Genomic DNA, 72089 nt, shown 5'->3' with positions numbered 1-72089 from the left:
TCAGGTGACTCGGTCGTTTAGAGTACAAGGGACTGGAGGTGTCTGTGCCCTAAAGAGATCCACGATATACGCATCTAGCTCTGCCTCCTCTCCTGGAGCTGAATCAGGTTGATCCTAGGCCTCAGGATCAGGCTCGGGCTGGGCATCTGGATCAGGTGGAGGCTAAGCGACTGGATCATGTTGGTGCTGGTCCTCTCTCCTCCAGGATAGGACACTGTCATCATCTATATAAGCACCACCTAAGGAGAAGTTCCTAGTACTAACCATGTCAAACTCAGTTAGGGCTCTGACATCACTTGTGGTGACATCAACGCCCAATGAGGTTATATAGGCGGTCAAAATGTGATAATAGGGCATGTGGACCCGTCGACTGGTGGTGATACCAGCTGAATAGAGAATGGTATAAAATATGTGCAAACTTATATCTATATCTAACCTATGACATAATGCATAAATGAGAAATAAATTAAAGAGCGCATCATCGCTACATCGTGAGTGGTCAAAGGCAAAATGTATGTGACTAAGACCCTATAAAAGACATAGTCTTGAACTCTAAGGGTGACTGAACAAAATAGGATCACAATCGGTACACGCCGACTCCTAAAAAAATATGAATAAATTGTAGCGAGTGTAATATGTGAATAGGGATCACCAAATGGTAGATCCATAAGAGGGTAGCACTGAAAAGGACACGTGGATGGTCGTAGTCCTAAAAAGGTATAGATGATAGTGGGGGATAGTGTAATGTCCGTACCAGCGACCCTAGTAGCATAGGTAAGATTATCAACTCTAACTAAGTTGTTATACAGTTTAGCACACAGACCTATGTTAACTGAACTAGTGCAATAAACTAAGCGTAGTAAACTGCAATAATCAATAACCTCTACAGATGGAATGCATGATCGCATGAAAAACTTCCTATCTAAATATCTAAACAACACAGGCATATAGATAGTAGAGGTAAACCTAATCCTAAGTTCCTCAGTAGGAAATCTAGGGTCTGTACTAGTGGTCGAGGGGCTAGCACCAGTACGTAATCATTTCCTAATTAACAAATAACATCTTAAAAATGAAATTCTAAGCACTAAAAAAATTAAATTTTAAAGTTAACAAATTTACTAAGGTATCGGGAATATTTATAAAAGAATTGACGACCTCGATTGATTTGCAATACACGGCTTGATAACTGAAGTAGGAAAGTTTTAGGAAAAATTATTTTTCCTTTTCTTGCTTTTGCTCATAAAACCCAATGAGGGGTTTTTTGCAAAAGAGAAGAGGGTGAGGGGCAAAGGTTGGGGGCGCTCCTACCCCTCCTTTTATAGGGTGTTCCGGGTGCCCGAACTCAGTCCGAGCGCTTGGAATGGGGGTGGTATGTGGCGCCTAGACCCCTTTTCGAGCGCTTGGATCTCGATACCAGGGGTGGGTGCCCCTGGTTTTGGGCTCCTGTTCGTGGTTTTTTATTTTTTAATTAATTAGTTAGGGGTTAAGTTTAACAAGTTATTTAAGTTAAAATTAATTAAATTAAAGATTAATTTGTTTGAAAATTGAGCAAATTAAAAGGTTGCCTAAGTTAATAGATTGATTTAAGTGACAAATTGATTCAAGTTAAATTATTTAATTAATTTTATTAGGTGAAATTGGAAGATTAAGTAAAGAAAATGATTAAGTAATTATCTTAAGTTAAATAGTTGTGGTATTTAGTCGAATTAGAGATTAAAAAAATGATTAAGTTAAAATGGTTAATTTAGTTATTTTTAATTAAGATTAAGGATTTTAATTGAGAGTTTTAATAGATTAATTAATTTGTTAAATAAGTTAAGAGATAATTAGTTTATGTCAATTCTTTAATTTAGGTTAAGAATTAAGTAGATTTATAGAATTGATTAAATTTAAAGATTAATTTAAATTAAATAAGTTGTTTAAGAATAAATTAGTGTAAGTTATAAGTTAATTTCAAGTTGTGAAATTAAGTTGAAACTTAAGTTAATTAACGTAGATTTTGACGATTAATTAGCTTAAGAAGTTAATTAAAGATTGATTTAAGAAAAATTATGAATTTAATTAATGGTTAATTAAATTGATTAACTTGAGGATTAATTCAAGTTTAAAGGTTATTTTGAGTTAATTTCATTAATTAATTAATTGAAGATTAATTTAAGTTAGTAATTAAGTCAAAGATTAAGTTAACATAGGTTAGAAGACTAATTGAGATAAAAATTTAAGAAGAGTAGTAGTAATAAAAGCTTAGTTAAATATATTATATTCATTTATTATTGGTCCTTAACTATCTAATCCTTGGTTACTAACTAACTATCAGAAGATAGTAGTATTTACCTGGTTAGTCAAATCAAGTATTTATGTCTAATTAGATATTTACTGAAAAAAGACTATTTGATTTGGTCAATATTCTATTGTATTTTTTACCCAGACTTATATTGATGCACTGATATAAGCATCTGAAGTCCAAACAAAATGTCTACGCATCTCACACCATTCTATGTTTATACATGCACAGTTAAGGTAACCTAGTGTGTTTGTGAGATGCTCAATTCCTAGATCTATAGGATCATGCTTTCTAGGGTTTGATCTAGGCTAAGGACAAAACAAATTTTGAAAAACTAACGAAATAGGAAATTTTTAGAAAATATAAGTAAATAAATTTTCCTAGAATTTTTAAAAATTATCCTAAAAATATCCCCCCCCCCCTAATCTAAGATTTTTTAGACACAAATAATATTTTTAAACTTATTTATAAATAATTTTAATGAATTAATTATTTGATTTCAGTTTAATTATTTAGATTTAGTTTACTTTTAAATTATCCTTATTCATCTCACCAGTCTAAATTTTCAAACAAAAGGGATCCTATGATTTTGTGAGATGAGTTAAATTAAATTTCAGGATTTGGTTTAACTTTGTGTTAGATTCAAGTTTAGCTTTGAGTTTAATAAATAGATATTTTTCAGATAAATTTCTGGGCCATGGTGAGTCACCTGGACATCATTAGAGTAATCATGCCTTCGAGGTTTTCCAAATAGTTCTATCCACTGAACTTAATAACAAAACTTGGGTCTAACTAGCTAGTATTGGTAAAGGGTAGCGTTAGTTAGTTCCACTAAGCCAAATGCACCAGGTTGAAGCCATATCTTCCTAGACATGCATAGATAGAGCTTCCCTAACTTATTATCATCCAAAACCTCTCCAGTGCTCTTTTTCAAGTTAAACTTTTGTCCTATTTAATCTAATTCTAATTATCCAACCGGGTAAACTAATATTTTGGAGGTGCCAACTAATTTGGAGCCTCCCCTAAATTATTGAGTTTTTATGTTTTAGGTTTATGTCGTTTATTTTTATAGTTATAATAAACTTGATGGTAATTATTTGATTTATTTGAGTTTGACTTGTTCGACTTCATTTTATGATTTGATTTATTTGATTTTATTTGATTCTTTAGTTTTGAGTTAATAGGTTTAGTTGGATTTAGTTTTAGATAATGAATTTTAGTTTTTGGTACATAGAATTGATTGAGTCCTATTTGCGTGGTAAGACACATTTTCAGAACCCAAGCTTTAGTCAGGTTTTTATTTTGACTTATCGGTGATATAAAAGTTTTGTTTGTTGAGCCGGTCTTGTATCCAAGCCCAGATTTATTATATACAGCCTTTTGAGTTTTAAGAATTAAGTCCAAGTTTTTTGATCTAGTTGTGAAGGATTCTAATAATCCTTTAAGATTATTAATTTCATTTTTTTTAAATTTATGTTCTCCTCCTCAAGTTTTATATCTTGATTTGGATTTCTTTTTTCAACTTGTTACTTGAGGCGTTGATTTTCCTCAAGAAGTGATTCGAATTGTTTTTCATGTTTGATTAATTTTTTATTTAAACATGCGATTATTCTAAAGAATTTTGAGGTTAGGATAGAAGATACCTCGTTCAAACCTTCGGAAATGAGTGTGGACTCATGGCTTGATTCGTATTCAGACTCGTCATCTTGTTCTGACTCACTTTCTAATTCTGGTCCTGTTGTCATCAGTGCGAGGTAGTTATGGTGCTTCTGATCTTCAGCATCCGATTCTTCTGAAGATGATTCGTCCCACATCGCCTTGAGTGCCTTTTTCTTTCTTCTGAAGATGATTCGTCCCACATCGCCTTGAGTGCCTTTTTCTTTCTTCTGAAGATGATTCGCCCCACATCGCCTTGAGTGCTTTTTTCTTTCTAGTTGTTTTAGATTTTTCGTCTTTCACCTTTGGGCACTTGTGCTTGTAGTGTCCTTTCTTGTTACACCGGTAGCATGTGATCTTCGCCTTCGTGTCATTTGACATGATTACCTTTTGTAGGTCCTTCTTCAAGTTGTTCTTTCTTCTTATGAACATTTTTCTGACCATGTTCACAAGTTGTTCTTCTTCATCTTTTGAGTCAGATTCAAATTCTGGCTCTTGTTTGTTCTTCTGTTTAGCTTCTTTTGAGGGACATACAAAAAGAGCAATACCTTTCTTGACCTACTTTGAGTTAGTCTGTTCATGGAGTTCAAGTTCATAAAACAATTCATCTATTTTTAATTTAGATAAGTTCCTCGAAATTTTATAAGCATCCATGATAGATGTCCATAGTTAGAGCTATCAGACGGGCCAACCCGTGGTAGGGTGGGTCGGCCCATAATAGGCCGACTATTTAACGAGGCCGGACAGGCCGACCCGTCAACTTGGCGGGTTAGGAAATTTCCAACACAACTTAATCTAAGGCGGGTTACGGGTTTGGCAGGCCAACTCGCGGGCCCATTAATTTTTTTTTAAAAAATAAAAAAAATGTTTCATATCTTCAACGTTTTACTTAGGAAAGGTTTCATCAATCAAATATATACATAAACATATATTTTAAATATAAATGGACATAAACTAGTACTTATGTTGGATGAAAAGTACTATTTCTATTTCAAAATTATAATAAAGAAAGATAATAAATTGGCATAAAACTTAGGTTACATGTGTTTTTCAACCACGAGCCAATCTAAGCCCGTTGCGGGCCAACCCGTGAGGTTGCAGGCCTAGGCGGGCCGGCCCACGGTGGGCTTGGGTTGATAACATTCTAACCCAACCTGCTTAAATTATTTGGCAGGGCGGGCCAACCTGACGGGCCCAACCTAAATTGATGGCTATACCCATAGTGCATTTTGAGGAAACGTGTTTAGAGCATACCTTATCAAGTCTCAGTTCTCCATTTGATGGCCGATTGTATAAAGCCTGTTGAGGATATCTTTTATCCTTGCATGTAGTTAACTCGCAAATTCTCCTTCCTGTATTTTTATGTTAAATAATTTATTTAAATAAAGGTCCCTTTTTGTTAGCTTTGCGTCGTTGATTCCCTCGTGTAGTTTGATAAGTTTATCCACATCTCCTTCGCACTTTCGTGTGGGCCGACGCGGTTTAACTCCTTCTTTGTTAATCCGCATTGGATTGTGTTGAGAGCCTTGAAGTTGATCTGGGCCTTCTTCTTCATTTCCGGGTTCTAATTTTTCGGGTCCATTGGAATTCCGGTGTTGTAGACAGGAGCCTTGTAGCCTTTGATGATGTTGAACCATTGGCCGAAGTCAGTCTTCAGGTATACCTCCATCCGCTTCTTCCAGTATGAGAAGTCATCACTATTGAAAAGGGGAGGACGAACGGTACTGTATCCCTTGTTTTGGACATTGAATCTTGCACACAAAGAGAAAAAGAAAATGAGGTCTCAAGAATGGGTCTTGGATTAGCAGTGTGGGAGAAAAATGAAAATATTAAGACTGAATTGGTGTTGCACCAATTCAGATTAGTTTGCAATGAAAACAAATTATCCAAAGAGGTAATTGTACCAATTTAGATTATATCGAAAAAGCTCAAAAACGAAAAAAAAAAATAGAAAGAAAAAAGACAAAAAATATCACCTCCTTTGCCTGATTAGTGGTTGCACCAATTCAGAGCGGAACCTTGTTATGATACCACTTGTAGGATTGGAAAGAACGCTAAAAGGGGGCTGAATAGCGATCGTCAAAAATTCGATTTAAAACATATACGCAATAGAAGATTAAGAAACAATGCTAACATGACCAAATTTTTACTTGGTTCGAAGCCTTCGACGACTCTTACTCCAAGGTCCGCACTCGACGAGTTCTTTCGTTGTGCAATCCACTAATAGTTCGACATGGTTACAAATTGCAAGTATAAGAACTATAAAACAGTGTTACCGACAATGAAAAAAGAAAAGAATCTTGATCGCCGATTGTCGAAGGAGCTTCACAACGTCGCAGGAGCTTTTTCAGAGCACCGAGAAGAAGAGAAAGTCGTTGTAGTTGTCGTTCTGAAGCTCCGAGTTGAAGGCCTTTAAATAGGTCCATTCCGGGCGCCTGGAACCCCTTTAAGCGCCTGGACCACGTGCTCAACCAATCGACACACTCAACATAAGCTTGTGGATCAATTTTTGGGTCCGGGAGCCTGGACCGGGTCCGGGCGCCCGGACCAGCTCTGGGTGCCTGGACCCCTTTTCTCAGCCTTTCCACCTGCAAAAAAAAGGTTAGTCCAGACAATCAAAAAAAATATATTTTACCCTACAAAATAGAGTTAGCACAACATAATAGATTATGAGTGTTAATTAGATCCTGTCTCTCCAAGACCAGGACCTAGTTAAGGTCTCAGCTTAGGTCTCCCAAATGGACCTAAGCTGGACTAACGCATACAGTTTCCTCAACGGAGAACACGTCCTCACTGGATCTCTCCTCCAATTGCTTACCTTTACTTACCACTTGCAGTCACTCGACTTGCCTCTGACACACCAAGTCTTCCTGCTAGTTATCAGGTCCACAAACTCAACTGGACTTCGGTCGGTTGTCAGGTCCCGCGGACCCAACCAGACTTCTCGCCAGATATCGGGCCCCGTGGACCTATTTGGACTTCACACCAGCTATTGGGGCTTGCGGACCTAGCTGGACTTCCCACCAGCTATCGGGTCCCGTGGACCTAATTGGATTTCAGCCTGGTGTTAGGTCCTTTAGACCAGTCAACTCCTACATACTTGGTAGAAGCGTTAGACAAACAATCTATCTAACTTTAACCTATTTATCATACATCAAATCAAACTGTTAGTGCAACCTACACCAACAGAACAGAAGCACACCAACCACCTCACACTGATGGCTTACGAACAAGAATCGGAAGACGGGTCTAAACCTGAATCAAGCCACGAGTCCGCACTCATTTTCAAAGGTTTCAATGAGATACAATCTACTCTTAGCAAGAAATTTTTAAAAATCATTGTATGTGTTGGTGCAGAAGCATCCGACGATCGAACCTTAGTTTTGATAATGGCAAAGGATTCAAAGTTAAGTTAGTGTGTGATCTAACATGTTTGAATGAGTATTTCAGGAAAGTCCTAGCTGCGGTTAGGCAGGTGGAAAACCCTAGGGGGTGGTAACCCTAGGTCATAGGGGGTGGTAACCCTATGCGGAAAGTCTTGGCAGGTCGATGGCTTCAGGCAAAAATCCTAGGGCGTGGTAACCCTAGGTGGAAAGTCCTGGTGTCGCGAACCAGGTGAAAGACTGGACTAGCCGGGAAGCGGATGTCCAGTAGGAAGTCCGGAAGCGTCGAGTGCTAAGCAAAAGTCCAGTCAATCTGGAGGATCGACTGGCAATAGGTAAATCTCCTGAGTGGAGTAGGTGAGGACGCGTTCCCCGTAGACCTAGGATTTCCGGTTGGAAATCCGAAGTCAGACTCGGACAGTCCGAAGACTGCCAATTCTTCTTTACAATGTTTTATCTTATTCTAACACTGTCTTGCAGGGGATATTGCTCGGACTAACCTTTGTTTGCAGGTGAGGAACCTGCTGGAAAAGGCTGTCCGGGCGCCCGGGACCAAACTTTATCCCTGCCGCGACTTCGCTACGCGGAGCATCCTGGTTGGTTGGCCACGTCACACTCCAGGCGCCCGGAAGGGATCCAGGCGCCCGGAACTTCATATAAAAGAAGGGTCGAGGTGCAGCTTCAGAATAACAATCTTCTAAGCAATCTCTCTGCGACAAGCTGCTAACGACTCGATCCAGAAAGTGCTGCAACGACACCCCGACAACCCGGAGCTTCAGATTTAGTTTTTGTTGTCGGTATAATCTGTTTATTGCTTTGAATTGTAATTAGTCTGTAATATTTTTATCGTGCTTATAGTTGTTGCCCATGGAAAGCGATCAAGGATCGCGGGCCTTCGAGTAGGAGTCGCCTTAGGCTCTGAACGAAGTAAATCTCCTTGTCTCTCTGTGTTTGTTATTTCTTCATTCCGCTGCGCTTTTACTCATTTGTTTTACGAATCGAAAGAAATAGCCACGAACGCTATTCACCCCCCCTCTAGCGTGGTCTCGATCCAACAATTGGTATCAGAGCGGGGTCATTTTGAATTGGTGCAACCACCTTTCAAAACAAATTTTTCGTAGTATTTTATATTTTTCGGAGTCAATTAGAATCTAGCCTTATAGCTTTATTCTAATTCTTTTATCGAATCGGCTTTTGCTCGAAGTTGGTACAACACCACTCGAGCTCGTTATTATTACTATTCTTTATTCCCGCACTACTAATCCAAGACTTAGTCTTGGAACATATATTTTTATTGTTCTTGTTGCATATTACAAATGGCTCAACAAGAGGGGTTCAGTACTGTTCGTCCCCCACTATTCTCCGGAGATGATTTCGGTTACTGGAAGGGAAGAATGGAGACGTATCTGAAGATCCAGTTCGAAACATGGATGATCATTAAGACGGGACTTCAGCTACCTTCCGATGACGACGGCAAACCAACTCCCTGCGAGAAGTGGGACGCCCCTCTAATCAAAAAGGTGGAAGCCGACGCCAAAGCTACCTGCACCCTCCAGTGCGGCCTTTCCAAAGAAGAACTCAACAGGGTCGGCCCGTTCTCTTCCGCAAAGGAGCTCTGGGAAAAGCTAGTCGAACTCCACGAAGGCACTAACGACGCCAAGGTAAGTAAAAGAGATCTTTTACTTAATAAATTATATAATCTAAAGATGCAGGAAGGCGAGACGGCGAATTCCCTACATGCGAGCATCCTCAATTCTCTTCACGGAATCGGGCAGAAGATAGAGAATCGGGACGTCATAAGGTATGCTTTAAACTCATTTCCAAGGAATACATTGTGGGCATCAATAGTAGATACCTAGAAAGTTTCCAAGGACTTGTCTTCATTAAAATTAGACGAACTATTTTGTGAATTTGAACTTCACGAGCAGACTAATGCACAGCTAACCGAGAAAGGTATTGCATTGGTTGCAGGTACAAGTCGAACACGGGAACCGAGATCACGACGAAGAACGGAACCGGAGTCGGAAGATCCAACAGACTCAGACGATGAAGACATTGAAATTACAACCGAGCTGATAAACCTCGTAAAGAAGCTCTACAAGACGAAGGGCTTCAACAAAAGAGATCTAAAGAAGGCAGTGAAAATGAAGGAAGGTTCACAGAACTCAAAGATGAAGTTTGAAGTTACATGCTACGGGTGCAACCAAAAAGGGCACATCAAATCCAACTGCCCTAACCTGAAGGAGGTCAAAAAGCAAAGAAAGAAAAAGGTCCTTAAGGCAACATGGGACGAATCTTCATCGGAGGACGACGACGACGAGCTCGAACAGACGAGTCTACTCGCATTAATGGCCCGGGACCAAATCGTCGAATCCGGAAGCGAGAGCGAGTCTGAGGCAGAGTCCGAGCAAAGCCACGGATCCGTATCCGTTTCCGAAGGACCAGACCCCGCTGTAAGTATCTCCCGGTTAAACATTTTAGTTAGTTATTTATTGCGCAAATTAGCTAAGTCAAACCTGAAAGTTAAGTCACTTCTAAAGGAAATAACTGTCCTTAAAAAAGTGGCTGACACTAAACCCTTACTTGACCAGAGTCAGACTGAATTTCCAACTCAAGTTCAAAAACTTGAGGAAGAAAATTCAAGTCTAAAAAATCAGGTTAAAGATTTAAAAACTACCTTAGAACGGTTTTCTTTGGGCTCCAAGAACTTGGACTTAATTCTTGGGACACAAAGGGTCATTTACAATAGAACTGGGCTGGGATATAAAAGTAAATATAAATCTTACTTATCCTTAATATACAAACAAAGTAGTAACTGTAACGACCACCCTTCTTACTACTACTACTATTCTCTAAGAGTGACCGTTACTTAACTACTAACTCTACTTAACCGGTATAATTAAAAACCACGAGGAATCTCTACCGAAAAATTTCGACAAAGTCTCCCCTGTACCGATGACTAAATCATCAATACAAACAAACTATACTCAGCCACAGGCGGCTGGAACATATATCTTCACAACCACGCAGGTATAATATCACAAATAAAAGGAGGAAACTACCCTAATAATAACAAACAACAATATCACTCCATCAATAGAACCCAACTACAAATGCGGAATAAACTTAATTACAATCTTGACTCATAATAGTATTTAAAGAAAACTAAAGAACTCTAAACAGAAAAGTCTTAACAATTCCTTAGCAAACTCTTGATCTCCCCATAGTCCAGCCATCACACACCTTCATCACCACCACCTTGTAGCCTTCCTTGCTAAATCTTTTCCTTTCCTTTATCTGCAGTAGGAGGAAGTGCAGTCTATAAGCATAAAGCTTAGTGAGCGCTATCTACTCACAAAAAAAAACTCGATATGCATGTATATAAATAAAAACATGCTAAAACTGAATGCTAACATGTAAAGCTACTCATGCTCATAAATAGCAAAGGAATCATACTATCTGAAATACTAAACATGTAAAGCTACTAAACATGTAAAACTACTAAACATGTAAAGCTACTAAACATGTAAAACTACTAAACATGTATAGCTAATCATGCTCATAATCCAATGAAGGAATCATACTAACTGAAATACTAAACATGTATAGCTAATCATGCTCATAATCCAATAAAGGAATCATACTAACTGAAATACTAAACATGTATAGCTAATCATGCTCATAATCCAATAAAGGAATCATACTAACTGAAATACTAAACATGTAAGCTACTAAACATGTAAAGCTACTAAACATGTAAAACTACTAAACATGCTGAATAATCTAGTAGCAAGGAAACAATTGAAACTACTACTGCATGCTTCAAATAACAAGAAACTAAACTTTCTAATTCTAAATATATTTGAAGCTTGTTTCATTTGTTTCAAAACTTATACTTTAATACTTCAAAATAATAATCAACTTCTCTTGGGCCCGACATTGTACCACTTTGCGCGCATTCTTAATAAGAATCGAGGTAGCTAATCCCGAAACTACTAAGATACTTCTAGGCCATGTGCCTAGGGGCAACTTGGAGTCCATCCCTTGGATCTTGTGTCCGGTACATGCCCTTTAAAAGTAAAATACTTTCTTTATAACTTCTTTATACTTGCCCTTACTTGGCATTTAAGCAAACACCTTGTGTGCGCTTTTGATATTAAACACCTTGTGTGCGCTTTTGATCTCAAACTTCTGAAATTGAGATCAAGTTAAAGTCTTGGTCTTTCTTAGCTTATAACTTCTCATATTAGTCCAATAGCAAAAGACTAAAGATAGGAATCATTCCTTCTCATGTTAAACTGATACTTTAAAAATGGCAAGGCTCCTCATGCTACTAAATCAACAATAAGTACTAAATCTGAAATGCTACAAGGTGCTGTTCGTACTTGTAAAATGCTCAAGAAATAGATACTGAATTGCTAAAAAAAAGAATCAACTATGCATACTTTAAGCTTAAGCTGTTCATGTTCGTTGAGCATAGGAATCCAAGACTAAAAATGCTAAACATACTAAGGATCATAATATGATTACCCTTTTAGCAGATCTAAACTCAAAGAACAGGCTGAGAAAACTAAGTAGCATGCTAAATTGAAAGGGTTGTTCATGTGTAAGAAATAGTAGAGGAACTAAATCTGCAATGTACAATATATGGCCTAAACATGTTCGGCAGTAGCAAGGAAAAGTCACAACCTGCAATGCTAAACTAATGGAACCCTTTTCATGCTTACTAGAAATAGCAATGAACAAAACTAAAATTTGCATTTGCTTAAAAATGAAACAAAACGATTCTGTTTGTTAAAGCAAGGAAGTCCAAAACTAGAAACTTGAACTCAAAGGAACATCTAACTAAATGTTAATCATACCAACATAATAAGAATCTATTCATGCTTGTTAAACTAACAAACTTCTAAAACTATCTACTCAAAATAAAGGGTTGTTTAGTGCCTATTAATATGCAAGGAAACTAAATCCGCAAGGCTAATTATAAGGCTGTTCATGTTCGGAATTTACAACAAGATTGCAAAACTGGACTTCCAAATCAAGGTTACTCAAGCCTAATGCATGGCACAAACTCAAATCCGTACCAATCCAATTTGCACAGCAAGGTCACAATCCCGAATTGCACAGCAAGGTCACAATAGAAAATTCTAACTCTAACTTGAATTTCTAATTGCAAGGCATGAAGGAAATCCAAATCATATGCCTAAACTAAACAATTCATTCCTTTTCTTTGAGATCCCTGGCAGTAAGCACAAAACCATAATCTTTACAGCATGTTTCAACAGAAAACAAGAGAAACAAGGAAACACCAAATCCCAATTCGGGAAACTCACGGCAGCACAAAACCAAAATCTTTCAAAAACCAATCGACGGGAACTACTCCTACTGCAGGTGAGAAGCAACTCACCGAGCGATCTTGGACTTACAACCGGAAAGGAGAAGTCTAGGGTTCCGGATAAGTGAAGATTCCCGTGATCCCTTGCGGCAACACCTTCTCCTCGATGAAGGGGACTCGCGATTGTGAAGATCTCACCGGGAAAACCCTCGCCGGCCGCCGGAGACGAAGCTAAAGCTTCGTATTTCCTTCGCTCGGCAGAAGCGGCGCCGTCGCACGCAAGGAGAAGAGGAAAAGAATTTTGAGAGAAAATTTTAGGTTTTCGAAATAAGATTTAAATCTTATACCTTAGGGTTTTTTCATTTCTAACTTTACCTTATATACTTGTCGCTGCATATCTAATAAACAAAGACCGCTGGCGCAGTTGGTCCGTTGAGTTTTGCTCGAAGCCACAGGTCTGCGCTTCGATTCTCAGCCGCGCCCCTTTTATTTTCAATTTATTTTACTGTTCCTAACTACTAGTTAAATATATATCGCTCCATATATAATGAACAAAAACCGTGTAGCTCAGCTGGTTGGGCCGGTTTTGCTTGGGTCAGTCCGACCCGAGATCGTGGGTTCGAATCTCACCTTCAATATTTTTTTTAAAACTTCTTTCTTTTTGTAACCCTACTAAACGATCTCCAAAAATTACGTAAAAATACTCTAAAAATTCTTAAAAATCTCTAGAATATTTTAAAAGTATTTCCAAATATTTTTATGGACTTTTTAGAACTTGAAATAGGGAAAATTGGGTCGTTACAGTAACTCAGTCCAAGCATGGGTCCCCAAGTCCAAATTGATCAATCAAGTTGGACTTGGTCAATACTGGGTCCCGAAGGATCAAATACACTACCTCGATAGACCATATCGAGGTCATGATCCAGGGGAAGCAAAAAGAAAAACGATATTAAAAATTTAAATTAAAAAAAAATATTCAAAATTAACCTATAAAATTCAAAATTCGAAGTTAAATAATAAATTCAAAAATTCAAAATTAAATAATAAATTCAGAAATTCAAAATATCGAAATTAAATTAATTAAAATGCAAATTTAATCAAATTAAAATCAAGTTAAATTCTAATTTAATCAAATTAAAATCCAAAGGAAGGCTCCAAATTATCTGGCACCTCCGAACTTAATCCACCCGATAAGGGTAACCAAGAGCAGACTACCCGGCAGGGTAATTAAGGTTAGATAAAATGCGCTAGGTTTAACTTGACCCACGGTACTGGTGAAGTTTTTGGATGATAGTACGTTAGAGAAACTTGGGCATCGCATGTCTAGGAAGATATGGCTTCGACCTGGTGCATTTGGCCAAGTGGAACTGACCGAAGCTACCCTTAAATGGATCATAACTAGTTAGACCAAGGTTTAGTATTAAGCTCAATGGGTAGGACTATTTGGAAAATCTCGAAGGCATGGTTACTTTAATGAGTTTTTTGTGACTCACCATAGCCCAGAAGTTTATCCAAAGAATGCTTACTTGTTAAACCCAAAGCTAAACCTGAATCTAACATAAAGTTAAACATAACCCTATAAATTGAACTAATTCATCTCACAACAATTATAGGGTTCCCTGATTGAAAATTTAGATCGGGTGAGATGACTAGGAAATTAAAATTAAAATTGACTTAAATCAAGTTAATTTAACAAAATTATTTCAAAAATCTTTTAAACTCAATTTCAAAATTATTTCAAAATTATTTAAAAATCTTTTAAACTCAATTTCAAAATTATTTCAAAATTATTTAAAAAACTTTTAAACTCAATTTCAAAATTATTTAAAAATCTTTTAAACTTAATTTCAAAATTATAAATTATTTAAAAAATCTTTTAAACTCAATTTCAAAATTATTTAAAAATCTTTTAAACTCAATTTCAAAATTATTTCAAAATTATTTAAAAATCTTTTAAACTCAATTTCAAAATTATTTTAAAAACTTTTAAACTCAATTTCAAAATTATTTAAAAATCTTTTAAACTCAATTTCAAAAGTATTTCAAAATTATTTAAAAATCTTTTAAAACTCAATTTCAAAATTATTTTAAACTCAATTTCAAAATTATTTTAAACTCAATTTCAAAACTATTTTAAACTCAATTTCAAAATTATTTTAAAACTCAATTTCAAAATTAAACTTTAAAACACTTTTCAAAACAATTACAACAATATGACTAATTATTGTTAACTTAGCCTGGGTAAGATAAAATTCTAAGGAGTCTACTTCAGTCAAACTATCTTTTTATCCATTAACAAGAAACCAATTCATTCACTTTATGTGTAGGAGTTTGATCAATGGATGTTCGATAGTGGATGTTCCAGACATATGATTGGAGATAGATTGAAGTTTTCAAAGCTCAAACTAAAAAATTTAGGATCAGTTGCATTCGGCAACAATGGTCAACTTAAGGTAATCGGAAGAGGTAATATCGAACTCAACTCCGATTTTATTATTAGAAAAGTTTTGTTAGTTGAAAATTTCAATTTCAACTTACTAAGTATAAGCCAATTGTGTGATAGCGGATACTTAGTCACTTTTGACAAAGCTAGGTGTTTAGTCAAAAATATTGAAAATCCTGAAATCACACTTAAGGGACTTAGGAAAAATAATATGTACTCAATTAATCTACCCACATCCTCAATAAAGTGTTTTATAACACAGGAAGAGGAAACTGACTTGTGGCACAGAAGACTGGGTCACACTCACACTAGACTCATTTCAAAAATGAGTCATAATGGTCTAGTTAGAGGTTTGCCCAAACTAAAATTCATTGAAAACTCAATCTGTAATGCTTGTCAACAAGGAAAATAAACTAAGTCAACACACAAATCAACAAATCTAGAAAGAACCAACTCGTTACTTGAGCTCCTTCACCTTGACCTATTTGATTCACATGGAGCCAAGTCACTAAGCAAGAACCAGTATTGCTTAGTAATAATTGATGACTACTCTAGGTTTACATGGGTAAGATTCCTAAAGACTAAAGATGAAACCTATGAAATATTTAGTAATTTTTGCAAATTAATAGAAAATGAAAAAGATACTAAAATTAAAAGAATAAGAAGTGATCACGGGGGAGAATTTGAAAATCATAGATTTACTCAATTTTGTAAAATAAATGGATACCTACATGAATTTTCATGTCCTAGAACCCCTCAGCAAAATGATCTAGTGGAACGTAAAAATAGAACACTACAAGAAGCCGCTAGAACTATGTTAAATGAATATAATTTAAATCACCAATTTTGGGCTGAAGCAATAAATACTGCATATTCAAAACAGAATTTTAATCAACAAATTTCACAAGAAAACCCTTATGAACTATATTATCATAAAATTCCTAACTTAAATTATTTAAAAATATTTGGGTGTAAAGTTCACATTTTAAACACTAAAGATTATTTAGGAAAATTCACACCCAAATCTAACCCAGGAATATTTTTAGGATACTCCTCAAATTGTAGAGCCTATAGAGTCTACAATCAAAACACCCTAAAAGTTGAAGAAACAACTAATATAATATTTGATGAAGAAAATAATTTACCAAATATAAATGAGAATGTTGATCCAAGAAATATAGAAGATGATGAAATTCAACCAAATCTTAATAAACCAGAGGAACCAGCCCCTGACCCAATTATAAGACCAACTAGGGCCAGTACTTCTCACCCACCTGACCAAATTTTGGGTGATCCAAACCTAGGAGTCAGAACTAGATCTTCCTATAGAATCCATAGTCAGATTGCCCTAATTTCTAAAATCGAACCTAAAACAATAGAAGAAGCACTACCTGACCCGGACTAGATCATAGCTATGCAGGAGGAATTAGCCCAATTTGAGAGAAACCAAGTCTGGGGCCTTGTACCTAAACCCATAGATAAATCAATAATAGACACCAAATGAGTTTTTAGAAATAAGTTGGATGATCAGGGTGTTATCATAAGAAACAAAGCCAGACTAGTAGCCAAAGGGTTTAGTCAAGTTGAAGGATTAGACTATGATGAAACCTATGCACCGGTAGCTAGACTCGAATCCATTCGAATGCTATTAGCTTATGCAGCAAATAAAGGGTTTAAATTATACCAAATGGATGTTAAGTCAGCCTTTTTAAATGGTTTCATCAAAGAAGAGGTCTATTTAAGCCAACCCCCAGGATTTGAAGACTTAAACAATCCTAATCATGTATTTAAGTTTAAAAAGGCCTTGTATGGTCTTAAACAAGCCCCTAGGGCATGGTATGAACGGTTATCCAATCACTTAATATCCAAAGGCTTCAACCAAGGTCAAATAGATCCAACTCTATTTGTAAAAACTGTAGAAAAAGACATCTTCATAGCCCAAATCTATGTTGATGATATAATTTTTGGATCCACTAACTCTAAATTTCTAAAAGAATTTGTTAGATTAATGGAAAATAAATTTGAAATGAGTATGGTTGGTGAACTTAATTTTTTCTTAGGCTTACAAATAAAACAAACTAAAGATGAAATTTACATTTATCAAACTAAATATGCTAAGGAATTAATTAAAAAATTCTGCATGGAAAATTCAAAAATAATAAATACTCCAATGGCAACCAACATCAACATTGATTTTGACCCAGTAGGAAAACCAGTAGACCCAAAATATTATAGAAGTGTAATAGGTAGTTTACTGTACCTAACTGCAAGCCGACCTGATATATTGTTTGCTGTAGGTATGTGCGCAAGATACCAATCCTGTGCAAAAGAGTCACACTTAACCTATGTTAAAAGAATACTTAGGTACATTAAATGTACTCTAAATATAGGACTCTGGTACCCTAGAACTTGCACCCTTGACCTTCTTGGCTATTCTGACTCAGATTACGCTGGATGCAAGTTAGATAGAAAAAGTACAAGTGGCAGTTGTCAATTTCTAGGGCAATGTCTTGTAAGTTGGTCAAGTAGAAAGCAACATTGTGTTGCTTTATCTACCACTGAAGCTGAATATATAGCCTTAGGTGAATGCGCATCTCAATTGCTATGGATGATGCACACTCTTAAAGACTATCAACTAGAATATAATAAAACAAAAATTTCAATTGATAATATAAGTTCAATAAATCTAACAAAAAACCCAATTCATCACTCAAGGACTAAACATATAGAGGTGAAGCATCATTTTGTAAGGGATCATGTAGCTAAGGGTGATATTATACTCAACTATGTTGAGTCAAAATCAAACCTAGCTGACATTTTCACAAAACCCTTACCTGAACTTGAGTTCAGCTCACTTAGAAGACAAATAGGTATGTGTTGGGTAGAATAGATACTATAACTTTATATTCTTACTTATTTTTTTATATAACTTCTAGGCAAAACTGATTTTCCAAAATCCCCACTTTGCTAGACTTTCGAAAGTTGGATTTAGTCTAGGATTTCACCCTAGAAATCATGTTCCCCCAGGACTCAGCAAGAGCATCTCACAAACACCTAGGTTTACCTTGATTGTGTTTGTAAAAAATAGAACGGTGTGAGATGCATAGGGTACAGCCTGGACTCAAGAATGCTTATTTCTGTGCATCAATATGAGTCTGGGCGTTAAATACATGATTAACAGTAATCAAATCAAGTCTTCCAGCCTTAGTACAATCTAACTGGATCAATTGACTTGACTTGACTAACCAAGTGAACACTGTTGCCCTCTAGGCAATCAGCAAGTAGCTAAACGGTTAGACAATTGGTGAAGGAAATAATAAGTTTTAGCATGTCTGTACTTAAGGGATCTGATACCTGATCAAAACAAATCTTTACTCATGCTGGGACTGTAGGGCTCTGATACCTTACTAAAACAAAATGACATTCTATCAATAAGAAAGGTTATCACTTCTTCTTTGCCTTAAGAATTTTGAAACACATGTCAAAGCAGTCCTTTCAAACCTTTCTCCAAATTTTCTAGTATCCTCTATTCTGAATTGTTTTCTTAAAAAGTTTTTTAAGCTGAAACCTCTTCAAAAATTCGTCAAGTTTTTGAAAATTATTTAAAGCTTTGAAAAAAAAAAATTTCCCTTGGAAATTTTCTTTAAAAACCTGAATATTTTCTTTCAAGAATTTTTTTTTGAAAATTCTTCTTGAAAATCTTTAAAGCTGAAAATTTTGTTTGAAAATTTCTGAAGTTGAAAATCTTGTTAGCAAATTTTTGAAGTTGAATATTTTTGTTAGTTAAATTTTTTTTTTAAAAAATTTCTGAAGTTGAAAACTTTGTTAAATTTCTGAAGTTGAAAACTTTGTTAAATTTCTGAAGTTGAAAATTTTGAAAAATATTGCTATATTACCTCGCTCCTTGCCTAAGTTAAAAGGTTTTCTGCTACAATTCTGTCTTGAAAAATTAGATTTTTCAAAACTAGCTCATTTTTTATATATGGCAAAGGGGGAGAGTAGAGAAATTCAAAGAAAGAAATAAAATAGAAATTCAAAGAAAATATTTTAAAGGGAGCCTGTATTAAGGGGGAGCTATGTTTATGCTTATTTTTTATATCACGCTTCTTGTGCTTATATATAACTGCATAATTTTTACTTAACATTGAATTTCGGTTGCCATTATCAAAATGTTGGTGCAGAAGCATCCGACGATCGAACCTTAGTTTTGATAATGGCAAAGGATTCAAAGTTAAGTTAGTGTGTGATCTAACATGTTTGAATGAGTATTTCAGGAAAGTCCTAGCTGCGGTTAGGCAAGTGGAAAACCCTAGGGGGTGGTAACCCTAGGTCATAGGGGGTGGTAACCCTATGCAGAAAGTCTTGGCAGGTCGATGGCTTCAGGCAAAAATCCTAGGGGGTGGTAACCCTAGGTGGAAAGTCCTAGTGTCGCGAACCAGGTGAAAGACTGGACTAGCCGGGAAGCGGATGTCCAGCAGGAAGTCCGGAAGCGTCGAGTGCTGAGGATGGCAACAGGTAAATCTCCTGAGTGGAGTAGGTGAGGACGCGTTCCCCGTAGAGGGAATAGTAGGCGTCGGATCGACCTAGGATTTCCGGTTGGAAATCCGAAGTCAGACTCGGACAGTCCGAAGACTGTCAATTCTTCTTTACAATGTTTTATCTTATTCTAACACTGTCTTGCAGGGGATATTGCTCGGACTAATCTTTGTTTGCAGGTGAGGAACCTGCTGGAAAAAGGCTGTCCGGGCGCCCGAGATGGATCCGAGCGCCCGGAGGTCCGGGCGCTCGGAATAGGTCCAGGCGCCCGGGACCAAACTTTATCCCTGCCGTGACTTCGCCACGTGGAGCATCCTGGTTGGTTGGCCACGTCACACTCCAGGCGCCCGGAAGGGATCCAGGCGCCCGGAACTTCATATAAAAGAAGGGTCGAGGTGCAGCTTCAGAATAACAATCTTCTAAGCAATCTCTCTGCGACAAGCTGCTAACGACTCGATCCAGAAAGTGCTGCAACGACACCCCAACAACCCGGAGCTTCAGATTTAGTTTTTGTTGTTGGTATAATCTGTTTATTGCTTTGAATTGTAATTAGTCTGTAATATTTTTATCGTGCTTATAGTTGTTGCCCACGGAAAGCGATCAAGGATCGCGGGCCTTCGAGTAGGAGTCGCCTTAGGCTCCGAACGAAGTAAATCTCCTTGTCTCTCTGTGTTTGTTATTTCTTCATTCCGCTGCGCTTTTACTCATTTGTTTTACGAATCGAAAGAAATAGCCACGAACGCTATTCACCCTCCCCCCCCCCTCTAGCGTGATCTCGATCCAACAGTATGTTTAGATAAAAAATTAATTATGTTTAAAAATAAAATAAACAAACTAAATAAAGAAAATAAAATACTTAACGAACAACTAAATTTAAACTCAATAATTAAGTCAATTCAACCTAAAATTTCGACTCAAGTTGCACAACTTGAGGAGGATAATTCCAGATTGAAAAGCGAAGTACTTAAACTAAAACAACTATTAGAAAAATTTACAACAAGATCTAAGTATTTGTATATGATACTTAGATCACAAGGAGCTGTGTACACTAATTCCGAACTCGGATACAAGTCTAGCTCAACTAACAAAATCTTTATAACTCTAGTCAATCAAAATAAAACTCAAACCAAGGCCCGAGTTCCGAAAGCGTGTCTAACCACGTAAGTATGAATCAATCAATACTACATACCTAAAAATAAAATACACTATCTAAAACTAAGGGAGTGTTTGGTTTATGGGTTTGGGAATGGAATGATAATAAAAGATAGTCTTTGAATTGTGGGGCTGGAAATGACAATTTGGGAATGATTTCTATATTTATGGGAATCAACCAAACTCATATAATTAGGTGGGTTTCATTTCCATTCTCATTCTCATTCCACTTTACTATCAAACTCATACTCATAGTCATTCCCATCATTTAACCAAATGCCACCTAAATAAAGCATGTTACTCAACCTCAAAAGTTAAACCCACTAAACTAAATTCAATAAAATTAAACAAACCAATAACCAAACTTAAATTAAATAAAAACAAAATTAATCAAAACCCAAGCTATAACCAAGTTTACTACAACTATAAAACAAATTGACACAAACCTAAAACCTAAACCCAAAGTCCAACAATTCAGAGGAGGCACCAAACTAGTTGACACCTCTAAAATCAATGACTTACTCGGGTGGATAATTAGGACTAGTCTAATAGGGACAAAAGTTTAACTTGATAAACTATACTAGTAAAGTTTTGGATAATAGTAGGTTGGGGAAGTTCATCTTATGCATGTCTAGGAAGATATGACTTCGACCTTGTGCATTTGGTTTAGTAGAACTAATTGAAGCTCCCCTTACGAATCCTAACTGGTTAGACTAGAGTTTTGTATTAAGTTCAATGGATAAGACTATTTAGAAAATTTTGAAGGCATGATTACTCTAATGAAGTTCAGGTGACTCACCATAGCTTAGAAGTTTATCCAAAGAATACATATTTGTTGAACCCAAAGCTAAACTTGAATCTAACACAAAGTTAAACTCAACCCTAAAATTTGACTTAACTCATCTTACAAAACTATAGGATTCCCTGATTGAAAATGTAAATCGAGTGATATGATTAAGGATCTAAATTAAAATTAAATTAAAAATAAAAATAAATTTAAATTTAAAATTAAATTAAATTTAAAATTAAATTAAATTTAAAAACTTAAAACTAAAACTAAAATTAAATTAAATTAAATTAAATTAAATTAAATTAAATTAAATTTAAAAACTTAAACTTAAAATTAAAATTAAATTAAATTAAATTCACAAATTAATATCATATTTAAATTAATAAACTTAACTCATAATCATAACTTAAATTCCTAACTTAATTAATTTTCAATTAATTTCCTTCTCTTGGCTTAAGTTAATCTTTAAAACAACTCAATTTAAATTATAAATGAATTTAATAATAACTCCCACCTTTTGTAGAAAATCAAGTGGATATTGGACAGTGGTTGTTCCAGACACATGACTGGGGATTACACAAAGTTCACTCAACTGACTTACAAAAGCATAGGAACGGTTGCCTTTGGAAACAACGACAAACTAAAGATAATTGGGATAGGTAATATCGAACTCAAAACTGACTTTATTGTTTAAAAAGGTATTGCTTGTTGATAGCTTTAAATGCAATCTACTTAGCATTAGTCATCTATGTCTGGATATAAGGTTAGATTTATCTCATCTAAATGTTTGATTATGCACATAGATAACCCTAACATAAATCTAAAAGGGTTTAGGAAAGACAATATCTATGCAATCAACCTAACCATCTCTTCACTTAAATGTCACTTGACACAGAAGGAAGAAACCTAGTTATGGCATAAAAGAATGTCACACATAAACTTAAGAAATCTAATAAAATTAAATGGCTTAGTTAGAGGTCTGCCCAAACTATCTAACTTAGAGTCAACAATCTATAATGCTTGTCAACAATGGAAACAAACCAAATCAACTCACAAATCAACAAATCAAACTTCAACAAATTTAATACTAGAAGTACTGTACTTAAACCTATTTGACTCTTCCATGGAATCAAATCAAAAAGTGGAAGTCTTTACTGTCTAGTAATAATAGATGATTACTCAAAATTCATCTGGGTAAAATTCTTAAAAAATAAAAATGAAACATTTAAAGTCTTTAGTAACTTTTGCAAACAAATTGAAAATGAAAAAGACTAAAAAATCAAACGAATTATAAGTGATAATAGAGGTAAATTTAGGAATCATAAATTCAATATATTCTGTCTAGAAAATGGCTATCATCATGAATTTTCGTGCCCTAAAACATCCCAACAAAATGGAATAGTCGAAATAAAGAATAGAACTCTACTTGAAGCCTCTCGAACAATGCTAAATAAATATCAACTTCCTAAATACTTTTGGGCAGAAGCTATTAATACAGTCTGCTATGTACAAAATCGAACTACAATAAATAAAAATTATAATAAGACATCATTTGAACTCTACTATAATAAAATACCTAATATTAAATACTTTAAAGTGTTTGGATGCCCAACTTACATACTAAATACAAGAGAATACTTAGGAAAATTTACCTCAAAAGTAAAAAAATATAATTTTTATAGGATAATCATTAAACAATAGAGGTTACAGAGTATATAATAAAAATACATTAAGAATTGAAGAAACTACAAATGTAAAGTTTGAAGAATCTACCCTTAACTTAGCACAAACTCATATTCAACCAATTGATTTTATTAGAGGTAGCACTAGTAAAGGGGGAGCAAGTGAAAATTTGAGTCAAGAACACGAAGAAGAACATCAACCACAAGAAAATGAACCAACTAGGACTATAAGGGTTAACCCAACCCATCTACTTGAAATGATAATTGGTGATCCAGAACTAAGAGTCCAAACTAGGTCAGCCTTAAGAAACCTAAGCCAAATCACCCTAATTTCTAACATCGAACCTAAGATAATAGAAGAATCACTAAGTGACCCAGATTGGATCTTAGCCATGCAAGAGGAACTGGCTAAATTTGAAAGAAAATGAAGTATGGGGCCTAGTTCCATCACCAGAACATAAAAAGATAATAGAACTGAAATAGGCCTTTAGAAACAAACTAAATAAAAAAGGGGAAGTTGTTAGAAATAAAGTCAGACTAATAGCAAAAGGATTCAGCCAGATTGAGGAACTTGACTACAATGAAACCTATGCCTCCATTGCCGGACTCGAATCAATTAGAATATTGTTAAGCTATGTTGTCCATAAGGGTTTCAAATTATACCAAATGGATGTAAAGTCAATCTTTCTCAACTGATTAATTAAAGAAGAGGTATATGTAGGTCAACCCCTAGGATTTGAAAGTTTAGACCACTCTAAACATGTGTTCAAACTAAAGAAAGCCTTTTATGGTTTAAAATAAACTCCTAGAGCTTGGTACGAAAGGTTGACCACATACTTAATCTCAAAAAGCTTCAAACAAGGTCAAGTAGACCCAACTCTTTTTGTAAAAACAATGGATCAACATTTCTTTATAGCTCAAGTCTATGTAGATGATATAATATTTGGATCAACTAACTCAAAACTTCTACAAGAATTCATAACATTAATAGAGTAAGAATTTGAAATAAGTCTAGCAAGACAACTAATATTCTTCCTAGGTCTACAAATCAAACAAACAAATGAAGAAAACTATATTTATCAACAAAAATATATACTTGAATTACTTAAGAAATTTGGAATGAAAAACTCCAAAGACATTAAGACTCCAATGTCCTCCAATGTAAACTTAGATAGTGACCCAAATGGAAAACCTATAGGCCTAAAATATTATAGAAGTGTAATAGGAAGCCTACTGTATCTAACTACCAGTCGATTAGATATTTTATTTGTAGTTAGTATGTATGCTAGGTACCAAACTTGTGCCAAAGAATCACACTTGGACAATGTTAAAAGAATTTTTAGGTACTTTAAAGGTACGTCTAATGTAGGAATGTGGTATCCTAGAATAGCCAATTTTGAACTTATAGGGTATTCTGACTCAGATTATGCCGACTATAAACTCGATAGGAAAAGTACAAGTGATGGTTGTCAACTACTTGGATCATCACTTGTTAGCTGGTTTAATAGAAAGCAGCACTGTGTTGCTTTATCTACTATTGAAGCCAAATATATAACAATAGGAGAATGTGTTGCACAACTACTATAGATGATACACGCCCTAAAAGACTTCAATCTAAATTTTAAAAATACAAAAGTGTTAATTGATAATATTATCTCAATCAACCTAACAAAAAATCCAGTGCATCATTCCAGAACTAAACACATTGAAATTAAGCACCACTTGAGCAGAGATTATGTCACTACTGGAGATATTAAACTCAATTACATTGAGTCCAAGTTTAACTTAGCTGACATATTTACCAAACCACTCCTTGAAAGTGAATTTAGCAACTTACGTCAACGGTTAGGAATGTGCTTCATAGACTAGGTCGGCTATTTTCAAATAATTTATAAATTCTAGGAAAAATTTCTTACTTTTCTAAAGATTTCCAATTCCTTAGATTTTCAAAAATTAATTTTAGCCTTAGTCTAGATCAAATCCATGGAAAGCATGATCCTATAAATCTAGGATTTGAGCATCTCATAAACACACTAGGACTCTCTTGTTTGTGTATTCAAAAACTTAGAACGGTGTGAGATGTGTAGGTAAATTGTCTGGACTAATGATGCTTATATCAATGCATCGACATAAGTCTGAGTGAAAAATACTAAATCTACAGTGATCAAGTTAGGTAATTCATCTTAGTCAAACACTAACTAGATACATGTACTTAACTTGAATAACCAAGTGAACACTGCTATCTCATGATAGTCAGTTAGTAAATAAAGGTTAGACATTTAAGGACAATTTCTAGATATTTATTTTCCTTAATATATATCAGTTTCAGGGGGAGAATACTCTAAAAAATATTTTCTTTAACTTACAAGCATGTTTGAAAAACCTGCGATCTTTGAATATCTTTCTTAAATAATGTCAAGTTCAATTAAAGTATAATCTCAAAAAATACTGTTTGTTTTAAAAAATTGAAAACTATGTTTAAAATTTTTAAAGTTTTTTCTAATTTACAAATTCTTATTTAAAATTACTTTGAAAATATTTCTAAGTTAAAAATTCTTGTTTCAAAGATATTTTAAAATTCATGGTTTGAAAAAAAGCATGTTTGAGAAAAATTATTTGCCTTGAAAAACTACATAATTGTGATAGTTTTGAAAAATCAAATCATTTTTAAAAATTTAAACATTTATTAAACACTTTTGTCAAAATTGTTCTTTCAAAATTAATTTTAAGCTACTTGCTTTCCAAAACCCTTATATGATTCTCAAACCTATTCTGCAAAGTTGATATTTTCAAAATCATTATTTTGCTTAACAAGTGTTAGATATATCCCCTTTTCAGAATCACTTTCAATTGGTTTTTACATATAGACTTTCAACACTTTTATTGCTAAACTTTCTTTGTTTTGACAAATAGAATTCAAATGTTCTCTTGAAAGATATTTTGAAATTTTTTAAGGTGTTTCACTAAAACATCTTTACTAATGTTTTATTACCTTCAATGCTTCTTTTACTTAGCTTATTCTGAATCATTTATCTGCATATTTTTTTGATGAATGCCAAAGGGGGAGGGTTAGGGTTTAAGTTAGAAATCCAAGAAAATTAGGAAAATCAGGAAAACTTAGCCCTAAAAATGCATATTTTTCCTTCTTTTCTCTTAAATCATTTTATATGTTTTCTCTTAAATCATATTGCTACATATTTTTCTTAATTTTAACCTGGGTTGTCATTTCATCAAAAAGGGAGAAGATTATTGGTGCAGTTTACATTAACGGTCTAATTCAAATTTTGATAAATGATAAATGAGTTAAGTTAGGTGTATTTGTGATCTAAGTGCTTTACTAAGCATATAAGAATTGATGAGTCTGGAAGACCAGAAATTAGGCTGAAATCCAGCTAGGTTCGTTGGATCAGATAACTGGTGCGAAGTCCAGATAGGTCAACAGGCTGACCTGAAATCTGGTAAGAAGTTCGGTGGACAATCGGCAGAAGTCCAGTTGGTCTGCAGACTTGACAACTAGCATGAAGAACAAGTGGGTCGTAAGGCTAGTCAACCGACTGCAAATTGGTAAGTGAAGATAAGTCACTAGAGGAGAGTGACTCGGTGAGGGCATGCCCCGATTATGGGATAGTAAGCGTATTAGATTTTAAGGGATGTCCTAAGACAATCACCTTATGATTTTTACTAAATATAGATTCACTATTTGACTGCATGTTATATGTTTGATTGCCTTAAACTCATTTACTAAATGTTCGCAATACAATTCATAGTAATCATAACTAGTAATTATCTCTACATGTGCAATTATGAACGTATTAGAATTTCTTAGTCTTCGAATTAATGCATTTAGGCATCATCAATTCTGTAATACTAGCATGGGTTATACTCCTTGGTTCACCAGGCAGTTGTTTTCTCACTGGCTGGAGATATTGGAATATCGAGAGTTAAACGTAGATGCTAGTTATGGTAACTAGTTCATTGGAGTGACTCGTTGTAAGACTTTATATGGTTATCTATATATATGGATATGTCTCGGAAGCTCTTACTGCAACTCGAGTGTAAGTTTTCTTCGACTTAAGGTATACAAGTCATCTTAGTCATGGAGACTTATACTTTGACATCTTAAGCAAGCACCTCATTGAGGTGTGGACCCGGGATGATTGAGTATAAGTCGAAATGCTCGAAGATGTTTGGATAGCCCATAGAGGATTCATCGCTCCTTGCGAGGAGATATATACCCTATGGCTACTCTTTAGGATTATTACTCAAAGTCTTTAGCAAAGAATCACATGTTAAGAGTACGAGACTCTTGTACATGTATGAGTAATTTGAATTCATAGAACGAAGAAGTATTACTTGGGCTAGGTGTGACGTAGTCAATCTAGTAAGGACAGACATATAGATCATGTCCTAAACCAATTGGGTATAAGACAAGTGAAAGGAACAAGACACTATTTACTGTAGCTGTTGAAGGGTTTAAAATTAGTTCTAAGATCAACTATGATTTTTTGGCTAATTAGGGATCATAATGTACTACTAGGTGTCACTCATGATTGTTCTATAATTAAGTAGTTAATTATGGATGACTAAAATAAACCAAAAACCTATTAGGTCACACACACTAACGAGTCTCTAAAAGACGTAAAATAAATTAAAGAATAGGATTCCTAGATCAAGAGAATGTTTGGTTGGACCATACATAAGACAAATATAGAAATATTTGTTATAATAGAAGCACAGATGAGTTATATCTCTTATGGTAGAGTTAAACCATATTTGATTTAATCATGAATTACTCATGAACTAACTTGGTTTAGTTGTGGACCAAATCAAGGGGTTAATGGGCTAATTTTTTGTTAAGGATAATGGGTTACATTTGGGCTTTCTAATCTAACTCATTAAAGAGGATTATATATAGATATAATTGGGAGAGAATTAGAGACGAGTTTTATTATTTGGTTGATTGGCTTTTGGAAACCCAATCCTCCTCTCCCTCTCCTCTCTCTGCCACCGCCAACAAGAGGGCTCTCCCTCTTGTTGTCGTGACCACCACAAGGGAGAAAAACTCTCCCTTGTATGCTTCCCTTCTTCTTCCTCTTGATCCCTAGTAACTTCTGAAGGAGACGCCTGTACTCAAAGAGTTGTCTTGAGTAGCTCAGCATGGATATGAATAGAGGCGAGGTAAGACAACGTCGCTACGGTTGAATCCCTTCTTATAATTAAAATTTTATGAAAAGTTTATGTGGATGATATTCTTATTAAATCTATACGGGCATCTAGTTTATGTGTTGATATTGAAGAAACTTGTAGGACTCTGAGGAGGTATGGACTCAAGCTCAATCCCAACAAATATTTATTTGGGGCTAAGGGTGGGAAGTTCTTGGGATACATGGTGACTGAGCGGGGAATAGAAGCCAATCTTAGCAAAGTGAATGTATTGCAAGACATGACTCCACCACGAGACCTCAAGGAAACCCAAAGATTGACGGGAAGGATTACCGCCCTGTCTCACTTCAACTCTCGATCGCTTGATAGGAGTCTTCCCTTCTTCAGAATACTCTGATGAGCAACTAAATTTTAATGGGATGAGAACTGCAGCAAGGCGTTTGAAGAGCTAAAAGAAAATTTATCTACTCTCCCTGTATTAGCTAAACCAATAGTAGGAGATACCTTGTGAGTGTACTTGTCAACCAATGAGCATGCTGTTGGTTCTATATTAGTGAGGCAAGAAGAAAAAGAACAAATATCTGTGTATTTTTTGAGTCATTTATTAAAAGGAGCAGAGTGTCGATATACAACACTCGAGAAGTTGGCTTATGGATTGGTCTTAGCAGCTCGGAGATTGCGTCCTTATTTTCTGTCACACCCAATTATAGTACTAATAGTACTTTGGGTCGGGTACTCATTGTAACGACCCAATTTTCCCTATTTCAAGTTCTAAAAGTCCATAAAAATATTTGGAAATACTTTTAAAATATTCTAGAGATTTTTAGAAATTTTTAGAGTATTTTTACGTAATTTTTGGAGGTCGTTTGGTATTTTTACTAAATGAAAGAAGTTTCGACAAAAATATTATTTAAGCCAAGATTCGAACCATGGACCTCGAGTTAAGCAGAGGTTCGTTTAACCAATAGACCAGCCGCGGGTTTGTTAATAAAACCCGAACCAAATAGCATATAAGTTATAGTTGATAACAGAAATAGTTAGGTATTATAAAGGGAGATAAAGAGGGAATTTAGGGGATTATTTACCGAGACCTAATCTCCTCTCTCGCTTGCGAACGGCGTGCGACGGCTTCTCTCGGGCGAAAACGAAGAAGGGGGTTAGGGCAGCTTCTCCAGCGGCCGGCCAAGGGAGATCTCCGAGAGGTCTTCACAAATTCGTGACCGATTCGTCGAGAGGAGCACGCGGATGCAAGGAATCGCCGGATTTGGAGCTCAACCGAACCCTAGAAGCAAATTTTCCGGCTGTGAGTCCAAGAAACCAAGGTGAGTTGCTACTCACCTGCAGTAGGAGTTGTTCCGAGCTTTGTTTTCTCCTTCTTTGCTTTGAAACATGCTGTACAGAGATTTGAGTTTGCTAAGAGTTTTTGATTCCTTTCTTTGTTTCCGGAAGGCTGTATAAATCGGGATTCCTAGAGCAATAAGGGTAGTTCTTGAATCTTTAGTTCGACCTTTATTTCCTGTAAAATGTGAGGCTTTTGAAGTTCTGCCGCAGCATGTTTTGCCCTAAAAGTTCTCTGTTGCTTTATGAAAGTCTCGGTGGTGAACTTGTTTACATGGAATTTTAGTTTCAGTAGGTTTCAAATTTATTGTAGTTAGATTTCTCTTGTTAAAACATGCTGTTCGGAATTTAGTGTTGTAGTTTAGTTAATTTTGGCTTTCTCTTGTCATTGCTGCCGTAGCTAGCTTAAGAGAATTCAGATGTGGATCCAAATCCTTTTGTTCATGAATTCTTGTGGGCTTGTTGCCGTGTACCTCAAAGAAAGGAAATGGAATTTGTTTGTTTGTTTAGCTTATGGTTGTTGGTTTCGAATTCTTGTTAGTTTCTTGCTGTTTTACCGAAGCATGCTGTAAGGAGTGTATTCTTGAGGCTAGCTGCCGTGAGTTTTTAAGAAGATGAGGAGAGATTTGGAATAACATGGATAGCTAGTTCTGGAAGGTTTTGGATTTCAGTTTTGTTCCATTAGTTGTGTTGTAGTTTCAATTTCAGAAGTTTGTTTGTTAAATCAGAGCATGAGTTTCTTTGCTTTTGGATTATGCTGTACAACATTGGAATAGTTAGATGTTTCTGAGTAGCATGGGTTTCTTGTTTCCTTTGCCTTGGATTATACTGTACAGTATTGAGTTAGCTAGAGGTTTAAGAGTAACATGCTTGTTTTGATTTCTTTCTTTTGATCTCAGTTTTAGCATCTCAGCTGTAGCATCACATTGTCACTGTAATATATATGTAATCAGCATTCCGAATTCTCAGTTTAGACCCCAGCATCTCAGTTTTTGCATCTCAGTTGTAGTATCTCAGTTTTTGATATGCCTCATGAATTTCATATTAGCCTTGAGATCTTGTTGTTGGTTGCTTAGTAAGAATAGTTTTTTTTTAGCATTGGCAGATTTCTTTTCCATTGCTAATAGAAGTGCAGTTTTCCTTTTCTAGCTTTACCTTAGTACGAATTCTCAGTATTTCCTGATGAAGCATGATATTCTGTTAATTCCATGCAGCAACGATTCCTTTATTTTCTAGATTCTATTGCATGCCTAGTAGTTGAATTTGTTTTACTATCACAGCATGCTTAAGTTGTTCTAGTTTCCTATTTGCTATTGGAATAACATGAGCAGTCCTATTTTTATAGCATGCAGATTTTAGATAAGCTTAGTATGCAGATTTTGATAGGCTTAATATGCAGATTTTTGTTAAGCTTTGCATGCAGATTTATGTTAAGCTTTGTATACAGATTTTCAGTACGTAGGGTGTGTTCTAGTGCACACCAAGTGCTTGATAAAATGCTTAGCTCAATATAATGCTACAGTAGGCATTTTAATAGCTCAGTTAATGCAGTAGAAGCATTTAAAATAACTTATTTAGTCTTGCTTCAGCTTATATGGGACTACGGTCCAATGGGTGGGCTCCCACAGTCGCCTCTAGGTTCAGATAACCTAGTTCTAGGTTCAGATAACCTAGTTAAAGCAAGGTAAGGAAATTATTTTCAGCAGTGGCACTGTACTGGATTAGATATCCATTGGGTTGGGCTCCCACAGTCGTCCCTAGGTTTAGATAACCTAGTAAACCCTACTAGACTCGGAACTTGCAATCCTGGGTTTAGTTAGGGATGCGCGCACAGCAAGTACAGTTGCCGGGCCCATCAGCAGCATGATTATTATTTTAATCTATTATGTAAATAGTTTTCAAAACTTCACAAATTAGTTATGTGAATACAAGTTAGACTCAGTTTAGCATTAATTAGTTCAGCTTATGTATCAGTTCAGTTTCCTATTGATACACATGATAGTTCTATGAGTAGCTATACATGTTAGTTTTTCAGTTAGTTGATTTCTTTGCTATTTATGAGCATGATTAGCTATACATGTTTAGTATTTCAGTTAGCATGATTCCTTTGCTATTTATGAGCATGAGTAGCTATACATGTTAGCTTTTCAGTTAGTTGATTTCTTTGCTATTTATGAGCATGAGTAGCTTTACATGTTAGCATTCAGTTTTAGCATGTTTTATTTATATACATGTATATCGAGTTTTTGTGAGTAGGATAGCGCTCACTAAGCTTTTAGCTTATAGATACTATTTTCCTCCTACTGCAGATAAAGGAAAAGCTAAAGTATAAGGAAGAAGGCGACAAGGAGATGCTGTGACGGTGTGTGATGTGTGGACTATGGAGATCCTTTGGACTTAGCTAAAGAACTCACTTAGTTTAAGAATTTGTTTAGTTTAATTTCTTATTAAGTTGATAAGAAAATTTTGTAGTAAGAAGTTATGTTTCCGCTTTTCATTACTTGCATGATTTGATTTATTAAACTGCGTGGTTGTGAAAATATATGTTCCAGCCGCCTGTGGCTGAGTATACTCTGTATGTATTTACGGATATGGTCACCGGTACAGGGGAGATTCTGTCAAAATTTTTCGGTAGGGTTTCCATGTGATTTTTTTATCATACAGGTTAAGTAGAGTTAGTAGTCAAGTAACGGTCATCCTTAGAGTGTAGTAGTAGTAAGAAGGGTGGTCGTTACACTCATTAACCCAGAAGCATCCGGGAGGTTAATCAAGTGGGCGATCGAGCTTAATGAGTATGATATACAATATCAGCCTCGGACGACCATCAAGGCTCAAGTTCTGGTGAACTTCATAACAGAAATACCAAGTCCAGAAATAGAGGAAACCTAGATCATCTATGTGGACGGATCTTCTACTCAACAAGATAGTGGGAAAGGGATTCTTCTTATATCTCCTAGAGAAGATTGAATACAGCTATCTGTTAGATTGAATTATAGAGCTACCAACAATGAGACCAAATATGAAGCATTGATAGCAGGCTTGGAGGCTACTAAGCATGTGGGAGTTGCTTGTGTGACAATTCATTCTGATTCTTAATTGGCAGCACAATAATTAACAATAACTTTGGAATTAACAATGAATGACCCAAGCTATATGCAAAGGCATTTGACAAATTAAAAGCTGAATTTCATAAAGTAAGTATAAAAGAAATCTCCCGAGCAGACAATCAAGCAGCAGATAAATTAGCTAAATTAACTTCTGCCATTATACCTTAGAATTTGGATAAACTAGTAGAGCAAACATTATTAGTATTATGTATTGAGCAACAGGCTAATCTAGAAATCCAGAGTGATTAGAGAACACCTATCATTCTATTTTTACGGCAAGGAATTCTACCCACTGATACGGAGCAAGCTAGGGTATTCAAGAAGAGGGCAAGCCAGTATACTATGATTGGAGACCATCGATATAAAATGGTCTTCTCTAGTCCTTTACTCAGATGTGTTGGATTATATGACATACAGTATATCTTACAAGAAATACATCAAGGCTCTTGTGGTAGCCATATGAGAGGTCGATCTCTTGCTAGAAAAATATTATTAGCTCGATATTTTTGGCCTACTTTGCAAGCAGATGCTGCTCAACTCGTGAGAACATGTTTATCTTGTCAGAAACATCAAAATTTTTCTCATCATCCCACTGAATTATTGAAGACCTCTATAGTATCTTGTTCTTTTGATCAATGGGGCATGGATATAGTTGGACCTTTTCCTCTTGCACCTACTCAAAGGAAATTCTTATTAGTAGCTATCGATTATTTTTCTAAATGGGTAGAAGTAAAACTATTGGCCAGAATTACTAAACATGCAATTATCAAATTTCTATAGCAGCATATTGTTTGTAGATTTGGTATTCCACACAAAATAATTTCTGATAATGGAAGGTAATTTCAGGGCAAGAAAATTAAAAAATGGTGTTCTAATTATGGCATCACACAAGCTTTTACCTTTGTGGCATATCCACAGAGTAATGGACAAGACGAAATGACCAACAGGGAAATTATCGGAGGACTCAAAACTAAATTAGTTCATATTAGTGGAAGTTGGGTAGATGAATTACCCAGTGTATTGTGCGTATATCGTACCACTCCTAGAGAAGCCAAATGAATTACTCCTTTTCACCTGGTCTATGGGGGCGAAGCAGTGATTCTGATTGAAGTTGGAGTAGAATCTGACCGAAGGAGGCTTTATGATGACAGCAATGCAGATCGACGCCTCATGGAATTTGACTTAATAGAGGAAGCACGGGATACAGCGGCAACCCGACTCATTTCGTATCGTCAAAGAATGAGACAAAATTATAACAAAAGAGTTATTTCAAGATTTTTTCAGGTAGGAGATCTCGTATGGAAGCACATTAAGCCTGTTGGAGATGTTAATAAGCTGGAACCCCAATGGGGAGGACCTTATAAAATAATAAAAAAATTTGTATTAGGCTCCTATTACTTCCAAGATGTAGAAGGAAGAAAACTTGAACAGCCTTGTCGTGCTAATCATTTGCAACCATATAGAACTTAACAAATATGTCTGTAAGTCATTTATGTATCTTGTTCAAACATTGTTAATATGAATAACAGAAAAAGTGCAGGTAATATTATTTGAAGAGATCATATACCCTTCTTTAAATCTCCATCTAGTCGATTGGGGACCTTAAGGAGTGATCGGACAGGCTTCCTTAAAGGGAACTAGAGACTTTCAACCATCATCCAGTCGATCGGGAACCTTAAGGAGTGACAGGACAGGCTTCCTTTGTAAAATACCGAAAAATGATGAAAAATGATAAGGGAATTTTTCAGAATTTTTATAAATTTTTCGGAAATTTTTCGGAGTTCGTATGGGCAAGTTTACAGGGATAAAAACGGGGCCCGGGGAAAGTCTGTTTGGACCACCCCAATTAAAGGAGGAAATATTTATTTTCTTAATTCCTTTTCTTTTTCTATTTCTATTTCTATTTCTCTTTTTCCTTTATTCCTCGTTTCCTTTCTTCCCCGCCGAATCCCCCGCGTGCTCGTGCCCTAACCGCACACGGCAGTTCTTCTCCCCTCTTTCCTTCTTCTTTTCCCCCGATGCATCCCATCTTCTCCTCTCCCTTGCTTCCGATCTCCACCCCTCTCTGTGCGAATTACTGGTAGCTATCTAAATTGATGTCACAATAAACTCTGAAATTAATGTTAAGATCGAAAACCCACAACTACACAAGCAATGTTTTAGTATAAGGCCCGAGTCGAATTTTCCGAGGATTATGCTAGCATCATATTGTTTCGGATTAGTAACTCAACTTTTTGGGTTTTCAATTTATGAATTGGGGTTTTAGTATTAAAATGTAAAGTGAGAATAGAATTAAACGTACTAACAAAGTAATTACCTACTGTAGAAATAACTTTCAATCCAACAGGAAATCAAACACTTAAACCACACTTCACTTTATGAATTCAAACTAGCTGAAATAATTGAAACCTGCACATTCTGGATTCATCTTAAACAAAACTAGAGAATTAATCTTAGAATACCAAAAAGGAAATTCGAGACTAAATCCACTTAGCTACTGCCAACCAAAATGCATAATTTCAGCTCTGTAAACAGAACTCAACGAAAATTTGTCACACATCTAACTAGTCACACTAGACATTAATTATTCATTTATGAAACTTACTTATAAACTAATGAACAGCTTAAACAAAAACACAGCAGAACTTGTTGTGCTAAACAGAACCTGAAATCAGAACTAGGAAGAAAAGAATACAAAAGCAGAACACAAGCAAGAACAGATTCGTTTAGCAATTGAAACTGCAAATAAATCTAATCTATAAACTATCAGATTCAGAAACAAAAGTGCAGAAACAAGAAAACCTAAGCTAAGAAACAAACTACAGTAAAGCTTAACATCCCTACACACAAATCTCGAACCAAACTTGTCTTCTCCTTGCCACCGCACAAAGAACCGCAGAGAACACTCCAACGGTATCAGAATGGAGTCTCCCAGCTACTGGCTAAGCTCAGATTTACTCGAGTGCTCACAGAAATCGTCAACGAGCTGAAACTCTGTAGCGCCGCCTGGAAAAGGAATCGCGAGGCTGAAATGGAAGCTATGATTGATGGTTTGGTGTCGGGATTGGACCAGAGCCTCCGGAGGAACACCGCCTTCGACTCTGTGGATGAACGGAACCCAAATCGGAGGACCACCGCCGACGAGGGATGAAAAATCACGACTCTCTGCTACAGTGCTGCGGCTGAAAAATCAACTCGCCGACGATGCCTGATGGTCGGAATCTGATCGCCGGCAGCTCAGGAACACCACGCCGTTGAGGACTAGCTGAATCTCGGATCTGGATGAAGGGAGGGAGCCGCGTCCGCGCCGTCAAGAAACTGGCACGATGAACAGTAGCTCGAGCTCACTGTTCACCGTGCCAAAATTTCCCTTATATACCTAGGGTTTTGGCTAATTAAACCCTAAGTTAGTGTAAGGCTCATGTGTGATCTAGCTTGGGTTTAAGCTCCTTGAAATCCATTGGAATCCAGGTTTAATTGAGCCCAAAGGTGGTCTTGCGTACTCCATTTGGTTGAGTGAACCAAGCCTCCACTTGAATCATGAGTCCATTTGTACCCTACAAGACCAAATTCACAAAATGAGGAATAAATCACGCATAAGATGAAAAAACATCATAAAGCTCATAAAAACCTTGTTTGGGGAAATATGATCAAAATTGGAATTAAACATGTGCAAATATAAAAAGAACACCAAATACTAACCCAAAATTAATATGTCAATTCATAGCTTATCAAATCCCCCACACTTATTCTTGCACGCATCGTGCAAGTGAACCAACTAAAATAACAACTAAGATGGTACCTCCTTCTCCTAACTAGTCTTGATCATGTCCAAAAGAAAGTAAAAGGAAGTTACATGCAAGTATCAAGTTTCATAGACTCTCACATTCATGACCTCTATTTTTACCTTGGTTCCATACTTAGTCAATTTCATCCATCATGAATAAAATGAAAATGATAGCTTTTCTAATCCTCACAAGGTAATTTGAAGTGGCTCTCTTCCTAATCTCAATTTTTGCAAAGGTGGAGATCCCTCAAGCTACTCATAGCAAATCCACTACCATAAGCTTGCTTTTCATCTAATTCAACCTCCATCACAGATATCAAGATGCATAATCATGAGAATTCACAACCATTGGAAGAGAGAGCAAATTAAGAAGTAGTTGAAAGAATTAATGCTGATAGAGCAAAGAAGAAAATAAGTTGCAACTTGAAGTGGAAGACATGGAACTAGAATTCTATGTGATGTTAAATTCCGACCAAGCGTGAATTTCTGCACTTCTTCTTGTCACTGATTCTTGTTGCTGATTTGGTTTTGCAAGCACTCTAATTTGCACTCTTACTTTTACTCCACTTCATTTCCAGTGCAGATTATACAGCCTTCCATTTTTTTTCTTCACATCTTCCTCTTGTTTCATTTGGCACTAAAATTCTGTTTCTGCAAATCTTTAATTGCAGATTCTTCAACATCCTCAATCAAATCTGAAGTTCTTTGATTTGATTCATCACATGCTCCGAGTTTCATCCATTCCTCATAAACACATTGAAATTCTGATAACTTATAGTTTCCGTGCTGTAGAAACATGAATCTGCCTTCTGATTGCTGATTTTGTTTTAATTCATTCCAACCCAGTTTCCTAGCTAGTAAACCTTGGAAATCGGCACATTAAACAATGAATAGGAATAGCTTAAATTCCATCTGTTTAGATCCGAACAGCAGAAAACTTGGCACAAATCAGCATATTACCCCTTGGCACAAAACTGATTTGCATTTGATTCAAAATTCATTTCCTTTTGCAGATACACATTTCATTTCTCTTAACATCCTCTTCTACAATTGTGTTGCTGCAAAGCTTGCTTTCTTTACCTGTAATGGCACAAAAATTTCACTGCAATACTAGTCCAAGACCAACACTGCAGTTTTGATTCAGTTTTAGCTTTCAGCATTGTTTCCTTGTCTGGTATCAGATTTCTTGGCTACAAATATCATAACTCTGTTGAAGCAAGATAATCATTCATCAATCTAAATCAGTAGCTGAGTTCCCAAAACATTCATGAACCCATGGCCTCAAACTCCATTTGCACAGCAACCTACTGATTTCAGTTCCCCCTTCAACTCCTTGTGGACTTTGTATCACTTTGTCATCAATCATTCCCAATCATCTTCTATACTTCTTCATTTTGACTCTTAAAACTCTTTATAATGCATCACGGAGAAGCCTACAGATTTCAGCATCTCTTAATAGTTACAATCCATATCTCAATTTGGCACAAATCTGCCCTATTTTGCACAATCTGCACTACTGATTTTCTGCACTATACTCATTCTTGTCATTTCAGCCATCTTCCTCTTTGTTCAATTTCAGATCTGACATTCATTCTCGGATTGAACATCACTTCTCAATATCACTGTCTTCTCTTATGCTTATCATTTAAACCATTTCAGCTTTTCACTGCTGAAAAATTTCTTGCCATTTCAAACTTTAGTGATTGAAATGGATCTTTGTAGAAGCTATTGATGTTAATATCCATTTGTTACTTCGTGTTTCAGCACTTCATCTGAGCTTCTCTCTTACTTGACCTCAATCTATATTCTTGATACTCCCACAGCTCTCAGCTAAAGAATTTCCCAGTTCTACATTCTTTCCTCACAGAATTTTGAATTCATATTGGTAACTTGATAACTTCATCTGATGTTACTGCTTCCTCTGTTCAAGCTTCACAATTTATTCCATAGAACTTCACAATCACTTAATCAAACAGTAGCTTGATTTCTGTCTTGTTTCAGCAAGTGACATCAAGTAGGAAGTTACTGCAATTTCTGAATTCCAGCAATGTGACACTTTCAGAATTCTGTCCAGCCATTTGTAAAGAATGGAAAGGAAGTAAACACAAATTGCTGCTAGAAATTCAAGAATTTCAATTCATTTCCAAGGATTTCAATGTTGATAATGAAAGAGTTGCACACACTTGTTCCCTTTTGATTCTGAATTCTGGTTCTGGTATTTTTCTCACTGTTCAAGTTCACTTGCTGCTCCTTTCCTTCAATTTCTCGAAGTAACTGATACTCCATTCAAGTGCTTCATTGATGAAATAATAGTCACCAATTAAATTCTCCATTATAGCCCATTGTGATCAGATTTCAACAGCTACAAATAAATCTCAATTCTGCTGTCTTGACAAAATTTCTGGATTCCTCTTTTCTTATCTTGCAATTGCCATGACAGGTGCATACCATTTGTCTCCAGCTTCTTCTTAAATTCCAATTAAACTTTCGTCATTTTAAATCTTGCATTCTGATTTTGATAGAAAACTGATACAAATTCCCAGCTCTGCTCTTCACTTCCTGCAGAATTCTGGTTCTATAAAAAACTAACCATGCACCAATGTCCGGATTTCAATCTGTTCACAAATTTTTTTTTTTTCACAATCAAATGTATCACTCTTGGACAATGACACACAGCAAATTTAATCAACTGGGCTTCCTTATTTCTGCAGAATTCGCTTTCTCCATCAAAACATTCTCCACCAAAACAAAATAACTCAACAAAAGAACTCATCAAACTAAACACCTCCCCCACACTTACTCTTTTGTCTGTCTCGGCCAAAATAAAATCATCACATATCATCCAAGATAACCACATCCAAAGAAATAAGACATGAGAAAAGATCAAAGATATGATGATTTATGACAAGAAGAATAGCAAAAATAAGTAAGGGCAATGTGATAATGGAGTAAATTTCATAAAACATGACTCAATACTACACTAGAGGTATAAATCAGATTTGAAGCAAGTTCTAGAGTGAAATTAGCTACAAGTGCATCACTTAAAATAGGTTCAAACTGCCCTAGGTAAATAGAAATTATCATACCATTTCATCAATCAAGAATCCATCACTAGTATCAACCTCATGCAATCCTAGAGTTCATTCATGCAATATAATCTTTAAATTAAACTTGATAATCAAATTTAACATTCCTTTTCAAATCCCTAAAAATGATACAAAGACATGTCAAAAGAAGAAAGTACCATTTATTCCTAAAACAAAGACTATCAAACTCAAAGAAATGGTAACTATCATGAACATAAAACCTAATGTCCAAAACTATAACTATGCAAAAATAAAAACTACTAATGAGACTCAAAATTTATTTATGCAAGAAAATTCTAAATGAAACCGTAACTTTACCTAAACTAATAAGAAAAACTACTAAAATCTAAAATTTATTCATTTACAAAGAAACAAAAGATAGAGTAAAACTCCCCTCTAGCTCGGGTAGATAACATCAACATGTTACATTTCCTCCACCACCAAGCCCTTCACTTCTTCATGAAACTTTTTAAGCCTTTGTCCATTAACTTTAAAAACCCGGCCAGTAGACATATCCTGAATCTCAACCACTCCATAAAAGAAAACATTAGTAACACAATAAGGTCCTTCCCATCTAGATCTCAACTTACCTTTAATCAATTTGAGATGAGATCGATATAGAAGTACTTTGTCACCAATTTGGAAGTCTTTCGCCTCAATTTGTTTGTCATGAAATCTCTTGGTCTTTTCTTTATAAATCCGTGAGTTCTCATAAGCTTCCAATCTAATCTCTTCAAGTTCTTGAAGTTGCAATTTCCTTTCTTCTCCAACCGTTTCACTATCAAGATTGCATGCTTTAACCGCCCAATACGCCCTATGCTCAATCTCCACGGGTAAATGGCAAGTTTTTCCATACACAATCCTGTATGGAGACATTCCTATAGGGGTCTTGAAAGCAGTCCTATAAGCCCATAGTGCATCTTCAAGTCTTTTGCTCCAATCCTTTCTATCCGGTCTCACAGTCTTTTCAAGAATTGATTTCACCTCCCTGTTAGACACTTCTGCTTGCCCATTTGTTTGAGGGTGATAGGATGTAGAAACTTTGTGTGTAACCCCGTACTTATGTAGCAAAGTCTTCATGTGTCTGTTACAAAAATGAGACCCTTGATCACTTATGATCGCCCTGGGTACTCCAAACCTGCAAAATATGTGAGACCTGACAAAGCTAACAACAACAGAAGAGTCATCAGTCCGAGTGAGAATGACCTCCACCCATTTGGAAACATAATCAACTGCCAATAAAATGCATGCAAATATGAAAGAGACAGGAAAAGGACCCATAAAGTCAATACCCCAAACATCAAAAATCTCACAAAATAATATGAATTGTTGAGGCATTTCATTTCTAAGTCCTATACTCCCAGTGCGTTGACCTATCACATGATCGATAAAAAGCATAAGCATCACGAAAAAGGGTAAGCCAATACAAACCACATTCTAATATTTTCCTAGCAGTTCTTTGTGGTCCAAAATGTCCTCCACACTCAAAAGAATGACAAAAAGTAAGTACAGACTGAAACTCAGAGTCAGGTATGCATCTCCTAATGATCTGATCACTACAAAACTTCCATAAATAAGGATCATCCCAAACATAGAATTTTGAATCACTTTTTAATTTATCTTTTTGAGCTTTTGAAAATTGTTTGGGATAAACATGTGCAACTAAGAAATTCACTAGATCCGCATACCATGGAGACTCACCCTGCAGCTATAAAAGCTGCTCATCCCTGAAATCATCATCAATGGCCGAATGGTCCAAGTCTCCTTCAATCCTGCTCAAGTGATCTGCAACCAAGTTCTCCTTCCCACTCCTATCACGTATCTCTACGTCGAATTCTTGAAGCAGAAGCATCCATCTGATTAATCTAGGCTTTGCATCAGGCTTCTTGAGGAGATACTTCAAAGCTGCATGATCTGAAAAAATAATCACATGAGAACAAAGAAGATATGATCTGAATTTATCTAAAGCAAAAACAATAGAAAGAAGCTCTTTTTCTGTTGTTGTGTAGTTTGCTTGAGCTGAGTCCAAAGTCTTGGAAGCATAGCAAATAGCATGTGGTGCTCCATCCACTCTCTGTGCTAGTACAGCTCCCACTGCATAATCTGAAGCGTCACACATCAACTCGATAGGTAAGGACCAGTCTGGGGGTCTGATAATAGGTGCTGAAGTAAGAGCCTCCTTCAATTTGTCAAAAGCCTCTCTGCACCTCTGATCGAAATCAAACAAAACATCCTTCTGAAGTAGCTGAGACAATGGTAGAGCAATCTTACTGAAGTCTCTAATAAATCTCCTGTAGAATCCTGCATGACCAAGAAAAGCTCAAACCTCCCGCACGCATGCGGGGTAAGATAAAGAAGATATAGTGCTAATTTTTGCAGGATCTACTTCAATGCCCTTCCTAGAGACTATATGACCTAAAACAATGTCATGCTCTACCATAAAGTGACACTTTTCAAAATTTAAAACCAAATCCGTGTCGATACATCTACTCAAAACTCGAGACAAGTTTTCCAAACATGCATCAAATGAAGAGCCATAAACACAAAAATCATCCATGAATACTTCCATGCAATGCTCTAATAAATCACCAAAAATACTCACCATGCATCGCTAAAAAGTACATGGAGCGTTGCACAGTCCAAATGGCATCCTTCGATATGCGAATGTACCGAAAGGGCAGGTGAAGGTAGTCTTCTCCTGGTCCTCTGGGTCGATGCAAATATGAAAATAACCAGTGTACCCATCAAGAAAACAATAATGTGATTTACCTGCCAGTCTCTCCAACATCTGATCAATAAAAGGAAGTGGATAATGATCCTTTCGGCTTGCTTGGTTCAGCTTCCTGTAATCCACACATACTCTCCAAGAATTCTTCACTCTCGTGGGCACCAGTTCGTTCTCTTCATTAGCTACCACTGTCACCCCTGACTTCTTCGGAACCACATGGATGAGACTTACCCATTTACTGTCAGAAATCGGATAAATAATGGCAGCCTGTAAGAGTCTAGTCACCTCCTTCTTTACCACATCCAAAATCAAAGGGTTCAGTCGTCTCTGTGGCTGTCTCACTGGCCTCACATCCTCCTCTAAGTAAATCTTATGCATACAAATGGAAGGACTGATCCCAGGAATGTCTGCCAGAGTCCATCCAATGGCCTTCCTATGCTGTCTCAGAATCTCTAACAATCGTTCCTCCTGATCCGGTTCCAAATTCTGAGCTATGATGACAGGTAGCTGTTGATTCTCTCCCAAATAGGCATACTTCAAATGCTGAGGTAATGGCTTCAATTCCTCCTGTGTCTAGTCAATAATAGGTGATCCTAGGGGTAGTGCTGCTGAGCAATCCCCTACACATATCTCTTCTTCTCTGAGCGATCCTAGGGGTAATGCTTCTCCTAAGCAATCCCCTACGCATTCACTTGAGTTAACATCAGATTCCACATCTAAAATATCCTCCAACAATGAAACAAATTCATTCTCATGACCAAAATCAGAAACCTCTAAGTCTGAATCAATATCTGACAAGAACTCCATGTCATCCAACTCCTCTGAAATATCCACGCTAAGTATAGAATGATCCTCTCTAGGATGCTTCATAGCCTCAAAAATGTTGAATCTAACCACTGTGTCTCCTATCTCCATAGAAAGAGTTCCTGCATGTACATCTATCTTGGTTCTAGCAGTCTTCAAGAATGGATGTCCAAGAATAAGCGGAGCCCTGTTTGCAAGCACATCACCCTCCATATCTAAGATGTAAAAATCTGCAGGAAAAATTAATTCCCTCACTTTTACCAATACATCCTCAATTACTCCTGCTGGGTGTGCTTGACTTCGGTTGGCCAACTGAATCACTACACCTGTAGGCTGCAAAGGTCCAATTCTTAATGACTGAAAAACTGATTTAGGCATCACATTAATAGAAGCTCCAAGATCTAACATCGCATCCTCAAAAATACAATCTCCTATAATACAAGGCACGGTGAAAACTCCTGGATCTTCACACTTCTGAGGAACTGGCTGAAGTAATGCTGAAACATTTTTCCCCATACTTATCAATTTATTCCCCTTCAATTTCTTTTTGTGCACACAAAGATCTTTGAGGAATTTGGCATATTTTGGAATTTGCTTGATCATGGTAAGCAAAGGCACATTCACTTCAACCTTGCTAAATAATTTCACTAATTCTTGATATTCCTTAGCCTTTTCTTCCTCCATTTCTCTTCTTGGTTGTACACTTCTTTGAGGGAAAGGTAACGGAATGGAAGACTCAGCTCCTTGCTGGGTAATATTTCTGTCCAGATTCTGTGCTGAATTTGGAGCTGCTGTTGGAGTAAAATTCAAGCCGAAATCTGCTCCATCGATTTGATCAGACTCTGAAGCTTTCGGTTGATTGAAATGTTGCTGATCAGCTCCAGTAATCCCATGCTATGCAGAATCTGGCTGCTCTGAATTTGCTGGAAAATTCTAGAAACTTTGCTGTGATCCTGCTGAAAAATTCGGATTTGGGTCTGAAATTGTTTTACCACTTCAAAGAGTTAATGCACTCACATTTCCTTAAGGATTTAGAGTCGGTTGTGAAGGTAACTACCCAGATCCTTGATTTTGCATCTAATTAATGTTACTAGCCAGCTGCCCAATCTGCCTTTCAATGTTTTGTAGTGCTGTATCAGTCCTTTGCTGATGTTGCTGCTGTTGCATCATCTGCTGTTGCTGTTGAAGCACTTGCTGCATCAAATCCTCAATTTTTGAGCTGCTAAAGTTCTGCTGAGGTTGCATTGATCTTGGGCTTGTAGAAGAAGGCAGTGCAAGCTGAGATTGGTGCTGATTTGCATTACTTGGCTGCTGGAAATTCTGCACAGGTTGCTGAACATGCTGGAAATGTGTGTGCTGATTCTGTGAATTCTGAAACTGTGGCTGACTTGCAATATTTGAATGCTGGAAATTTTGGAATGGTTGAAATTGCTGATTTTGGCTTAAATTTTGCTGAAATTGAGGCTGCTGTTGTTTCTGAAATTGTTGTGAATGACTTGCTGGATGATTCTGGTAATAATGTTGATTCTGTTGATGCTGATAATATGGCTGATGAGTCTGCCCTTGTGGTTGATGCTGATAAAATGCATTCCCATACCTCAAATTAGGATGATCCCTCCATCCCGGATTATAAGTTGAAGAGTTGGGATCATATTTGTGTTGCTGAAATTAAGGTCTTGAAATGGCTGCAACGGATTCTGTAACGCCCAAAAATTCTCAAAACTATTTTAGGAATATTCTATGATTTTTCTGGAATTATTAGATATTTTTCCGGAATTTTCCGAGTAGCAGAAGTAGCAAAAATTATTAGAAAAGTAAAATGGCTTAAGCGGGAATCGAACCCGGGAACTCTCGGGTCTGCTAAACCTTTAGTTAGCCTTAGTAACCGGTGAACCCAGCAGGGCCGTGCTGAAAGGAAAGGGAATCAATTATATTTATAATTGGTTTGGCTGAATTAATTACTTAGTATAAATAGGAAATTTAAGTTGGGGTTGGGTTTATTTTTAGAACTTGGTTCGGCAACCCCTCTCCAAAACCCTCACGCCAACGCCAACCCCTCTCCCCTCTCCTTCTCTCGGCGCCACAACAAGGGAAGAACTAGGGTTCCATCCCTAGGGTCCCAAGGTCACTTTCCAGCGACGATTTCAGCACAAGGACGTTCCCCTTCGCGAGTAGAGCACGTGGACACGAGCGAATCGTCGAGAAGTCGTCTCCACCGGAATTTCTAGCGATTAGATTTGTAAGAAATCTAGCACACAAGGTAAGAAACCCCTCACCTGCAGTATAAGTAGCTCTCGCGTGTTTTCTTTTATGCATTAGATTAGTTTTATTGAATTTTGTCAGCATATAGTGTGTATTTTAACTCTTCTCACAGATTTAGGTATTAGTGAGCATCTCTAGATGGGCCGAGCACGTGTATCCTCTGTAGATAGGGGTTTAGACGCTGCTGGGTGCCTAGAGGTGGTCTCCCTGATCGAGAGGAGAGTTAGAGAGCGCCAAATGCTCGACAAAATGCCTAGCACAACCTTATGATACAGTGGGCATTTAGTTAAATGTCATAGAACATGTTAATTAGCATGATCAGTTTTTATTTCAGCTTTTACGAGACTAGATGTCCAAATGGGTGGGCTCCCACAGTCACCTCTAGGTTCAGACAACCTAGTTCTAGGTTTAGATAACTTAGATTCAGCAAAATAGTATTAGCTATTTCAGTATTTTACTTTTCAGTGGCACTGTACTGGATTAGATATCCATTGGGTTGGGCTCCCATAGTCGTCCCTAGGTTTAGCTAACCTAGTAAACCCTACTAGATTCGGAACTTGCAATCCCGGGTCTAGTTAGCACGTACAGTTGCCGGGCCCATCAGCAACATGTTTAGTATTTTCACTTACTATATGTATATGGTTTTCAACCTTTCACAAATTAGTTCGTGAATTGATACAGTCCTAGCAGTAGCTCAGTTTTAGTAGCTTAGTTCTTCATTGATACCATGTGATTGATATCATGTTCAGCTTTAGATATGCCATGATTGTATGCTTATATGTCATGCCATGTTTAGTTTATTCAATATACTTAGCATATCCTTTCAAACAGCATGATTTAAAATCATATTTGCATCGTATGCATGTTTTAGTGAGGTAGATGGTTTCTTACTAAGCTTTTTAGCTTACAGATACTATTTTCCTTATACTGCAGATACAGATAAAAGGAAAATGGACTAGCAGTGGAGGCTGGAGGTCAATGCAGATCAAGATGTGTGTGGAAGGAACTGGAATAAAGATCCTAGGGATCTAGTTTTATTTTACTATGCATTAGAACGTGTTCAGTATGCATTAGTACTTATAGCAAGCGTTATCTTATGTTTCTGTTAGTTAGCAAGAGAACAGTTTAAAACCTTGTTAGTTTTGGTTTCCATATGTTTATATGCCATGAATTAGTATTCTATGCCTTAATCATGTTTAGTATGTTAGCCATTACCTAGTAGAATGTTTCTCTTAGCTTTTATAGTGTTGTGTAATGACTTTGGCACGCATCAGTGCTGATATCAGGGGCCTGATACGAAATCAGAAACCCCTGATCGGTCAGCAGACCGATCAGGAAGTCTCTGATTGGTCGGTAGACCGATCAGGGACCTGGTTTATGCGAACAGAAGCTTTCTGTTCGTTCCCTGATCGATCCGTGGATCGATCAGGAGCTGGGTCGCGAAAAAAATGGCTCACTGATCGGTCAGCAGACCGATCAGTAAGCCATTGATCGGTCTCATTGACCGATCAGGGACCAGCTGGATCGGTCGGCAGACCGATCCAGCAGCGTACAGGATTGCAGTGTAGTTTATGGATCGGTCGGTTGAACGATCCGGAGTTTCCTACCGTGCCAGTATCAGTAGATCGGTCTGTGGATCGATCCGAAGTTTATTATCAGTTGTAAACACCTCCCCTAGCATGTGTACAACTCCTAGGTACACCCAGAACACTAAGTTAAACTTTACAGCATTTAGTTCAGTAAAATTTTAAATTAGCCAGTTTTCATTCCGCATTAATAGTCCAGCACAGCATAATGTAGCGATCGGCTTCGCAGCCTAGCTAGTAGGAGGCGGGTCGTTACAGAGTGGTATCAGAGCAGTGTTCCATACTTCCTACACACACATCAGCATTGAACCTGCAGCTTCCAAGTAAGAATACCTCTGCTTTATTTATGTTTCTTGCTTTCTTGTTATAGCTCATGTTTATAAATAATTGATGCATGTTAGTATGTGATAGTATATAACATGATAGCAATAGTTATACAATTATAATTGTATTAGTTATGCATGTCCTGTCCTCTATGTCTTTAGAAATGGCACGAGGACGCCCAGCTAGAAGGACACCAGCTACTAAGCCCCAGCATGAGGCAAGCAGTTCAGTGCCTCCCCAGACCTTACAGCGCTAGTGGCTCAGTTACAGCAGCAGCTAGCTGAACAGCAACAGGAGATAGCCACCCTCAGGGCTAATCAGCAGAATACCCCCCACAGTCACCCCGAAACCAAATCTGACGACTCAGAGGTTCCACCGGCCGACCCTCTGACGCCCGGCATCGATACCGGCGGCGGTCCCAGTGGTGAGCCAAGAAAGGAAGCCTATCGATCCGGTGGCGTGAGTCAAGCGAGAGAACTTCTCGGGCACTAGTGAACCATGGGATGCACAAGCCTGGTTCAAAACACTAGAACACGATGGAGCTTCGGACTGGCCCGAACACGAGAAGGTGAAGTGTGCCTCCTTATGCCTGACAGAGGCGCGCATGTGGTGGGAAAGAATCGAATGGCGCCCGATGAACCGGATGTCATGGGTGACTTGAGAAGGAATTCTTGAGGTTCTTTCACATCTGGTTACAAACCGCCACTCGACGAGTTCCGAGTTTCGTCGGGCAACCTTTCGATTAAGGCGTGAAGAAATTCAACAGTTGGCTCGTCTATGCCCGAGCTAGTCGGCCTGGAGAAGGAACGAATCCGGTTGATGCTCAAGATGCGAGGCCGGAGATAGCGATGACGTGGCTGGTGGCATACATAGGCCACAAACCACGGAAGAGTTAGTGAGCGGTGCCTTGACCACAGAGCATTACCAGCATAAAGCAGCAGAAGCAAGTCTCCTCAGAGTCCAAAGGCCAAGGAAACTCTCACACTCAAAAACAGCAAGGCCACAGCTCTAACTGGAAAGGGAACTCCAACAGCAAGCGCAAATCAGGAAGTGACCCAAAAGGAGGACCATCTAGCAAGCGACCCAGTTATCCAAAGTGTGCTACTTGTGGGAAATTCCACCCAGGGGTTTGTCGCAAGGGCACACGAGGATGCTTTGAATGTGGACAAGAAGGGCACATGGCCAAGCAGTGCCCGAACAAGACCGGTCTTCCTCAGCCACAGCAGATTCAGTATGCAAGCCAGCCAGCTTATATCAGATGCAGGCCGCTCTAGAAGGTCCACTTATCGGCCCGGGCAGATTAGAAGCCCCTCGCGATGGCGAATCGAGGATCTACTCACTCACCGGAGAGAACGTAGCCAATGCCTCGGCGGTTGTCACGAGTTAGATTAGCATTTCTGATATAGTGCTCTTTGTTCTGTTTGATCTTGGGGCAACCCATTCATATATAGCCGGGATGTTCTCCGAAAAATTAGAAATACCCTCGGAGGTACTCGGTGGTGGTTTTGGCATTACCTTCGGAGAGATCATGGCATCACGCCTTGGCTCGAGGCGGTGCGGTCATTATAGCAGACGATAGCTCTTTTGTGATCGATAGTGCTAGAGATGACCGACTATGACGTTATCTTTGGAATGGACTTTACGATCGATACGGTGCTACCATAGAGCGTAAACAGAAATTCATCTTCCAACCTGAAGCGGCGGTGCAATTTGAATCTGACGGGGAACCAAAGAGAAAGGCCAAGAAGTTTCTCTCAGCTGAAAGCACGAAGCTCTTGGATTCGGGATGTACATGATTCCTAGCACACGTAGTCAATGCCAGCCAGGACAAGAACCAGAAGCTAGAGAGGTTCGAGTCGAATGTGACTACCCAGCAGTCTTCAAGAGTTACCAGGCTTAGCACCAGACGGGAGATTGACTTTGAGATAGAGCTCATTCCGGTACCAATCTCCAAAGCGCCTTATCGCATGGCTCTAGCAGAACTGAAGGAACTAGGAGCTGCTTGACAAGGGTTTCATCTGCCCAGTCATTCATGGGGAGCGCTGTATTGTTCGTGAAGAAGAAGGATGGAAGCATGCGTTATGCATAGACTACCGTGCCTTGAACCAAGTCACGAACAGGTATCCCCTTCCCGAATCGATGACATGTTCGACCAGGTGGAGCAGCGGTGTTCTCTAAGATAGATCTCAGATCAGGTTATCATCGGGTAAAGGTTAAAGAAGGGATATACCCAAGACAGCATTGAGAACCAGATACGGACACTCTGAGTTCGTAGTCATGCCCTTTAGGCGTGACCAATGCTCCGGCTACATTCATGGATCTCATGAATAGAGTATTCAGGAGTATTTAGATAAGTTTGTTATTGTGTTTATCGATGACATTCTTATCTACTCGGGAACTCGGGAAGAACACTCAGAGCACCTGAAACAAGTATTGCAGACCCTTCAGCAGAACCAGCTATACGCCAAGTTCACGAAATGTGAATTTTGGCTAGATCAGTGTCCTGGGTCACATCATCTCAAAGGATGGTATTATGGTAGATCCCAACAAGATAGAAGCGATAAGTAACGAAGAGACCTAAGAACACCGGTGAAATTATCTGGGATTAGCAGGATATTACAGAAAGTTTGTAGAGGACTTCTCGGGATAGCCTCCCCAGCGGCTCTTACCGGAAAGAGCAGAAATTTCGATGGAGGATGTGAGAACGGCTTGTGAGCTAAAAGGAGATTGACGGTGCTCTTATTTTGGCTCTACCGGACAACACCAACAACTTTGACATCTATAGTGATGCCTCTAAGTTGGGACTAGGAGCAAGCTTGATGCAAAACGGCAAGGTGATCGCCTATGCCTCCGGACAACTCAAGGATTATGAGAAGAATTACCCTATTCATGACCTTGAGCTTGCAGCAGTAGTGTTCGCTCTCAAAATTTGGAGACATTACTTATATGGAGCTCGGTGCAGAGTGTATCTGGATCATCCAGTCGAAGTACTTCTTCACTCGAAGGATCCGAACATGCGGCAGTCTGAGATGGCTTGAGCTGGTCAAAGACTACGATATAGACATCCTCTACCATCCAGGGAAAGCCAATAAGGTAGCTGACGCACTTAGCAGAAAATCCAGTGCTACCTTATTATCTCTTACAGCCATGTCACCGCCCCTACAGAAGGAGATCGTAGATTTCGGTCTCGAACTCATCGTTGGACAGCTCTCTACTATGACCTTAGAGTCTACCTTGCTTGGTGATATTCAGTCAGCTCAGGAGCAGGACCCTGAAATTCAGAAAATCAAGCAAGGACTAGCAGAATCAGAAAGTAGAGAATTCAGAGTGTCCAATAGCGGGGTGTTGTATTTTGGTGACAGACTCTGTGTTCCAGATCAGGAGGAGCTACGGAGACAGATTTTAGATGAGGCTCACAAGACTCCCTATGCGATGCATCCAGGTTCCACCAAAATGTATCAAGACCTGAAGAACCAGTTTTGGTGGCCCGGGATGAAGCGAGACATCGCCAGATATGTTAGCATCTGCCTCACCTGTCAGAGGGTCAAGGCAGAACATCAGCGACCAGGAGGAGTTCTGCAGCCTATACAGATTCCAGAATGGAAGTGGGAGGATATCTCTATGGATTTCATAGTGGGACTGCCCAGAACCACGACGCCATCTGGGTAATAGTCGACAGGTTGACTAAATCAGCCCACTTCTTAGCTATCAAGATATCCTACTCCATGGAGAAGCTAGCTCAGTTGTATCTCCAGGAGATCGTCAGACTACATGGAGTCCCACGAACCATCATTTCAGACAGAGATAGCAGATTCATATCACACTTCTGGGAGTGTGTACAGTCAGCGTTGGGCACTAAGTTAAAGTTCAGCACAGCATTCCATCCTCAGACAGATGGTCAGACGGAGCGAGTAAATCAGGTACTCGAAGATATGCTCCGAGCATGTGCCCTAGACTTCAAGGGAAGTTGGTGCAAATATCTGAGCTTAGCAGAATTTGCATACAACAACAGCTATCAGGCCACTATCGGCATGGCACCTTACGAGGCTCTCTATGGGCGGAGGTGTAGATCTCCAATCTGCTGGTATAAGAGTGGTGAATAGAAAGAACTAGAACTTCAGACAGATCTAGTAGCAGATACCACAGCAGCTATACAGCAGATCCGCCAGAGGATAGAGACAGCTCAGAGCCGCCAGAAAAGCTATGCTGATACACGGCGCAGACCCTTAGAGTTTTCAGTCGGGGATATAGTGTTCCTCATAGTAGCTCCCATGAAGGGAGTGATGCGTTTTGGGAAGAATGGCAAACTTAGTCCCAGATATGTGGGACCATACCTTATCAGCAGAAGAGTGGGCAAGGTAGCATATGAGCTAGAGCTACCCCAGGAAATGTCAGCTATCCACAACGTATTTCATGTCTCTATGCTGAAGAAGCATACCTCAGATGCCACCCAGGTGATTGAGCCCCAGTCGGTACAGATCCGCGAAGACCTCAGCTATGATAGTCGGCCTATTCAGATAATAGACCGAGCAGTTAAGAAATTACGGAACAAGGAAGTACCATTAGTCAAAGTCATTTGGCACAGTCACACAGCAGAAGAGGCAACTTGGGAGACAGAAGCCAGCATGAGACAGAAGTACCCAGAATTATTCTAAGTTCGAGGACGAACTTTTTATAAGGTATGGGGGATTGTAACGCCCGAAAATTCTCAAAACTATTTTAGGAATATTCTATGATTTTTCTGGAATTATTAGATATTTTTCCGAAATTTTTCGAGTAGCGGAAGTAGCAAAAATTATTAGAAAAGTAAAATGGCTTAAGCGGGAATCGAACCCGGGACCTCTCGGGTCCACTAAACCTTTAGTTAGCCTTAGTAACCGGTGAATCCAGCAGGGCCGTACTGAAAGGAAAGGGAATCAATTATATTTATAATTGGTTTGGCTGAATTAATTACTTAGTATAAATAGGAAATTTCAGTTGGGGTTGGGTTTATTTTTAGAACTTGGTTCGGCAACCCCTCTCCAAAACCCTCACGCCAACGCCAACCCCTCTCCCCTCGCCTTCTCTCGGCGCCACAACAAGGGAAGAACTAGGGTTCCATCCCTAGGGTCCCAAGGTCACTTTCCAGCAACGATTTCAGCACAAGGACGTTCCCCTCCGCGAGTAGAGCACGTGGACGCGAGCGAATCGTCGAGAAGTCGTCTCCACCGGAATTTCTAGCGATTAGATTTGTAAGAAATCTAGCACACAAGGTAAGAAACCCCTCACCTGCAGTATAAGTAGCTCTCGCGTGTTTTCTTTTATGCATTAGATTAGTTTTATTGAATTTTGTCAGCATATAATGTGTATTTTAACTCTTCTCACAGATTTAGGGATTAGTGAGCATCTCTAGATGGGCCGAGCACGTCTATCCTCTGTAGATAGGGGTTTAGACGCTGCTGGGTGCCTAGAGGGGGTCTCCCTGATCGAGAGGAGAGTTAGAGAGCGCCAAATGCTCGACAAAATGCCTAGCACAGCCTTATGATACAGTGGGCATTTAGTTAAATGCCATAGAACATGTTAATTAGCATGATCAGTTTTTATTTCAGCTTTTACAAGACTAGATGTCCAAATGGGTGGGCTCCCACAGTCACCTCTAGGTTCAGACAACCTAGTTCTAGGTTCAGATAACCTAGATTCAGCAAAATAGTATTAGCTATTTCAGTATTTTACTTTTCAGTGGCACTGTACTGGATTAGATATCCATTGGGTTGGGCTCCCATAGTCGTCCCTAGGTTTAGCTAACCTAGTAAACCCTACTAGATTCGGAACTTGCAATCCCGGGTCTAGTTAGGGATGCGCGCACAGCAAGTACAGTTGTCAGGGCCCATCAGCAGTATGTTTAGTATTTTTACTTACTATATGTATATGGTTTTCAACCTTTCACAAATTAGTTCGTGAATTCAGTACAGTCCTAGCAGTAGCTCAGTATTAGCTTAGCTCAGTTTTTAGTATCAGCTTAGTTCTTCATTGATACCATGTGATTGATATCATGTTCAGCTTTAGATATGCCATGATTGTATGCTTATATGCCATGTCATGTTTAGTTTATTCAGTATACTTAGCATATCCTTTCAAACAGCATGATTTAAAATCATATTTGCATCGTATGCATGTATAAGTGAGGTAGATGGTTTCTTACTAAGCTTTTTAGCTTACAGATACTATTTTCCTTATACTGCAGATACAGATAAAAGGAAAATGGACTAGCAGTGGAGGCTGGAAGTCAATGCAGATCAAGATGTGTGTGGAAGGAACTGGAATAAAGATCCTAGGGATCTAGTTTTATTTTACTATGTATTAGAACGTGTTCAGTATGCATTAGTACTTATAGCAAGCGTTATCTTATGTTTCTGTTAGTTAGCAAGAGAACAGTTTAAAACCTTGTTAGTTTTGGTTTCTATATGTTTACATGCCATGAATTAGTATTCTATGCCTTAATCATGTTTAGTATGTTAACTATTACCTAGTAGAATGTTTCTCTTAGCTTTTATAGTGTTGTGTAATGACTTTGGCACGCATCAGTGCTGATATCAGGGGCCTGATACGAAATCAGAAACCCCTGATCGGTCAGCAGACCGATCAGGGAGTCTCTGATCGGTTGGTAGACCGATCAGGGACCTGGTTTCTGCGAACAGAAGCTTTTTGTTCGTTCCCTGATCGATCCGTGGATCGATCAGGAGCTGGGTCGTGAAAAAAATGGCTCACTGATCGGTCAGCAGACCGATCAGTAAGCCACTGATCGGTCTCATTGACCGATCAGGGACTAGCTAGATCGGTCGGCAGACCGATCCAGCAGCGTACAGGATTGCAGTGTAGTTTATGGATCGGTCGGTTGAATGATTCGGAGTTTCCTACCGTGCCAGTATCAGTAGATCGGTCTGTGGATCGATCCGAAGTTTATTATCAGTTGTAAACACCTCCCCTAGCATGTGTACAACTCCTAGGTACATTCAGAACACTAAGTTAAACTTTACAGCATTTAGTTCAGTAAAATTTTAAATTAGCCAGTTTTCATTCCGCATTAATAGTCCAGCACAGCATAATGTAGCGATCGGCTTCGCAGCCTAGCTAGTAGGAGGCGGGTCGTTACAGATTCATCTTGATGTAGATTAGGACAATGATCCGAAGAGTGATCTTGGCTTGAATAAATTCCACACAACTTCATCATTGGTAAAGGAAAATTTGAAACATGACTCGAATTTTGTAACGCCATTTGCTTCACTAAAGAAGTCAATTTTTGCAAATTGTTTCTAATTTCTTGTTGCTCAGTTGAAACCAAATGAGTTTCATTAACCACTCTAGTACCAAGAGCTCTACTCCCAAATTGCTGTGAGTTTTCCGCCATATTTGAAATTAACTCTCTTGCTTGATTTGGAGTCTTATTCACCAAGGCTCCTCCAGCTGCTGCATCTATCATGCTCCTATCCATGGGAAGTAGACCCTCATAAAAATATTGAACAAGAAGCTGGTCACTAATTTGATGTTGTGGACAACTCGAACACAGCTTCTTGAATCTCTCCCAATAATCATAAAGAGTCTCTCCCACTACTTGCTTAATACCACAAATGCTCTTCCTAATAGTTACAGTCCTAAAAGCTGGGAAAAATTTCTCCAAAAAAGCTCTCTTCATATCAATCCAACTTGTAATGTATCCAGCTGGAAGGCAATATAACCAGTCTTTAGCTGCTCCCGTCAAAGAGAATGGAAAAGCCCTCAACTTAATGTCTTCTTCTGAAATCCCCTGTGGCTTCATGGTTGAACAAACCACATGGAATTCATGTAGATGGTGGTTAGGATCCTCTCCTGATAAGCCTTGAAATTTGGGAAGCAGATGAATAAGTCCTGATCTAAGTTCAAAATCTCCTGCCAAATCTGGATAAGTGATGCATGAGTACTTATAAGCCACATCTGGTGCTGCAAGCTCTTTCATAGTTCGATCCCCTTCTGTTATCTAATTATCCATCTCTGAAATTCTGCTTTCACGAGTTGCTGCAGACCTAGCTTGTCTTCTTAAAGCCCAAAAGGTTCTCTCAATCTCCGGGTCAAGTTCAAGCAATGTTGCAAAGGAAGACCTAGTCATGCAAGCCAATAAACAATCAAAATTCAGTAGATATTCAATGAAATCAGAAAAATCAGCAAACTAAAGCTAAGAAAATTATTCACAATCCAAAACAAACAAACAAAGCAAGCAAAGTTTAAAGAGTTCCCCGGCAACGGCGCCAAAATTTGGTAGCTATCTAAATTGATGTCACAAATAAACTCCCAAATTAATGTTAAGATCGAAAATCCACAACTACACAAGCAATGTTTTAGTATAAGGCCCGAGTCGAATTTTCCGAGGATTATGCTAGCATCATGTTGTTTCGGATTAGAAACTCATCTTTTTGGGTTTTCAATTTATGAATTGGGGTTTTAGTATTAAAATGTAAAGTGAGAACAAAATTAAACGTACTAACAAAGTAATTACCTACTGCAGAAATAACTTTCAATCCAACAAGAAATCAAACACTTAAACCACACTTCACTTTATGAATTCACACTAGCTGAAATAATTGAAACCTGCACATTCTGGATTCATCTTAAACAAAACTAGAGAATTAATCTTAGAATACCAAAAAGGAAATTCGAGACTAAATCCACTTAGCTACTGCCAACCAAAATGCATAATTTCAACTCTGTACATTGCCAAACAGAACTCAATGAAAATTTGTCACACATCTAACTAGTCACACTAGACACTAATTATTCATTTATGAAACTTACTTATAAACTAATGAACAGCTTAAACAAAAACACAGCAGAACTTGTTGTGCTAAACAGAACCCGAAATCAGAACTAGGAAGAAAAGAATACAGAAACAGAACACAAGCAAGAACAGATTCGTTTAGCAATTGAAACTGCAAATAAATCTAATCTATAAACTATCAGATTCAGAAACAAAAGTGCAGAAACAAGAAAACCTAAGCTAAGAAACAAACTGCAGTAAAGCTTAACATCCCTACACACAAATCTCGGACCAAACTTGTCTTCTCCTTGCCACCGCACAAAGAACCACAGAGAACACTCCAACGGTATCAGAATGGAGTCTCCCAGCTACTGGCTAAACTCAGATTTACTCGAGTGCTCACAGAAATCGTCAACGAGCTGAAACTCTGCAGCGTCGCCTGGAAAAGGAATCGCGAGGCTGAAATGGAAGCTACGATTGATGGTTTGGTGTCGGGATTGGACCAGAGCCTCCGGAGGAACACCGCCTTAGACTCTGTGGATGAACGGAACCCAAATCGAAGGACCGCAGCCGACGAGGGATGAAAAATCACGACTCTCTGCTACAGTGCTGCGGCTGAAAAATCAACTCGCCGACGACGCCTGATGGTCAGAATCTGATCGCCGACAGCTCAGGAACACCACGCCGATGAGGACTAGCTGAATCTCGGATCTGGATGAAGGGAGGGAGCCGCGTCTGTGCCGTCAAGAAACTGGCACGATGAACAGTAGCGCGAGCTCACTGTTCACCGTGCCAAAATTTCCCTTATATACCTAGGGTTTTGGCTAATTAAACCCTAAGTTAGTGTAAGGCTCATGTGTGATCTAGCTTGGGTTTAAGCTCCTTGAAATCCATTGGAATCCAGGTTTAATTGAGCCCAAAGGTGGTCTTGCACTACTCCATTTGGTTGAGTGAACCAAGCCTCCACTTGAATCATGAGTCCATTTGTACCCTACAAGACCAAATTCACAAAATGAGGAATAAATCATGCATAAGATGGAAAAACATCATAAAGCTCATAAAAACCTTATTTGGGGAAATATGATCAAAATTGGAATTAAACATGTGCAAATATAAAAAGAACACCAAATACTAATCCAAAATTAATATGTCAATTCATAGCTTATCAATTACCCGTGCCCTAGCTGTCTCCACCACCGCCGACGCCGAAGACTCCCTTCTCCTCTCTTCTGTCGACGCTATCTTCGTCGGCCGACGAGAGCCAACCGAGGGTCTCCGTTCCTCTACACTAGTTCTCCAGCCGACGCCTCCTTCTCGTCGGCAGCCGAGTCCCTCCCACCAGCCGACCTCAGCGTTCCCGAGTTTCCCTACGCTACTACCGTCTCTCCACCCCAGCAGCAGTTTCTTCCCTGTGAGCTAAGCCGGTTCACTGGGATCTAGTGGCGAGTTTTGGCAACAATTTCTCCTAGAACTAATTACTTCGTTTAGCAGCAAGTTGTCCAACGGTGGAACACCTGCTGAGGCTTCGGATTTAGGTAAGGTTGTAGTGTTTTGGGGCTTAATTCTAGTAAGAATTGTTGGTGCTAACTGGGGTTGTTTGTAGTAACTTCACAGTAGCATCATCCATAGATCTTCGGCAAGAGCTACCTCCGGATAGCCATTTATTCCTCGACAGCAATACCACGATCGAAGTTGGGTTGAATTTGGTATGAGTTGGATTGTTGATTAGGATGATGTTATTGTTGATTAGAGTTTTGCCCTAATTTAGTGTAAGAGATTTTTATTTATCTATTTATAGGAGTGTAGCTAAATAAAATATTTATTTATTGGTGACACAGGACTTTGACGCAAGACAAGTATCTCGACGTCAGATTCGAACCGGATCGATCCTTTCTATTGGAGGCGAGTACTTTGACTTTATGTCATTTGATATGCATAGTAGTGTTTTTAACAAATAATAATGATTATGATCCTTATCTACTTCGGTTGGTCACTACCCGATCTGTTACATGCTTGTTTTATTTATTTGTTATGCACTTCATGTTAGTACCTACCTGATTATACATGCTTATAAGGGTAGTGACACAACCATGCGTTTATTATATTCAAGATCTAGGTTTTTATATCTTATCTGATCTGTGTACCTTTGATTTGGTTCATTGTCCTATGGTAGACATTTTATATATATATGGATATTGCTATACTGTTCAAGATTTTGCCATGCTTAGTGTCATGCACCATTCGCATGATTGCATGCTGCGCGATAGTCTGCTCCATTATTGTTGAGCACATCGCCAATTTCATCTCTATCGGTACTCCGCTGATCCGCTCATGGGTAGCGCGACGCAGCGTGGTAGCACGTCAGTTTTGTTTGGTGGTGCTCCGTTGGGACGCTCATGGGTAGAGTGACTGCAGCGTGGTAGCACGCCGGGATCCCTCCCCATCATCGTGTACCGGGAGATGAGAGCATTGTACTCCCCCACTTATGATTTGGGGTAGGAGGATAGGTGTACTCCGACAGCATCCCGTCCACTCGGTCACTCATCAGGAGAAGTGATGACAGAGTGCACGGTTGTCACAACCCTACCCACTCGGACTCACCATCGTGTGTGAGATGGCTGACTGGCAGTAGGGGTGACCAGGATATGTCATTGGCATCATATGCATGATGCATTTATTGCTTGTGTTTACTGCATTTATTTACTACATTTGGATGGATGCATATGATTGACATGTATACAGGATTATGACACTCTCGGTCTGACGATCTTGTTATACTTACTCCCAGATCCTGGTTAGTACAGTTTTTCTCCTGTTTACTCAGTTGCATTTTTATCTTTCTTATATCAGGAGACTGTACGCATGATTACTGCTAGTTATTATTGTAACGCCTGAAAATTCTCAAAACTATTTTAGAAACATTCTATGATTTTTATGGAATTTTAGGATATTTTTATGGAATTTTTAGATTAGCGGAAGTAGCAAAAATAAATAGAAAACGAAAACGGTCTAAGCTGGAATTGAACCCGAGACCTATGGTTTACGGATAATTTTAGTAACCAGTTGAACCCAGCAGGGCCGTGCTGAAAAGAAAGGGAAACATATATATTTAAGTTGGAGTTGGGCCGGAATTATCACTTAATATAAATAGGAAATAATTAGGTGAAGAGTTATATTTTTGGTTAACGTGACTTTTCTCCTCCCTCACCCTAATTCCGCCGATCCCTTCTCCTCCTCCTTCTCTCGGCGCCAACCACAAACCAACCCTAGGGTTCCCTCCCTAGGGCCCCAAGGTCATCTTCCGGCGACAACTCCGGCACAAGGACGCTCTTCTTCGCGAGAGGAACGCATAGACGCGAGAAGATTGTCGAAGGGGTCGTCTCCACCGGAATTCTAGCGAATAGAATTGTAAGGAAATTAGCGTACGAGGTAAGAAACCCCTCACCTGCAGTATAAGTAGCTTTCGTTTGATTGCATGCCTTTAGTTTAGCTATACGCAAATTTTTCGGCACTTAGGGTGTGTTTAAACCCTCCTCACAGATTAGGAATCTAGTTGAGCACCTCTAGATGGGCCAGACACGTTGTTCTCCTTCAGTTGGAGGCTCTAGATATTGTCGGGTGCCTAGAAGTGGTCTCCCTATTAGAGGGGAGAGTTGAAGCACACCAAGTGTTCGACAAAATGATTAGTGTAGCTAAATACTACCTCAGATATTTTTAACAGCTCAGTTAAATGCATTAGTAGCATTTAAATCAGTATATTAGTCTAGTTTCAGCTTACATGGGACTACGGTCCAATGGGTAGGCTCCCACAGTCGCCTCTAGGTTTAGATAACCTAGCTCTAGGTTCAGATAACTTAGAAACAGCAAAATAAGAAATTAGTAGCTATATTCTGTATTTTATTTTTCAGTGGCACTATACTGGATTAGATATCCATTGGGTTGGGCTCCCATAGTCGGTCCCTAGGTTTAGATAACCTAGTAAACCCTACTAAATGCGGGACTTGCAAACCCGGGTCTAGTTAGGGATGCGCGCACAGCAAGTACAGTTGCCGGGCCCATTAGCAACACGATTATGTATTTTCACTTATTATGATAATAGCTTTCAAATTCATAACCTAATTATGTGATTATAGTTTAAGTTCAGCACTAGCTCAGTTTTAGCTCAGTTTCAGTTACAGTTTCAGTTAGTTCTCCTAGTTGATACTATGAGTTAGCTCCATGCTTAGATTTATTATGCATGCTATGTTTCAGTGTTTATGCCATGTGATTTCAGTATGCCATGCTTTAACAAACTCAGTTCATGTTTTTAAATAGCATTCTTTAAAACATGTTTGCATCGTTGCATGTTTTAGTGAGGTAGATGGTTTCTTACTAAGCCTTAAGCTTACAGATACTTTTTCCTTATACTACAGATAAAGGTAAAGGGAAAATGGATTAGCAGAGGAAGCTGGAGTTCAATGCAGAGATGGTGTGTGTGGCAGGAACTTGGAATAAAAGATCCTTAGGGGATCTAGCAAGCTTAAACAATTAAACCTTTAGTATTTCTATTGTCATGCACTTTTAATTGTTAAATGCTACGAACTAGTAAACCATGCTTTATATCCAGTTTAGAATGCTAGCTTTATGTCATTAGAATATATTCTATGGATTGTATAAGTGAAATGTGAGATTTTGGCATGAACAAGTGCTGAAATCAGGGGCTCTGATTCGAAATCAGAGACCCAGATCGGTCTACAGACCGATCGGAAGTGGGGTGAGCCACTGGATCGGTCAGCTGACCGATCAGTGTGCGAACAGAGAGTTTATGGATCAGTCAGCCGACCGATCTAGATACGAGCAGAGAGCACAGAAGCTCACTGATCGGTCAGCCGACCGATCAGTGAGCCACTGGATCGGTCTACCGACCGATCAGTGTGCTCCTGGATCGGTCGGTAGACCGATCCAGACGCATACAGAAGCAATTGAGTTCAGATTGATATGCTCCGTGCCACGGATCGGTCAGCCGACCGATCCAGAGTCCTTCTTCCGTGCCAGTATCAAGCTGGATCGATCACGAGATCGATCCGACAGCCCAATTGATCCATGGATCGATTGAAATGCCTGATTACAGCTAGCAGGACATCCGAGAGGCATAGATTATCTTCCCTAGCATGTGTACAACTCCTAGGTACACCTAGAATATTAAGTTCAGATTTCCCAGTAATCAGTTTAGCAAAATTTTAATCAATCCAGATTTTTCGCAATAGTAATTTAGCACAGCATAACGTAACGATCGGCCTCACAGCCTAGTCAGTAGGAGGCGGGTCATTACAGTTATTTTCTTACTATGCATGTCAATATTACCTGCTGAGGAGTTGACTCACCCCGTTGATATTACCATTTCAGGTTGAGGCTGTACGGAGAAGTTCTAGTCGCTAGTCCCCTGCTGTCCACGAGGACGTTTGTTGGTCTTTTGGTTTTTCTTTATTAGACTATGTTTAGACTTGTTCTGTTTTGATACTTTGGATCTTGTATGGATTTTTATTTGTCGATGGATCTGGTTTGGATATGTTTTACTACATGCCTGCCTAGACGGCAGAAGAGATGAGTTGATTTTATCATCGAATTTAAGTTTTATGAGTGTAGTTGAGTAGGGTTATTTTTGAGTCTTCTTATTACTGTTCTAGTTTGTTAACTATTAAACTGTGTGGATGTCTATGTGTTGTATCTTATTATTATTATTGTTCCAGCCGTGTTGGCCGATGTATATGTGGCCCTGGAGGCAATGTATAAAGTTTCAGATTGTCAGTCGTACAGAGGAGATGCTGCCGAAATTTCTTCGGACAGGGACTCCCCCGGGGCGTGATAATTTATTGGCGCTCACTTGGCTACCAAGATTCATAAACTCTAGTACTTAACCTGGAGGTCTAGAGTTCGAATCCTCGGGAAGGCAAAAATTCACTGACCAGGGGTGGGAAGACCTAGTGAGTAACGGCACGGCCGAGGGTCGTCGGTCGACGACATAAGGGGTCGCCAGTTAGGCCGCCCAAGGGACCGCCAAATGGGCCGCCAGTTGGGCCGCCCAAGGGGCCGAGGGGTCGGGTCATTACAATAAAAAAGGCGCCTTTTTATTGTAACGACCCGGCCCCTCGGCCCCTTGGGCGGCCCAACTGGTGGCCCAACTGGCGGTCCGACTGGCGACCCCTTATGTCGTCGACCGACGACCCTTGGCCGTGCCATTACTCATTAGGTCTTTCCACCCCTGACCAGTGGATTTTTGCCTTCCCCAGGATTCGAGCTCTAGACCTCCAGGCTAAGTACTAGAGTTTATGAATCCTGGTAGCCAAGTGAACGCTGCTCACTTAGCTACCAGGATTCATAAACTCTAGTACTTAGCCTGGAGGTCTAGAGCTCGAATCCTGGGGAAGGCAAAAATCCACTGGTCAGGGGTGGAAAGACCTAATGAGTAATGACACGGTCAAGGGTCATCGGTCGACGACATAAGGGGTCGCCAGTCGGGCCGCCAGTTGGGCCGCCCAAGGGACCGCCAAATGGGCTGCCAGTTGGGCAACCCAAGGGGCCGAGGGGCCGGGTCGTTACATCCTTAAGGGGAACCGGAGACTTTAAACCATCATCCAGTCGATCGAGAACCTTAAGGAGTGACGGGATAGGCTTCCTTAAGAGGAACTGGAGACTTTAAACCATCATTCAGTCGATCGGGAACCTTAAGGAGTGATGAGACAGACTTCCTTAAGGGGCATCAGAGGTTTTAAACCTCCATCTAGTCGATCGGGGACATTAAGGAGTGACCGGGCAAGCTTCCTTAAGGGGAACCGGAGACTTTAAACCTCCATCTAGTCGATCGGGGACCTTAAGGAGTGACTAGACAGACTTCCTTAAGGGGAACCGGAGACTTTAAATCTCCATCTAGTCGATCAGGGACCTTAAGGAGTGACCGAACAGGCTTCCTTAAGGGGAAGCAGAGACTTTAAACCATCATACAATTGATCAGAGACCTTAAGGAGTGACTGGACAGGCTTCCTTAAGGGGAACTGGAAACTTTAAACTCACAGCAAGTTAATCAAAGTATATGGATTATGAATATTATCTTTATCTCACTTTGTTCAGTGACATAAAGTCAATCGGTCTATCACTTATAAGTTATCCTGTTCGGGAATATACGCCCGACCGACCTATCACTTATAAGTTATCTTGTTCGAGAACCATCATACAGTCGATCGGGGACCTTAAAGAGTGATTGGATAGGCTTCCTTAAGGGGAACCAAAGACTTTAAACTATCATATAATCGATCGGGGACCTTAAGGAGTGATTGGACAAGCTTCCTTTAGGGGAACCAGAGACTTTAAACTCTCAGCAAGTTAATCAAAGTATATGGATTATGAATATTAACTTTATCTCACTTCGTTCAATGATATAAGGCCGATCGGTATATCACTTATAAGTTATCTTATTCGGGAATATATGCCCGACCAGCCTACTAGACGAGTCAGGGATTCTTTACAAGCAAGGCATTTAGCCCATCATAAAAACTCGAAGATCATCAGGAAAAATTCATTCAACATTATCTATCACTCAAGAGATGATTATGAGGTCTACTTCTTTTGATTATAATTTCTCTATGAGATTTTTCTGCAAGGTATATGTGGTGAATATATTGTAGGAGTTAATCTATATAAATACTTGGGTGGTTCTAAAGTTAGAAGAAGCTACACAAAGAAAGACAGGTAATTGTAAATTTTCATTAACATTTGATAAACAACAAGTAGTATACAGTAGTGATGAAATGATAAGAAAGTATAGATACAAGATCCCAAGTTCACTCAAATTTACTTAGAAAGTCTTTTGGAAGCTCCTGGTTAAGTCATCGGTGATCTACGAACAAGGGAGGAGGTTCTCTTAACAGGTAACCCCCTCCTCGTAATTGTTGAATTTCCCCTTCAACAGAATAGGTAAGGGTTCCTACAATGTACGGAGTATATTCTTCACCAAACCCAGGAGAATCTAAATAGGATATGCGTTTGCTCTGCCAGCGCACTTCTTCACTTGCCTTATATGTCTGAAATTTAGATTGTAGGTTATCCTTCTCTCCTTGTAAGGTAGCTTTTTCTACCTTAGCATCCTCTAGTTTTTTCAAAAGCGAGCTTATCTGCAAGTCTTGGGCTCGTAATCTTTCCTATTGCTGAAATAAGGTAAAATCTTTAGAAGCTAATTCTAAGGCTAGCTCAGGAGACCTCGAGTTATATGATGATTGTAGCTGGTCTAAAAGAGTAGTTTTATGTTCAACGCCTGAGAGAGCTTTATCCTTTAAGGTCTTTTCAACATTAAGATGAGAATTAAGCCCTTGTAATTGTAGTTCTAAGCTTCTCTTTTCTTCATCTTGCGATTGTAGCAACTGGCGACAATCTTGTAAGGCTTTTTCTATGCTAGCGTTGAGCTCAGTCTGTGAATTCACTTTGCCACATAGTTGAATGAGTTCATTATTAGGGAGGTTGGAAGTAGCTTGTAATTCCTCCTCTTTGTCTTTTAAAGCTTGATTAGTCCTTTCTAAATCTGCAACTAGCTTACCCAAATGTAGGATTGAAGTATAGAGTTGAATAGAATAACAATATGGTTACATTTTGTAGTTACAAACTAAGGAAGTTTGGTTGGAGACTTATCGCAGTAACTTGACGACTATGATCATCGGCACATTCAGATACGGTGCTTCTTTTCATATGTGCCTGTGATTGTAACTAGGATTCACCTAATGACCCCTTCAGTTGGATAGCCCATATGAGACAGGGGTAGAAATCGGACCAAGCTAGGATGATAGCCCATGAGATTGTTTGAAGAGGGCAGAGAAACTGGTGGAAGCTATAAATGGTGAATAAGAAGAAGGAGGAAGTTCAGAAGCCTGTGGAGATGGATCAGGAGATGAAAGGCTAGCTAATGAAGGATCTTGTTCAGTAGGTGTTCTAATAGGCCCGGAGGTAATTAACCTCCTGCAAGGAGTTCTTTTGGCACGGGGCTTGGTAGAAGAAGAAGGGGTAATGGAGCCACAAGAACAATTGGTGCTTCCTCGATCGAAGGAACAACTGGTGGAATAGCAAGAGACATAGGAATGAGAAGCCCTGACCTCATCATACTTAGTGTAGAATTGGAACGAGTATGTGTAGAAGGGGCAAGTTCCTTACCTTTAGTGTAGGATATTTCGGAAGAAGTAATAAGAATCTGTTCAAAAGTAGTTATGGTGGAAGCAAGTGGACATGGGGAGGAGGCACGAGGTTTTTTACGTTTCACAACGAAGGGACCTTCCTGATCTGATGAGCTTGATGATTCCTGAGGTTGCTCAGATGGAGATAATAAATCAAGAGAAGAGGAAGGGTGATTAAGACGACGATCCCTTAGTAAGTCTTCCCCCATTCTAGTCAAGATTGCCCTTGTTAGTCAAGTATTCTTGTATATGAAAGCAGGAAGGATAGCATCAGCTAGAAAAGAGAGAAATTCATGTTAAAAATAATATGAAAATGATCAAAAGCATACATAAGGAGAATAATCTTACCAAAAGGAACATCCAAAGCTATGTCGACTGGACTAAGACCAAAGATAAACAATAAGCATTCGGCGATTAAGGTAGGTAGGTTGAACTTTACTCCTTTTAATTTTCCCATGGAAGAGCGAAGAGCGGGATCTTCAGAAATATTGCCTAATTGGGGAATGGGAGAAAGGTTTCGATGCTAGGTTATGGATATGGTGGGAGAGAAGGAAGATGCATAAAAAAAGAATTGTCCCACCATTCTCCTTGAGAGGGAATTTTATGGAACAGAGTGGTTTTAGGGCATGATTGAAACTTAAAAACACTATCTTCCACTTGATGAGGAATGAAAAAATGGTGGAATAGTCGGGGAGATAAAGGAAAATCAAGTAAACGAGAAACGACAATAAAACCAACCATAATAGAGAATGATTGGGGGATGAGTTGATTCAGGGGAAGGTCAAAATACCTATTAACATCAACAAAAAAGGGATGAATAGGAAACTTGAAATCACATAGGGCATGTTCCCAGAAGATGGCTACACTCGCTGGAGAAGGAAGATGAGGACGATCCTTGGAAGTAGGGGTGGCTAGGTACGGAGGAAAGCCATAGTTCCATTGAAGCTCATAGACCTCTTGTACTATAAATCTAGAGGAGCATTGAGTGTACCACTCATCGGGGGTCGACATTGAAGGATTAGTGGGAACAAGAAGAACAACTAGTGGAAGGCGAAGAATAAGAAATATGCACACTAGAGGAAGAAGATGAAGTGTTAGAGAGTTTCCTCTTTTTCCTCTTTAAAAACCTTAGCAAGGTATCGAAAATGGTGTTTTAAGAAGGAACATTAGATCAAAGTAAGGGAAAAAGCGGGGTCAAAGAGGAGCCGTTGGATGGATTGATAAGGTGGTGGACATAATGAAATAGGTACATTCCAGACGTCATGGGTACACATGTCACCAATAGGAAAATGGTATTAATAACCAATACGAATGATTATGTTCCCAAGATTTTAAAGCCAATACCAAGGTTAAACTTAAAAGTTTCAAGATCCTGAGAAAGACTAAATATTTACATAAAATAAAAATTATATGCTTCTTGTATTATAAACTCAGTCAACCATTACCGATCGATCGAATCTTAAGGCTAGTTCAAAATATGCATATGTGTGTATAAACTTGGTGGGACAGTATCAACTGATCGGGTCTTAAGATTATTAGTTGATCGAGTCCAAAGGTTAGTTAAGGATATATGTACATATATATCTAAACTTGACCGGTCATTAAAGGTCGGTTGAGTATTAAGTTCAATGGAAATTAAATACAGAAGTAAACTTGCCCGACCAATAAAAGTCTAACAAAAAATTATTATCAAGGAATAATGTATAGATTAAAATAAGGATAATCTGCTTATAGGAAGATTGATAAATGATAACCCTAAAGGCAATAAAACAAATCCGAGTGAATGTTAAAACATACCAATTCTGATTAAAAATAATAACTCAACCCTTCAGTAATGAAACCAAATCAACTACAATTAACATAACGTCATGCAAATCTCTGAATACTCAGCAAATAAGGATAAAAAAAATTATGCGAATAGGTAAAACACCATAAGAAAAGATTAATATTTAGAATTGTTCTACATTACAAATGCATGTTGAAAACTAGAACAAAAGCTAGATCAGCTTGGGAAATAAATCAGGGGCCATGATATCAAGCAATTTTCAACGATCAAGGAAATTGGCTGGAGGATCAGAAATTATATGTCCTTTTTCTTTTAGTTGCTTTATATCCCCCCCCCCTCAGCCCCATGAGTGAAATCTTTGCCAATCGAAGCAACAATAGGAGCATTAAATTCAGGAGATGCTAAAAGTATTCTTTTCCTCTTTTCAAATCATTCATCTTCACCCGCCTGATAATCCGCCAGAGCATCCTGAGAGGCTTTCAATTCAAACTGTTTGGAGGAAATATTCGCTTGAGCTATGGTTAAGGATGAATGTAGAAGGTTTATCTTAGAGTCCTTATATCGCAAATCAGAGTCTTTAGCAGCCAATTCTAAAGCATGAGCATCCTTTAGTGCATGCAACTGAGAGGACAATTGAGCATTCTCGGTGATATATTTATCTAGCTTGGATGATAATTCAGAGTGAAGATTAGCGTCTGATTTAACTTGAGACTCAAATTTCTCTACAGAAGCTTTCCATTTACTCAGGTTTTTAGATTCTGTCTCAAGAAGTTTGCGGGTCTCTTGTAACTGGTTGGATAACTCCACTAATTCTCTAGAGGCATGAGAAGAGGACGCTCCAAGGGTTTGCTGCCTCAATGTGTTGTTTTCTTGAGACAAATCATATAATTGGCAGTCCACACTCATATTAATGACCCACCACTGTAGAAAGGAAAGTTATTGTTAGAATGCATTAATGAAAAAATAAAGGGACGAAGGGCATGTTACCTTAGTTTCCTCGAAAGAAAACTTATCATCCAACTCAGCAGAGGTGACTTTTTCAAGTTGTTGGTAGGCCTCTGCCCAAACGGTGGTCAAAGAACCCTCCAATAATATTGGAAGGGTGGAAGAAGATGTGGGGGAGGATGATAAAGAACTGTGAAGTGAAGGAGGAGAGAAGAGAAGAATAGGAGGACCCTGAGTTCCTTGGTTAGGTAAAGGAATTGGTTCTAGGAAGGTCATCATGAACTCAAGATCCAAACTGACACTTTGAATGGGAGGATCTTCTGGTGGTTGAATAAGTGGGGAAGCGAGCATAGGGTATAAGGAAGATAGGGTAGGTTCAGGAGAAGTGGGTTGAATATCTCCTACAGGTATATCCTCAAGAACAGAGATAACCCTTTTCTTGGGGAGGGGTGCTAAGGTTAACCTCCGCCCAGGGCATTTTCTGGTAGGAGTAGTTTTCGATGCCTATTCTGGTAGCTCCAAAGGGGCGTCCTCCGGCAGAGGAGGTAAACTTGTGGATGTCTCCTTAGAGGTGGTGTAAGAACTAGAAGCGAGCGTAGGTTGGGTAGAGAGTTCAGGCAAAGGAGCATCAGAAGCTTGAGTTGATGCGGTGTTAAGCTCTACATTGAGCTCCCGTTCCTTGGCCAGTAACGCCTCCTCTTCTAGGCAGATTTTCGTGTCAACCAAAGCTCTAAATACAGCATCCACTACAATAAATAAAAAGAGTATTTTAGTTAGTAAAAGAGTGATGGCTGAAGTGTAAAGACTTACCAAAGGAACATTGCAATCTTTTTTTAACAGGGCTCAGGCAAAAAGGTATAGAAGATCATTACATAGTCATTTATGGATGTAAAAGCGGTGACTAAGTAATCTATTGTAATAATTAGAGAAGGTCGACTGTTGATGAAGTGCTTTTACATGAAGAAGAGGAGGGAAAGAAGATTGTCATGCGGTAGACCATGTAACAGGTCTAGGAAATTTTATAAAGAAGAAGCATGATTTCCAACCCTTGTTGGAAGAAGGCATGTCTGTGAAGAACATTATCTTAGGACGGGACTAAAAAAAGGAATACTCCCGACTCTGATTTTTTGAGATAGAAAAATATGAAGAAGTTTTGAGGAGTAGGGGGGATACTGAAAAGGCGGAATAACATGTATAATTCACATAGATATCTAAAAGCATTTGGAGCAAATTATTGTAAAGGGATACCGAAATACTAGCTTATTTCTGACAAGAATGGAGGAACAGGGAAATGTAAGCCTACCGCTAATTGGTCTTTGAAGAAGGTAACATAGTTATCAGGAGGAAGTTGAAGATGAGCATCAGGTTGCGAGACCTTGATGTGATATTCTTTAGGGATTTCATATTGAGAGCGTATTAAATTCGATCATGGGTACTAAAGGAAGAATGAGTCAGAGCGTACCAAGGAACTAGTAACTCCTCAACCATGGCAAAAAAATAGAAACACTTAGGGTGCGTTTGGTTCAAGTCATCATGTATAACCTTGGTTATGTGATTACCAGGTAATCACATAACCAAGGTTATGGGGAATAAAACATAACCAAATGTTGTTTGGTTCAACCTAGGTAATGCAATAAAAACTTGTTTGTTTGAAGGTTTTAATAAATACCCTGGTTTAATATTTTACCGTATTACCCTCAATTACAAAACCAACTATACATAGTATTATTATTATTATTTATTTATTTATTAATATACATAGAAATTTTTATTTTTAAAATTTATATTTTTTTTTATTTTTTGAAATTATTTATACTCCTATACTCAAAGGTAAGGTTTGATATTGAAATTTAAAATTTTATTTAAAGGTCTCCTGTTAATTTATTATATATTTTAAAAATACAAGTCTTTACTAAGTTTTCAATGCACTCCCTTAATAGATGTGCGGAATTTTTGACTTTTTTTTTAGACCAAGGAGATTTTGGAAAGAATATTTATTTTCCTTTTTTTAAATTTCAGATTACTCCCAATAATTTAATTTGACTCCATGAGAATAGATTTTTCATTGCAGATGAACAGCGTAGCATTATTCTCAAAAAGAAGGGCTCATGAAATTGTAGACTCTGGGAATTGAGGGTTGACTTTGTCAAAATCTCGAGCAAAATCAACCAGAACCAATTCACGCTGCTTCTTCAGAAGAAGACTGAAAAAGAAAACACCAGAGGACTTGTAAAAAAGACAGGAAAGTGTTTCACAGATTAGATATATTACTAGGATTAAATGAGATTATTATTTTTTGAGATTTTCCTGATAGCTATCCACTGCATTTCAATCTCTGAAACTTGATAGTTGATACACAACTTAGAAAACTAAGAAAAGAAAAGACAGTTCAAGACAGAGATCTGTAATGCTGTAATCCAAAATAAATCTACTGAAACTTGATTGTTTATCCATCACTGAATTAGCAGTCGAAGCTTAATGGAGACAGTTGATGTTTCCATACTGTCAAAACTGGTTTCTTTATGATGTTTGAAACAACACATAATTTAGCTTTGAACTCGATCACATGCCTCTCAGAAACCATTTGACTTCGCCTCTTTGTCCATCAACACCACCCCATCCTTCCTGGCTACGATCACGGACGTCGCCAATCCGAGGAACATTCCATGCTCGACCACGCCGGTGATCCTCAGGAGGTCATCGCTGATGGCCTGTAGATCTCCGTGGATTCCATCCTCGAAGAACAGGTCCACGATTTAGTTCTTGTTATCCGTCACAAATGGCTCAATTTCGGATTCTTTTTCGGTAAAGGCGCTAGCTTTGGCGTTGATTGAAGCCGTACGGAGCTTGAGGTTGAAGCCGGGCGTGCCGTCGAAGAGGTTCTGTAGTCGGCGGAGAGTGAGGGCCTAGCCGAAGGGGATGACCTCCACGGGGATGGCGAGGCCGCTGCCTCCGAGGCACGGAACGAGCTTGGAGTCGTCGACTATGACGACGAAGCGGCGGCTGGCGCCCTCCACCATCTTCTCCTGGAGGAGGGAGCCACCGCGGCCCTTCACAAGGTTGAGCGCTGGGTCGACCTCGTCCGCGCCGTCGATGGGCAGGGCGACCACCGGGTGCGCGGCAAGATTGGTGAGGGGGATGCCGGCGGCCCATTCGAAAGTGGGGATGCCGACGATGTCACGGAGGTCACCGCCGCGCAGGAGGTCGCCGATGCGGTCAAGGGCGTGGGCGGCGGTGGAGCCGGTGCCGAGGCCAAGGACCATGCCGGACCGCACCAGCTCCACGGCACGAAGGGCGGCGATGCGCTTCAGGTCATCCTGGGACTGGCCGGCAGCCGCCATAGCTTCTTCCGTCAGCGAGCGAGAGGGTTGGAGGAGGAATGGCGATCCCATCGCCAGATCAGAAGATCGCTCGAGAGGTTTGATTATATTAGAGGGGTAGATTGAAATTTGGTAAATCTATAAGGTTATTTTTGTCTCAAAGGGTAAATAACGAAGGATAATATTGTCTTAATGTTTTGGTTAACCAGGGAATCAAAGAAAACCCCAGTTTTATGGGGTTTTCTGATTCCGAGCTATATGCCCAACTTGCTGATGTGTCAGGCATGTAGCATAACTTAGGAATCATCAATTACCAAAACCAAACAAGGTTTTGGTGGATAACCTTGGATGGATAACCAAGGTTATCAAAGATAACCCCGAACCAAACATGCCCTTAAGGGATAGGTAACTTACTAGGTTCTTAAGGATGGAAGGTAACATGAGAAGGTCGAGGAAGATGAAGAAGCGCAGAATGTTGAAGAAGGTTGAAAAAGAGAAGCACCAGAAAGTGAGTTGAGGAAGACGAAGAGTAAAGAAATGAAAAAGATTTAGGGTTTAAGAGGGTATAAGGATCTCCATCAAAATGAAATGGCTCACGATGGGAGAAGCGTTGATTTGCTAAGGGACATAT

At 38.6% G+C, this 72089-nt stretch overlaps 1 protein-coding gene and 1 pseudogene across 1 annotated transcript; both read right to left on the bottom strand.

Moving 5' to 3' along the window:
- Positions 1-41450: 41450 nt before the first annotated feature.
- On the bottom strand, positions 41451-55435 carry LOC121986519. The gene is made up of 6 exons (XM_042540486.1): positions 54678-55435; positions 44370-44936; positions 44116-44251; positions 43155-44065; positions 42413-43043; positions 41451-41656 (listed from the first exon to the last, which is right to left on the bottom strand). The coding sequence occupies exons 1-6, from the start codon at positions 55416-55418 to the stop codon at positions 41451-41453; spliced, it is 3192 nt and encodes a 1063-aa protein (XP_042396420.1). The 5' UTR covers positions 55419-55435.
- A 15116-nt stretch (positions 55436-70551) lies between these two features.
- On the bottom strand, positions 70552-71530 carry LOC121986517 (annotated as a pseudogene).
- Positions 71531-72089: the final 559 nt, after the last annotated feature.

This window comes from Zingiber officinale, chromosome 5B (genome assembly GCF_018446385.1).
Source record: "Zingiber officinale cultivar Zhangliang chromosome 5B, Zo_v1.1, whole genome shotgun sequence".
Lineage (NCBI taxonomy): Eukaryota > Viridiplantae > Streptophyta > Magnoliopsida > Zingiberales > Zingiberaceae > Zingiber > Zingiber officinale.
This window is presented reverse-complemented; position numbering and strand designations above follow the sequence as displayed.

Excerpts from the sequence above, each read along its gene's own strand:
- LOC121986519 (XM_042540486.1), bottom strand. The coding sequence starts at position 55,418 with ATGAAAGAGCTTGCAGCACCAGATGTGGCTTATAAGTACTCATGCATC. Across the intron at positions 44,066-44,115 it reads AATCAACCGAAAGCTTCAGA|CAGCTCCAAATTCAGCACAG; the intron begins GTCTGATCAAAT and ends TTACTCCAACAG. Across the intron at positions 43,044-43,154 it reads ATGTTAACTCAAGTGAATGC|ACACAGGAGGAATTGAAGCC; the intron begins GTAGGGGATTGC and ends ATTATTGACTAG.